General features: G+C 42.5%; 1 pseudogene and 3 gene segments (V, D, J or C); all 4 read right to left on the reverse strand.

Moving 5' to 3' along the window:
- Positions 1–14,882: 14,882 nt before the first annotated feature.
- LOC148215866 (Ig gamma chain C region-like) lies at positions 14,883–17,735 on the reverse strand (annotated as a pseudogene).
- Positions 17,736–21,163: 3,428 nt separating this feature from the next.
- Positions 21,164–30,765, reverse strand: LOC112542930 (immunoglobulin heavy constant epsilon-like). The segment is given in 4 exon segments: positions 21,164–21,461; positions 23,556–23,587; positions 25,844–26,109; positions 30,597–30,765. Coding segments are annotated over 4 exon segments (765 nt in total).
- A 1,387-nt stretch (positions 30,766–32,152) lies between these two features.
- Positions 32,153–36,404, reverse strand: LOC148215867 (immunoglobulin heavy variable 3-21-like). The segment is given in 3 exon segments: positions 32,153–32,463; positions 35,912–36,210; positions 36,294–36,404. Coding segments are annotated over 3 exon segments (656 nt in total).
- A 25,457-nt stretch (positions 36,405–61,861) lies between these two features.
- Positions 61,862–72,089, reverse strand: part of LOC103059295 (Ig heavy chain V region MOPC 21-like) — a 14,540-nt gene continuing 4,312 nt past the window's right edge. Inside the window, 2 exon segments of the V gene segment in view lie at positions 61,862–62,184; positions 69,530–69,564. Coding sequence covers positions 61,862–62,184; positions 69,530–69,564 — 358 coding nt within the window.

Here is a 72,089-nt window from a genome sequence, read left to right on the forward strand (position 1 = left end):
AAAAGGAAGTTAGGAAAGAAGGAAGGGAATTCTTCAGAGAGGGAAGAATTACCTCTCAGGACTGCTAGGAAGGAGATGAAGTTTAGCCACAAGATCATTTTTGCTCCTTCTAATGAATGGAGGGAATTGACAGGAGAGGATTCAGGAAACTGCACAAATTGTGTGTTGGTGGGTGTAGCCTGACAAGGAAAACCACGGGGCTCCTTTAAAGGGAAATTGTGTCCTGATTTACATATCTATTCAGATAAAAGAGCCCCTCAGGGCACTGGTCTCATAGATTTCCTTGCACACACCTTTCACACAAGATTTTGAATTGGTGGAAAAATCTTTAGACCAATCAAGGGAAACTTTTTTATTGTCAGTACATAGGAGAAAGGACAGGACATAAACAATATCTGATACAACCTCAGCACTTTAGGAAAGTGTTTACAGGTAAGAGAAAGAAAGCATGAACTCAGAATAATTTCAGCAGCCACGTTAGAGACCAGACATGAAAAGGATGGCATATCTAAGTCCAGGATGTTTCATCCACAGTTGTTCCCTTCACTATAGTCTTTTGAAGAAACCCAAAACAAAAACATAAACCAAGCCATAAGGCACAATTTGGAAGTCACAGTTGAATTACTTGCGAGCAAAATCACTTTGTGTGAGATGGCCGGCTATATAAATATAGTAAATCAATCAATCAATCAATCAGTAAATCAATATTACTCTTATATGTCCAAGCCCCAAAGTTGGAATCAAAGAAATCACAGGAAAAATAGAAATACCTGCACCCTCTAGGGTCTTTTTTTATTTGTTAAATTTGTTTTAAGTCTGCAATTATATGGATTTTGTATATTCATATTATATATTCTATATTTCCTAACTTGGGCAGCCATACAATTTGAAAGAAGTAATACTGGCAACTACAGTAGCAGCAACAATAGCAATCATAACAATGTCACCCAATATACTCTCATTCTTTCTGTGGATTCAGAAATAAATCAATTTGTTTTCTCCAGTGAGTTCTGTTTCTTGGATATTTAGCAAAGACCATGTGTTGTCAACACAGGCATGGCTTCATGGTGAGGATTGTAGCTTCTTGAGATATTAAATTTCTTGAGATCTTTTCCATGAACTTTTAGGGAAATCACAGAAAAAATAATGATGCCAAAATGAGACAAAATATAAAAACATTTTTTTTATTTCCCTGCCCCACCCCCATTGCGGGCATAGGCAGGGGGATTTAGTGGGAAACACTGCCCCCCTGTGTACAAAATGAGGGGGGAGGCATCAACGTCATTCTCCAAAGACACCTGCCTTCTGCCCTGCTGCTAAATGACTACATCCCATTGCCATTTATTATTTCTGAAGCCAGATCACCATGTAAACAGTGAAGATGAAACCGGAATTTTCAGGCCATTTCCATCATTTTTCATTGTCTTCTAGGAAACACTCTGATTACAGCCTTGGAAGAAAATTGTCCTCAGGTTCTCACCAGACGACTGATTTCTTCTTTCCAAGTAGAAATACAGAAGAAATCCCTCTGTTATGGGCTGAACATGAAACAGTTTGGAGCAAAAGTATTGCATTTGTCTTTTTCCTCTCAACCCTCCCCCCCCCCCCCCAAATGCTCTAGAGGAGTTGGCTGGAAAATGGACACAGAAACCGAACAGTTTCCTTGCTTGGCTTCAGATTCACTTCCTCTCCCTGTGGGACTGGCAACAACAGACTGCTCTGTCTTCTGCTTTCAGGCCGTTCATTTGCAGATCCAGCTGGTTCTTGGCATTGTCCCTGGAGATGGTGAAGCCTCCCTTCAGTTTGTTGGAGTGGTAAATAAAACTTGAACTGGAGCTTATTTTTGCCACCCATTCCACTCCTTTCTCCAGATACTGTCTCACCCAGTGCATGTAAGAGCTGCTAAAGGCGAATCCAGAAGCTTGGCAGGAGAGACGGAGGGACTCTCCAGGTCTTCTCACATCCCTTCGGATTCCACCAGCTGGACTTCTGACCAGATACCTAGAAAGAAAATGCTTGAATCAGCTCTCATGTGGAGTAGACCAATAAGGAGAAAGAAAATCTATATAGTGGGAAGAATTACCTGTGAGAACCACTAGTAATGACACAAAGGTTAGCCAAAGGATCATTTTTGTTCCCTGTAATATATGGAGAAGAGTTGACAGGAAATGATTTGGGAAAGTGTACAAACTTTGTATTGGTGGGTGTAGCCTGAAAAGGGAGACCACCAGGGTCCCTTAAAGAGCAATTTGTCCCTTGATTTACATATCATGTATGTAAATGCTAATAAATCACTTTCTACTCTTCAAAGAATACAGTTTGCTCTATATTTGGCAAACCATATCTGTTGTCGACTCAGACACGCCTACATGGTAAGGATTGTAGCCTCCCGAGATGTGAAATTTTCTTGAGATCTTTCCAGATCATTATAAAAAAAATAATGGTGCCTCCAAAAAGAGACAGAACTGGTAGAGACTTTTATGTATTATTTATTTACAGTGGTGCCTCGGGATACGAACGCCTCTACTAACGAATATTTCGGGTTACGACCAGCTTCGGCAGGAAAAATTTACCTCGGGTTACGAACCGGATCCGCGGCCATTTTCCCTGCTGCCACGCAGTCACGGCTTCCTGTGGCCGAGGTCGCGGTAGCAAGGAGACGTTCGGTGAGGCTTGTGGTGTGTTTTGCGGTGTTTTGCGAAGGTTTTTGGTGTGCGTGTTAGCATGGCTCCAAAGAAAATGCAGAGCAGGCTTGGCAAGAATAAGGCTCTGAAGAGAAAAGTGATGATCAAGCTGAAGAAGGAAATTATAGAAAAGCACGATCGTGGCATTCGTGTGACTGATCTGGCCTCGGCGTACAAGATGGCGAAGTCGACCATCTTGACTATTCTCAAGAATAAAGAGGCCATCAGAGGAGCTGATGTGGCAAAAGGAGTAACGATCTTAACGAGGCAGAGGACACCAGTGCTGGAAGAGGTGGAAAAGTGTTGTTGGTGTGGCTGAATGAGAAACAGGTGGCAGGTGATAGCGTGAGTGAGGCTATGATCTGCGAGAAAGCCAGGAAGCTGCACAGTGATTTGCTGCAGACAAACCCCTCTACCAGTGCAGCAAGTGAGGAATTTAAAGCCAGCAGAGGCTGGTTTGAGAAATTCCACAAGAGAAGTGGCATCCACAGTGTGGCAGGACATGGTGAGGCTTCCAGTTCTGACAAGGCTGCTGCAGAAGCCTACAAGAAAGAATTTGAGGACTTCATGAAGGCGGAAGGGTACGTCGCTGAGCAAGTGTTCAACTGCGACGAGACAGGGCTCTTCTGGAAGAAGATGCCAAACAGAGCCTACATCACACAGGAGGAAAAGGCACTGCCAGGGCACAAGCCCATGAAGGACAGATTGACCCTTTTGCTGTGTGCGAACGCAAGCGGCAACCTGAAGATTAAGCCGCTACTGGTGTACCATTCCCAGACCCCTCATGCGTTCAGGGAACACAATGTGAACAAGGCCAGACTGCCTGTCATGTGGAGGGCCAATGCGAGAGCGTGGGTCACAAGGCAGTTGTTCTGGAATGGCTGCACGAGGTGTTCGCACCCAGCGTTACAAAATACCTGTCTGACAACCAGCTGCCTGAAAGGTCCCTTCTTCTGATGGACAATGCCCCGGCACACCCTCCAGCCTTGGTGGATGATATGGACGCCGAGTATGACTTCATAAAGGTCAGGTTCCTCCCCCCCAACACGACACCTCTTCTGCAGCCCATGGACCAGCAAGTGATCTGCAACTTCAAGAAGTTGTACACAAAGGCGCTCTTCACCAGCTGTTTCAATGTCACTGAAGAAACATCCTTGACTCTCAAAGAGTTTTGGAAAAAACATTTCAATGTCTTCCACTGCATCAGCCTCATTGACAAAGCCTGGGAAGATGTCACCTGCCGGACCTTAAACTCAGCCCGGAGGAAACTGTGGCCAGAATGTGTTGCTGGACATGAGTGTGAAGGGTCTGATGCAGAGGAGATTGTGTCCATGGGCAAGAGCATGGGTCTGGTTGTGGATGATGCGGACATAGAGGAGCTTGTTGAGGACCATAAGGAGGAGCTGACCACAGAAGAACTTGCTCAGCTCCAGAGTGAGCAACAGAAGGCGCTGGGTGAGGAGCATTCCACTGAAGAAGAGGACGACGGGGAGGAGGTGAACTGTGATGCGATAAAGTCCATCATGGAGAAATGGAATGAGTGCGAGGATTTCATTGAGAAGCACCACCCCAACAGAACTGTGACAAGCAGAGTGCTGAATCTTATGAACGATAATGTGTTCTCTCATTTCCGGAGGGTTATGCAGCGCAGGAAAAAACAACAGACTTTAGACAGGTTTTTCCCCAGAACGGAGCCTGCAGCTAAGAGGCAAAGAAGAGAGGAAACCCCTGAAAGGGACTCTCCCTCCAACCAATAACTGCCTCCCCACCCCATTCTCCCTCTTCATGCTGTGCCAGTTGCACTGTTTTTCATGTTTTTGTGGTGTAAAAATAAAATGCATATGTTTCAGAACGGATTGTACTTTACATTGAACCTTATGGGTAAATTGCCTCGGGTTGCGACCAACTCGGGATACGTCCAGAGTCACAGAACGGATTAAGTTCGTATACCCAGGTACCACTGTATTTATACAGTATATCAAAGTTGTCACTGACAATCTTCTTGAAAAACTCTGAGCGGTTTACAAAACAGTTAAAACCAGTTAAAATTACAAAATTACAACAATAAATAGAAAATAAATAGATTAATATTTAGATTAATAAATACTTGCTTTATTTCCCCACCCCACACATACTCACACTGCATTTCAATGTGAGAACATCTCCAACCAAAAGAGGCTCTTCTAGAGAGCTTGAAGCCAGGCTGTGCTGTTCTCGCTTTCTCTGGGTATAAACCTCTGTACATTGTGAGGAGATTCTGGGTCTGCACATCGGGAGCCTCCATGTCCTCCTTCGGCCAGCTCACTTAACCAGCAGGGTACGTGATGACTGGCAGGGCGTACATGTTGGTGGCGTGGATATGTATATAGAGAGGGAGAGAGAATAGAGTATATATACACAACCAAAGAGATACGTGCACACAAAGAGGAAGAGAGTCCATCTGGGCTTGAAGAAAGAAGCAATAAGGATTGAACTGCAAAACCAATAAAAGAATGAAGAATTCTAATTAATTAATTTTGCATTTCTTATCATTGTTTGGGAGCAGAACCCAGCCTTCTGGGGCTGAATTGACTTGCAGAGCTGCTCTCACAAATGACAGTTTTTTCCAGGCTTCAGATTCACTTCCTCTCACTGTGTCTCTCGTGCAGTAATAGAGTCCGGTGTCCTCTGGCTTGAGGTTGTTCATTTGCAGAGACAGCTGGCTTTTGGCATCGTCCCTGGAGATGGTGAAGCGTCCCTTGACCTTGTCTGAGTAGTAAACATCACTGGATTCATCGCTTATCTCTGCCACCCATTCCAGTCCTTTCCCTGGATACTGTCTGACCCAGCTCATGTAGTAGCTGCTGAAATCAAATCCAGAGGCTTGGCAGGAGAGACGGAGGGACTCTCCAGGTCTTTTCAGGTCCCCTCCAGACTCCACCAATTGGACCTCAGATTGGACACCTAAAAAGAGAGAGGGTTTTTTTGGTTGTTGTTGTTTTTAATGAGATCTCCTGGTAAAGAAGAACAGAAAACGGGAAGAACCTGTATAGGGAGGAAAGAATTACCTCTGAGGAAGGCTAGTAAGGACACCAGGTTTAGCCACAGGATCATTTTTGCTCCCTCTAATGAATGGAGGGAATTGACAAGAGAGGAGTTGGCAAAGTGCACAAACTTTGTGTTGGTGGGTGTAGCCTGAACAGGGAAACCATGGGGCTCCTTTAAAGAGGAAATGGTGCCCCAATTTACATATCTGTTGGGATAAAAGAGCCCTCAGTGCATGGACTAACAGATTTCTTTGCACTTACATTTCACACATGATTTTCCAGTGATGTTCCAGTCCTAAGAACTGTCATGTGTTTTATTGTGAGTGCATAGGAGAAAGGGCAGATTTACACTGGAGTAAGTAGCAAATCTGAGAGAAGCTCCTCATTTCAAGGAAGGGATTAAAGGTGGGAGACCTAAATCATGCACTGAAAATTCCTTAAAGAGCCATGTTAGAGAGTGAACATTGAAAGGATGGCACATCTGAGTTCAGAATGTTTGCTCCACAGTTGTTCCCTTGGCTTTGTCCTTTTGAAGAAACCCAAAACAGATCAAGCTATAAGACAAAATGTCTAAGCGACACTTGAATGACACATACACAACCAATTCTCAAAGTTGGAATCAAAGAAGTCATATTGGAAGGCTGTGGGGTGCTCCTTTTTAGTTTTGTTTTTAAGTCAGCAATTGTATGGATTTCATAGATTGGTTGTTTTTTGGTTGCAGTTTTGAATGTTATTCTTATCTGCTGTTAGCTACACAGAGTTGATTGAGCAAGACGGACAACTGTAAACAATGAAATAATAATACTGGCAGAATAATACTGAAAATAATAATACTAATGCTAATCCTACTAAAAATGCCTCAATACACTCACTCCGTGGACTGAGAAATTAAAAAAAAAAAAAACCCACTTTGCACTTTCCAAAGAATTCAGTGTCTTCTATATTTAGCAAAGTGCATCTGTTGTCAACTTAGACATGGCTTCATGGTGAGGAATTCAACCTCTTGAGATGTTAAATTTTCTTGAGATTTTTTTCAGTGACCTCTTGGGAAAACAAGAGTAAATACAATGTTGTCTCCAAAGTGAGACAATGTCTGTAGACTCTTCCTTTATTTCTCTACCCCACCCCCACCCCCACCCCATATATATGCAAAGTCATTCAGTGTGACAACATTGCCCTCTGGTGTAAAAAGAGAGGAGGGGAGGCCTCTACTTATCTTTCCCAGGAGATTCTTGATTCAAGAATGGGAAGTGGGGCTGAGAGGAAATGAAGATCTCCAAGGAGATCTAAGCAGGTCTAGGGAGAAATCGAAAGCTGATCTTCTGTTACCTGAGAGGAAATCCCTTCTGAAGAGTTAGTAATCACAGATTGTATTTTCTATGGGTGGGAGATTCTTATTATTACCTATATATCTCATCGAATCATGGAAGAAGAGATGGGAAAAGACATCTGGTCATCTAATGGAAACCACCCTTAACAGGGTTGACCTGTCTGTATATCTCCAACCAGAAGAGGCTGTTCTGGACATATCAAAGTGGGTCTGCCTGTTCTTCCCTCATTCTCCTTTTTCTCTAGGCAGACAGGCTAAGCACGTGGATCATTTTTCATAATCTGCTCTGTAATAGTTTTGCATTCTTTTCATAGGATAATGATTCTTATCATTTCTTGTCCATCTTCCACCATTAATGTGGAAGGAATGAAAAAGGAGCAACAGGTAGAAAATAATTAAACTGAGGAGATCTGGTGATATTGAGAGAATGAAAGGCTACTGAACTCCAAAAATCATATACTAAGGAAGAAATATAAGTAATGAAACCATATGTCTACCTCTAATTAAAATTTAACATTCTTACATCCCCTCCAGACTCCACCAGCTAGACCTCAGATTGGACACCTAGAAAGAAAGGTGTTTTATTGAGCTCTTCTGTACACAAGAACCAAAAATCGAAGGAAATTCCACAGAGAGGGAAGATTTACTTTTCAGGACTTCCAGTAAGGACACCCAGTTTAGCCAGAGGATCACTTTTGCTCCTTCTAATGAATGGAGGGAAATTGATAGGAAAGGATTCAGGAAAGTTCACAAACCTTGTGTTGGTGGGTGTGGCCTGATAAGGGAAACCATGGGGGTCCTTTCAAGAGGAAATTGTGCCCTGATTCACATATTGCTTGGGATAAAAGAACCCCTCATTTCATTGACTTAGAGATTTCTTTGCATGTAGCTTTCACACATGATTTTGAATTGATGGGAAAATCCTCACATCAGGTCAGACCTTTTTTTAATTGTCAGTACTAAGGAGAAATGACAGGTTTACATGAGAGTAAGTAAAGCAAGATATGATAAAGCCTCAGCTGTTCAGGAAAGTGTTTAAAGGTAAGAGAAAGAAAACATGTACTGAAATATTTAAATTGCCATTTCAAAGAGCGTAGAGGAAAAGTATGGCACTTCTGAGTCCAAGTCATTTCTACTCCAATTGTTCCCCTGACCATGTTTTTTGAAGAAACCCAAAACCAAGCCACAAGGCACAATTTGTCAGTAACAGTTGGATTCCACTTAAATGTCCAAGTTGCAAAGTCAGAGTGAAAGAAATCTTAGGCAGAGCAGAAATAACTGACCCTGAGGGATCTTTTTTTGTTTTATTACATCGATTTTAACTTGGCAGTTGTAAGGAGTTGATAGATTCCTTTCCTGGGCTGTTATTTGGAAGGTGATTTTTTTCTGCTGTTATTTGCCCAGAGTTGATTCCACAAGATGGGCAGCCATAGAACTGGAAAAATAATAATGGCAGTACTAATACTAATACTAATGCCATCAAATACACTCTCTACGTGAGTGGGAAATACAAATAAACTACTCTATTCAGCAAATAATTCAGCTCACTCAATATTTAGCAGTGCGCATCTGTTGTCAACTCAGAGATGGTTCACAGTGAGGATGATGGCCTTTTCAGATGTCAAATTTCCTTGAAATCTTTTCAGTGAACTCTTAGGAAAATACGAGTAAATATAATGATGTCTCCAAACTGAGACAATGCCTGTAGACACTTGCTGTCACTAAGCGGATCTAGGGAGAAACCCGAAGCTGCTGTGTTGTTATACGATGGGAAATTCCTTTAGATAGGTTACTCTATAAGAGATTCCATTTTCTGGAGGTTGTGAATTCTTATTTCTTTTCCTAAATATCATCAAAACATGGAATAAATTAGTTGGGAAGGACCACCCAGATCATCTAGAGAAGTATGGCCAGATGATAGTAAAGAGAGGGAAGGCAGTTAAGACCAATGGGGTGGAACTACCAGTGGGCCACCTAGCAGACATACAGACCAACTCCATGTACCTTGGTATCCCACAGTCACATGGGAACCATGATGAGGAGGCAAGGAAGACAGGAACATCCAGGCACCACCAAAGGATAAGACAGGTCCTGAAGAGCCAGCTCAATGGGAAGAACAAGATCCATGCCATCAACATGTACGCCCTGCCAGTCATCAGATACCTGCCGGTATAGTGAGCTGGCCAAAGGAAGACATGGAGGCTGCCGATGTGAAGACCCAGAAGCTTCTCACAATGTACAGGGGTTTTAACCCCAAGTCCAACACCCAGAGACTGTACACAGCCAGAAAGTGGGCAGGTGGGGTCTGGCGAGTGTCAAAGCCACTGTCCTGGTTGAAACACAGAGCATCCAGGAGTACATCAGTAAGATGGCACCCAAAAATGAGCTGGTGAGAGAATGCCTGAGACAGCAGGAGACATGAGAGGAAGTTGAAGCAGAGGAAGGACCATGGCAAGGCAAAGACCTTACATGGGATGTACCATCAAGAGACAGCTGAGGTGGCTGACACTGGGAAATCATACCAGTGGCTGGAAAGGGCTGGACTAAAAGACAGCACTGAGGCACTGATCGGAGCAGCACAGGAACAGGCACTAAGCACCAGATCCATAGAAGCAGGCTGACACTACCTGCTAGACAGGCCCAAGGTGCAGATTGTGCTGAGAGGCCTCAGAGACATTCCAACTCATAGTGACAGCATGTAAGATTCAGGCAGGAATAGAATACAGCACAACCAAGTACAGTGGTACCTCGGGATACGAACGCCTCTACTAACGAACTTTTCGGGTTACGACTAGCTCCGGCCGCAAAAATTTGACCTTTCCCTTGGCAGTGTCTCTTGGCCCAGAAGGTAGGTGTTAATGCCAGAGGAGGAGTGACTACTGTCATCTATGGATGCAAAATTCATGTTAGCCCTTACATGACTCCTCAATTTTCCATTAGATTAATTTTCCTCCTTTTATCTATTGGTATCAGATGCTTGCTTATTTATTTATTTACTTATTTTATTTATTTATTTATTTATTTATTTATTTATTTATTAAAATGGTAATACATCACTCAAATGGAACTTCTTAGACCTTATGGTTATTACTGCAGTGAAAAAGATATATAGTTTCACTTGATGGCTCCAGAGTCTAAAACGAGTGCTATGAAACATTTTCCTTGTGAAGGGAAAAATGGGTATGAATTGAAATCCTCTACAAGCAAAACCTTGTGATTTCATTTAAGAATGTCAACCCCTCTCTTGTTGGTTGGCTCCTCCGCTTATGTACAAGACAGAAAATTGAGAGGTAAGGCCCAATCTGAACATTTCATTTCATTTCATTTCATTTCATTTCATTTCATTTGTCAAGCTGAACATTTCATTTTCACTGATATTTATGCAATTTAGGCTGCAGTAAATTGCCCAGAAGAAGAAAAACTGAGGGGAAAAGGGAGCAGCCAAGTGCATTTAAGAGAAAGAAGCACATCGTAACATCCAAGTAAAATCTATGGGATGAAATGGAGATTCAGTTTGGCTTAAATGGATGCTGGATCAAGACGCAGAGCTGCAATATGAAACATGGTTTCTTAATAGAAGAAAAACCCCTGAGTCACTGCGTCTCAAAATAGGGTGCCCTCTTTGAAACTCAATTCTTGCTGTCTCTTCTTTCAAGCTTTGTTACGCACTTTCATTTCATTTCTAAATGGGGAACCGGATTGCTAATCACCTTTGCTTACCATCCTTTCATCTCTGCAGGGCTTCCTCTGCAGACCTTAGCAAGCAATTGCATGAATGTCCATCTTTCAAAAGCTCAGATAGCCCAGACTGCACTTTCCTGCTGTTCTAAATAATTAGACTGCACTACCTGGAAAGGAATGCCAGAAAAGGTAAAACATGTAGTTTGACCATTTGTTGCAATTCTCCTTGGGAATAAACAGCATACCCTACAGTGAAGCTCTGAACAGCTTCCCCTTGTATCAGGTGGCTGATTCAGGATCAAATAAAGAACCCCTTCCATTGCTTCCAGTGTTTTGGAAATCCTGCAGGGAATTAGTTATTCGCCATCTGAGCATCAAACCTGGAGCCAGGTAGGTTTCTTAATGGTTTTGAACTGGGAATTCTAGAGTCTCTCAGATGAGCATCAGGTGGAGGGGCCAAATTTCCAGAGCTTCCCTCCACCTTCTAAGGTTAACCAGGCCTGAGATTTTTTATGAATTTCCTTGAATCTTGTGGTTCAGCTGGAAGATCAAGGATATTCCAAATGAAGCTAGGCTGTGAGATTGCACCTTTGCTCTTCAGTGGCTTCTTGGAACCCTAATACACAATTAAAGAATCCAAAAAATTGCAGGTGAGCACAGGGCACAAAGCAGGTATCTAGTTAGCTTGCTTCTGCCTGCCTGCTGGCTGATCTGAACTCTGGACTCAGCTAGGAGCTTACGTATCACACAGTGGAGCCTACAGTTTGCAGCAGGCACCCTTGCAGGCTACCTTACCTACTCAGCTCAGAAGTGAAGAATTTTTGGGGTGGGCTTTAGGCTTGGACCAGACTCCAAAGAGCCCCATTCTCTCCAATCACTGACCCTTCAAACCTACCTCCTCCCAGCTGAAGTGGCAGGCTTGGCACCCAGATAATGCCCTTACTCCCTGCTAGTGTCTCTGAAGTGTAGCATTCACCAGGAAGCTCATAGTTGGGGTTCTGGCTGGGAGTAGACCCCCAAGTAGTCTCTTTCTGGCTACTAGCTTGACTAAACTCTGAATCCAGCTAGGAGGATGAGAAATGGCACAGTGAAGGATCCAGCATGGAACAGGTTTCCTTTCCTCTGACACTCAACTCAAAAGCAAAGGATCTCCCAGATACGCTACCCCAAGGCACCCAGATCCTCGAATTCAAATGGGTGATCAAGAAGCTACCAGTTGAGGATCAGGCTTGGAGCAGATGCTGGGGTAGCTCTTCCTTGTCTTAGCTCTCAGCTGGAGCTTCAGAAATATCCCAGCTAAGTATCATCTTTGTGGCAGACTATCAATAATCCCTTGATTTTCACTACTAGAAGCCACTGTTATTGATAAGGCCTAAATTTCCTAGTTATACAGGAAATTTGTCAGGGTATCTAGGTAACCCTACTGCTGCCCCCTCAGCTTGTCTCCTACTGAACTGAGAGTTAAAAACATAACTCAGTTGAATTTGGATGAGACTTTCTGAAAACTCTCTCCAGTCCCAATATCTTCCTTGCAAACTGCATATCTGAGTATCTGACAAATTAATCTCCTAACTTGGGACACATTCTACTCTCCTCATTTTGATCCTCTTCAGGTTCCTTCACATAATGCTAAACAGGGACATGAAAAGCAAGGTGGAAGGTAGACCAGAAGTTAAATAAGAAACTTCCTGGTTGTTTGTGAAACTTGGAGGAAGCTAACAAAGAGAGCTGAGTTCTCCTCCTCCCCAGTTTTGGAACTTCTCCCTCAATGTAAAGGCTAAAAGCTTCCCCCGTTGAAGATGGCAACTATGTCTGCATGGGTTGCTACTTGCCAGGTTCAGCTGAAGTTGGACCATCATCTGGAATAGGTTAGCTTTGCAAAATCACTGGGGTTCTTAGCTGAGACCTCAAGGATTATGGTGGTAAGCAATTACTGCACAACTTGCTCTAAGCCACATATCAGGAGTTCTAGTCCAGTTCCTTCATTGGTGAGATACTTGGACATGGAGGTGAGCATTTAACATCAGCAGTATTAACTGGGGGGGGGGGGAGAATTTCAGAGTGGGTGCAAATGGAACATTTCATCATCTTTTCTTTCCTCTCCCTGGATTTTCCTAGGCACTGCATATGATCACATAAGAAAAAAAGAATCTGTGAGTGTGTGTGTGTGTCTATGTGTGTATAATCAGAAGTCCTCTGTAAATTATTGAGTTCCAGTAAGATATTGCTGGTGAAATATTCATTGTTTTTCATGGGCTGGAAATTGGAGAGCTGTTTCACACTGGTGCTTCCAGACTAGAAACCCCTCAATGTGCAACCCGTGATCTCTGCTTACTTTCTTTGAACACAGCTGTTCCAATAGACGGGTAGTCCATTAGAACAGGTTGGCTCTATCCAGGAATTGAAAACTCAAAAAGCAATGGGAGAGAACACCGCATTCACTGCCTTAAGGTGCAAGTAGGAATTATCTGCAGCCACCGCCACCAACTCCTCTTCGTGCCCTGCCCAGGCCTCCTTTGCTGACTGCTGGCCTCCTGCATTGGCACTGCAGAGGGAAGGAAGTAGGATCTGCTACCACATCCAGAAGGGGTAATCTGAGGGGTGCAAGAGATTGGCAGTGGGAGAAAGCAGGGAGGGACGCCATTGTGGGGAGCACAGTGCAGGGAAGAACAACCAAGTCTGAAAGGATCTGGCTTGGACATATCCCACTTCAATGGAACCCTGTGAGCCTGGATATCTTGCAAACCCTTCAGCCAGTCCAGGTAGGGGTGCTTGCACAGTTCTGCAAAGCCTGAAGATACCTCAGTAGTGTTGGGGGTGTCATATGGGCCAGTCTGATGAAATTAGTGTCATGTTGTGGTGCCTCAAGCCCTGCCCCTTTCCCCTGTGCTTTATGAGGTCTCACAGATGTCCCAAAGGGGTGGGGTTGATAGTATCATGAAACAACTTTGCAGCAGGAGCTTATGGACACCCATTGCACCCTTCTTTCATTCTCCTTTGGGTTTTATTCTAGGCCTTATCCCTCATTCCCAATAACTGTAACACCCTGGCAGGTAGGCACACCTGTGAAGAAATTTGATTCACTGCTATAACTCTTTCAGTGGTCTCCTCTCTCCAGTACTATTTTTTTCCAGGGAAGGAGATTCTGGGTGATGAATTAATACCTTACTCATGGGTCTAAGAACAGCCATGGAAGTGAACTGGGATTTCTCTTGGTCTTGCATTAACGCAGAACAGGGTGCTTTGGTCCTGAAACAAGAGCCTTTCTTCTACAAGCTTATAACATACTTATACTTACAATCCACAGTAAAAATGAAGCCATCTCTCACTTTCAGGTATGGCTTTACTTTTAATATGGCTTTCTGAGACTCTCCCTTGAGGAGTCTTTGGCTTTTTTGTGTTAGTTCTGAATCCTTGACACTGAAACAGGTTTTAGGCTGTGGAGCTGCAGTGAAAAGGGTAGCTTTGCCCAAACTGATTGGTTCAGAACCAGACTCCACAGAGAAATTGTGGCAAAGCAGCAATCGGCCCAAGGAGGTAGTTTGATCTAGGACGATGGTACACTTTTCAGGAAATAATCACAATTATGCATATTTCATCTGTTTTGACTTTTTCCTCATGAGCTAAGCAGCCTACATACAGAGAAGGGCACCCTTAAGAATACCGGAAAGTGGATAGGGGGCAGAGTGTAGAGGCTAATTGTCTGTCACCTTGATGGGTTCACCTCTCCGCTGAACCGTGAAGTTCAACGCGTTGGTCTAGACATATCCTTTCCGCTCTCTTCTCACTGCACAACAATGCAGCGAGGCTTAATTGGGGTACCCACACATACACCAGCTGAATCCATTGGCCTTCTTGGGATTCATAAGGAAACATGATGAGCCTTAAGCCTTGGGAGTATCAAGCCTTGGAGTATCAGCCTTAAGCCTTGACTCTGCTTTTCCAAACAGATGAGTCCCTTTCTCCTTCTAGACCTCACCCCTAAGGAGAAAAGAAAAGAACCTGAGATATTTCTTAGATGGTTTGCTTTTATTCATCAAGAAGCTAAATGGGTGCGTAGGGAAATAGTTAACATTTTCGTCTGACCATACCAGAGGCAAGTCTAGCATGGATTGAAATGGAGAAGCTGGTTGAGAGCAGTCTTCATTTTTTACCCTGAGATTATGACATGTTTCTTCGAGTGGCCTTCATGGGGAGGGTTTCATGACCACCCTGCAGGTGAAATGGTGGGACATCAACCAACCATTGCTGGGGATACCTAGTTTGCTGTACAGGAGGAAGACATCTTCATGCTTATTTTTCATAGCTGGGGTATTCACCATGTTGTCTTCTGGCAGAGGATTGTAGTTCTTTAGCCACAGGATATCAACATGTGATGGGTAAAAGTCATCCACCATGCAGATAAGAGACAATATTGTACCCGGGTTGAGCTCCTCTCGTGGGGGAGGGGCAACAGAGACCCTGGGTGCACTGCTCTTGCCTTGGTGAAGCATGAGGAATGAAACACAATGAGGAAACACAGGGCAAATTAGTGTCACCAAAAAATGGTTCACATCTCTTCCTAAACTATGATTTTTTTAGCTTTTGTGTATTAAATAAGCTCCTTGTTCATGTAAAATCACTAAATCATGGTTTGAAGCCCATTCTATGATTAGAGTCACACAATCTGCAAAGCCAAAAGCATGTTTTGTTCGCATGATATGTTTATCCAACCAGTATTATGGATTGTTGATGCACATGACAGACCATGCCTTTTCAGGTCTCTAAGCTTGCAGTGTGCCCAATATATTAAATTTTTTCCTACAACCCCTCAGCCCAAGGGAAAATAAGTCCATTAGTCCCCGTGAGGGACAACAAGGTAACTTCTGCCTTACATGCAGGCTTGGAAATTTTCTTTGTGATGGGAACAGTCAAGCAAGGATATTCCACTGTGCAGGTGAAAATCTCTCCTGATTCCCAATCAACGGGGAAGATGGGCAGGCGACTGAGGATGCTATGGTACCAATCTGTTCCTCCCTCATTTCCATTAAATCAGGATTCATGATCTCACTGTTCTCCCGAGACCAGGTAATTTTCAACTCCTGATCATTTTCCAGATGCCCCACCGAACAGCCGAGCTTGCTATTTCTATCTATGTACAAGGCTCCTGGTGTTGGGGGCAGAGTATACACATTAACAATACTGGAAGAACTGCTACTGACATCTAAAGAAAAATAATTAATGTCAGTTCCCTATTCAGCTCTCACTTTTCCCCCATCCCAGCAGGCTCTTGATATTTTCTATAGTGGAGCGGCTTTCAAGCTCAGTAAATATAAGTTCCTTGATATTGCCTCTTTATTTATGACTAGAGTCATCTAGTATGATAACACAGATTTGTCTTAAAAACAAAGGACACTACTGTAAAACCCAACTTAATGGGCCAACAATGGGAGGGAGGGCTTTTCATTTTTCCTGAAAGTTCATTAAATCTGAAAGTGGAATGACACCAATGTCTTGGGTCATTAACACAATGGCATGATTAGACACATCACCTAAATCACGGATGGTATAAATCATAAATGTCATCACCTTACAATAAATCTAAGGCAAATTCACTGCCTCCAGGTGGAGCCGTCACTTGCTTATTCATAATATACTCCTGCCTCTCACTTCCGCCTTCCAGCTATGGATGAAGTTTCCAAGAACACAGCAGAAGAGCTCTAAAGCTGCTGATTGGCTACCCTATTCAGTAAATCTACAGGTAAGGAAGGGTTCATCCCCATCTTTCTTCTTCCCTCAGGAACCCATCATCCTTGACACTGACAACAGTCTTGGCTTCTCCTTGTTTCCCAAAGGCCCGTGGTTTAGGGTTCCTAAACAGTTGCACAGGTCAAGAAAACAAAGAGTCCTTCACCTGATGACACATCATGAAAAAGAAAAGGAGGGGTTTAATATCCTTGGCCTTTGCCAAGAGCCACTGAGTTGGGAGGGGGTCATTTAGGTCCCGGAGGTCAACCTTCTACTCAAACCAAATTAAAGAATCGCAGACTGATGGCTGGTCATCCAGGGAAGGGGAGCCCAACACCATTCTGCATCATTGTTTCCACTATCCAAAACTCTGACTGTTAGGAATGTTCTTTCTCCATTGATACTTCCCACCCCAATCTTCTTTTCTTATCGATCACTTATCAGTAACAAAGGACAATTGGCCACCAGATTTCCATTATCAGATGCAGGCCTACAGCAGGTGACCCTCAACAAATTATTCATATCTGCTGTCTTAACTTCTGGATAGCATTCAATATTCCTTGGGAAATCTCTAAGTGTGATAATAGGTCACCTGCTAGGGGCAAAGCATAGTTACCAAGGCTCATGAAATGAAATTTGGTTTGATACCCAGATATTGCCTTCCAATTGAGCCAGAAAAATGTCCACTCTCCCTCTGATTTTCCTTTGGCAGGGGACCATCGTTCTTGTGCCCCAGAATATCAGTGTCCACTAGGGAAAACCCATTAATCATGCAGATAAGGGACAGTTCTTGTCTGCTTGGAATAATAATAATAATAATAATAATAATAATAATAATAATAATAATAATATTAATTAAATGTATATGTCGCCCAACTCCCGGCAGTTTAAAATGGTTAAAACATTTTGTGGTAAAGTACAATACAAAATACACAAAAATAGCACAAGAGAAAAGAACAACATTGGCAAAGAACACAGAACCAGAGGAGAAGAAGGACAAGAGGAGAAAGGAGGATCAGTCACCCTTGCCAAAAGCCTAGGCAAAAAGTCAGGCCTTTCAGGCCCTTCAAAATATCAGGAGGGTGGAAGCCGTTCAAATTTCACTGCTACATGGAAGGTGCACTCCAGACAGCACTGTTTAAGTGATGCAACCGAGAGCCCACCAACCCTGCAACACCAAATTGGCTGGGCAGAGAACTCACCTGGGGCCTGGCGTTGAGGTGTCAGGTAGAGGCTGTGTCCAGTGAAAAGGAACCCTGAAAAGAGAACGAGGATAATGGACCACATTGTGAAATTCAGATTGAAGTCTCAAAAGGGCTCTCAGCTCTTATATAGTTCCAGGAAGATTAAGGAAATTAGCTTCCTATTACGTAGCTAGAACTTCATGGAAAAAGTGAGCAGAGATAATTATAATTGGACAAAGGGCTTGGCACCACATGCACTTCTGTGTGTTTGGTTTTTTTTTTTCAGTTAATCATATTCATTTGGATTTCCTCCAATCCTATTAGAGTAAAGCTGACCCCAGAATAATATGGACTTGAGTGGCCACATGACCAGACTTGATTGAACACAATGTTGGCAACCGCTGAGAAATTTTATTTTTCTCTGATATTTTCGTCATTTTCAGTCCCAATTTAAAATGTCTAAAAAAAGTGCAGTGTCAAACATCTCCAGTATCTGGGGAATTCTCTGAGGTGAAGTCCACCCATCTTAAAGCAGCCAAGGTTGGAGAAAACGGGCTTTCTGGAATGCCACATGTAGTCACAGAATGGCTGAGAACCATCATATAATTCCAGACTAATAGAAGGAATTAATTTCCTAGTTTTCTAGCCTTTACATTTATCATGCTTGGCTGTTACCTTCTTCCTTTCCTCCTCAGAGAACTTTCTGTTTTTCTCTCTCTTGTCCATGTTCACAGTGCTGCACACAATGACACCAAAGCCCCAAGAGAGTGTTTTCCTCCATCCAAATAGGCTGAGCGACTGATCATGAGATTGAAGCCACCTGTGATACTACTTGGAGTCAATAGTCTGTCTGTATTATATCTATAGTCTTTTCAAGCAGCCCCCAAATGGGATTCAATGCTCTGTGAACTAAACTTTGGAGTTTTATGTGTAACTTTTTCCAGAAAGACAGTTGAACATACCTGGAAAGGCTATTTTTCACTCATTACTTCACTTCCACTTTCTCCAAGTCTGAAAGGTAGCTTCTGTAAACATATTACATTATGTCTCAGCAATACCCTCCTTAGTTCTCATGAGGAGAAAAGAGGGAGGCAAGAAGTGCACTCAGACTTGCAAGATTGATGTCAGCCCTCCAGGTTAGACCAGACTGGGAAACCAAAGTCAGGAATGTTAGTACTACCTTTATTATACAGTTAAACTAACAGCCTGGTCTGCAACATGGGGGTCCTACTGGACTCAGAGCTCCTGCCCAAAGAAGAGGGGGCAGCTGTGGCCAGGAGAGCCTTTGTTTGGGCTCATCTTATGTCCCAGCTCTGTCCTTTCCTCCACCAGGAGGACATTTAGGTGGTTGCTCACACTGTGGTCACCTCACAGTTGGACTCCTGCAATGTGTTCTACACTGGAACAGCCTTGAAATATATCCAGAAGCTATGGCTGGTACAAAATGAAGCAGTGCAAGCAGTAAAGGACACTTCACATGTGTCACCACTGTGACATGGGCAGCATTGGTGGACATTGGGCTTCTTGGTGCAATTCAAGGGGCTGGTCATCATCTAGAAAGCGCTTTGTGGCCTCGGGCCTGGTTATCTGGGGGACTGCCTGTCTGCAATTGTTTCTGCCTGCCTGATACATACAGACACAATGGGTGCACTCCAGGTCCCTTCTATCCAATATTTCCATTTTGTGGGACCAAGGAAGATGCCTTCCCTGTTGCTGCCCCTGCCTCTGAAACAGCATCACCCCAGAGACATGAATGGCACCCACTCTCCTGGGGTTCTGGAAAGCCCTTAAAACCTGGCTGTGCTTCCAGGCCTGTGTTTGTCATTGTATAGGGGTGGGCTGGGAGGTTTCATCTTTGGGCTGTTGATAGTTCTGGTGGTTTTAGTCTGGGCTGCCTGTTAGGTGTTCATGTTTCTTTTAGCCATTTGTATTGTTTGGGGGATTTTGTAAGCCCCCCAGAGTCTAACGAAGTGGGCAGCCGTAACAAATTATATAAATTAAATTAAATTATATTATATATAATTAGAAGTAGATAAAGGGGCATTTGATATCTTTCTATTGGTGAAGAGGGAAGAGACATTTAAACCCCTTACCTCTGCCTTAATATGAACCCTAGAGTTCAAGAAGTATGGAAAGACCACTATTAAAATCTCATTTTGATCGATTCTTTCACTCTTAATTTGAGAGAACGGACATCTTCTAAGTCTTAGTTGCTGATTACCTTCAAGGAAAACACAGATGGTGGAACTGCATTGTACAGAATCAAAAGATGCAATTTGAAAATAATGCTGGCTAAGGATGTAATCTGGAGGTCATCTAGTTGGAGGAGCACCAAGCAATAGAGAAGCTTGGGAGATTTCCATGCCACAATTTGCCACGTTATACTTAATCCATGAAATATGGAGACATCAAGTGATGAGTTGTACTAGTAAAGCAAACACGTCTACTTCATTCTTACTACTCCCTAGAGCCATTTGGCATGAAGGCTGAGGTGGCCAAGCAAAGCATGGTCAAACATTCAGACTGTGAATTTGGCTTAAGAGGTTCCTCTGTTGACAAATGAGTAATTACAGTATCTATTATTAAACTGTCCTCTTTGTCCTTCCCAGAACAACTCTGCTCAACACACATTGGACATAAAAGAATGGTTTCAGTTTGGAGCAGAGGTGGTGGGAGAGAGAAATTGTCATGGGAGAAGAGGGCATTGGAAAGTTCCCGAGTGGGAAATAAACACATTTTTAAACAGTGAAAATATTGGTGGATGTTTTCTAAAAGAAGAACGTATTGAATTGAACAAATGATGTTGACCAGAAGCCAAACTTTCAAAATTCATATCAGGAAATTTGGCTTGAAAAGAAAATCTCTGACTGTTATCCTGCTTTGTGGGGACTTGTTCTAAATTGTTAATTTCATTTCCAACATCATATTTAGTGCAACGTGGTTTCACTGCTGGTTTCACCTCATTTCATCTGTTTTGACTTTTTCCTCATAAGCTAAGCAGCCTACATACAGAGAAGGGCACCCTTAAGAATACCGGAGAGTGGATAGGGGGCAGAGTGTAGAGGCTAATTTTCTGTCACCATGATGGGTTCACCTCTCCACTGAACTGTGAAGTTCAACGCATTGGTCTAGACATATCCTTTCCACTCTCTTCTCACTGCACAACAATGCAGCGAGCTTAATTGGGGTACCCACACATACACCAGCTGAATCCATTGGCCTTCTTGGGATTCATATGGAAACATGATGAACTCCATTTGGAGTATCAGCCTTAAGCTTGGACTCTGCTTTTCCAAACAGATGAGCCCCTTTCCCCTTCTAGACCTCACCCCTAAGGAGAAAAGAAGAGAACCTGAGATATTTCTCAGATGGTTTGCTTTTATTCATCCAGAAGCCAAATGGGAAAGTAGGGAAATAATTAACATTTTCATCTGACTGTGCCAGAGGCAAATTTAGCATGGATTGAAATGGAGAAGCAGGTTGAGAGCAGTCTTCATTTTTTACCCTGAGATTTTGACACTTTCCTCTGAATTAACGTAATGGGGAGGCTTTACGGACCACCCTACAGATGAAACGTTTGTCATCTGACCAATCATCGCTGGGGATAGGCAGTTTTCTGTAGGTTAGGAAGGAATCTTTATTCTTATACTTGATAGCTGTGGTAGTCACAAAGCTGTCTTCTGGCAGAGGACTGTAATTCCTTAGCCACTGGATAACAATATCTTCTGGGTAAAACCCATTCAACATGCAGATAAGGATAACCTCTCTGCCTGTGTTGAGCTCCTCTTGAGGGGAAGGGAAGATGGAGACTCTGGGTGCACTGTCTTCCCTTGATGAAGCATGAAGAGTGAAACACAAAGAGAAAACATAGGGGAAATTAGTGGCAGCAATGAATGGTTCACATCTCTTGCTAAGCTATGATTTTTTTAGCCATTGTTCATTAAATAAACCCATTGTTCATGCATATCACTAAATCATGGATTGCAACCCATTCTCTGACTAGAGTCACATGCTGCTATTGACTAGAGCCAATAGCAAGTTTTGTTCACATGATGTATTTATTGTGATGGAATGGAATTATGAAGGCCAAGCTCAGGGAGATAAGCATTTTCTTAGCTCACCAGAACCACGTGGGAGGAACAAAAGGATGAGACTGGCACCTCCCTGAGGAATTCACACTGTTGTGGCTGGCTGACTTTGGGAATTGGGGTCTCAGTCTGGGAAGATTCTTGCTAGAGGTTGTAGCTAATAAACATAGCTGGACTGAATCTGCATGGTCTCTTGGAGTTCCTTGGGCTAGGCCTGACATCAATCTTCCCAGACTCTTACTACCTTCAAGACGAAGGAGTTTAAATCATGGCAATGGATCCCCAGGGAGCTAATTTGACACCACAGTTATTGGCAGCAGCCCTGCTACAGCATCATCAGCAAGTGGATGCACAAATTAATAACCTACAAGCAGCTATGGGACAACTAATATAGCAGCTCGGACCTGTAGCCCAGCCACTACCTCCCCCACCTCCTGTGTTGCTACGTTCACCTGGTAGCATGCCAGAAAAGTACGGAGGTGAGGTGGAGCAGATGAGAACCTTCCTGGCACAATGTGAGTTGTTCATGGACGCCAGACCGGGAGAGTTTGGCTTTTGTGATGAGTTTATTGAAGGGTGCTGCAGCCAAGTGGGCTACCCCTATCATAGAGACAGGGGATCCAATGCTCAACAACTACCAGAATTTCATCACGGCTTTCAGGGGGCATTTTGGAGATCCAGTGAGAAGATTAACTGCCTGTCGGGACATTTGTAAGGTCAGGCAAGGTGACAGACTGGTAAGGAGCCCAACACCATTTTGCATCACTCTTTCCACTATCCAAGTGTCAGGCCTAGCCCAAGGAACTCCAAGAGACCATGTAAATTCAGTCCAGCTATGTTTATTAGCTACAACCTCTAGCAAGAATCTTCCCAGACTGAGACCCCAGTTCCCAAAGTCCTCCAGCCATAACATTGTGAATTCCTCAGGAAGGTGCCAGTCTCATCCTCTTGTATCTCCCATGCTCCTCAGGAGATGTAAGAAAATGTTTTTCTCCCTGAACCTGGCCTTCATAATTCCATTCCATCACACCAAGTCTCTGACTGTTAAGAATGTTCTTTCTCCATTGATACTTCCCGCCCCAATCTTCTTTTCTTATCAATCACTTATCGGTACCAAAGAAAAATTAGCCAAGAGATTCCCATTATCAGTTGCAGGCCTACAGCAGGTGACCCTCAACAAATTATTCATATCTGCTGTCTTATCTGCTGGATTGCAGGGGGAAATCTCTAAGTGTGATAATATGTCACCTGCTGGGGGAAAAGCATAGTTACCAAATCTCATGAAATTAATTTGGATTGATGCCCAGATATTGCCTTCCAATTGAGCCAGGAAAATGTCCCCTGTCCCTCTTGTTTTCCTCTGGCAGGGAACCATAATTCTTGAGCCCCATTATATCAGTGTCTACTAGGGAAAACCTATAATCATGCAGAGAAGGGACAGTTGTGGTTTTCCTGGAATAACAACAACAACAATTGTAAACCATCCGGCTCCCAGCGATTCTTGGCAGTTTACAACTGTTAAAAAAAATTAAATAAAGTACAACACAAAACACACCAAGACAACACAAGACAAAAGAACAACAATGGCAAAGAACACAAAACAAGAGGGGAACAAGGACAAAGGGAGAAAGGAGGATCAGTCACCCTTGCCAAAAGCCTTGGCAAAGGGTTAGGTCTTTCTGGCCCTTCAAAATACCTGGAGGGTGGGAGCCATTCAAATTTCAGAGGGAACCTCATTGCAGAGGGCAGGCACTGCTACATGGAAGGTGCACTCCAGACAGATGGCACTGTTTAAGCGACGGAACCCAGGGCCCGCCAACCCTGCCACACCTTACCTGGGGCCTGGTTCTGAGGACTCAGTGGGAGGCTGTGTCCAGGGAAAAGGAACCCCAAAAAGAATAGGAGGAGGATTGACAGCATTGTGAAATTCAGATTGAAGTCTCACAAGGGCTCTGAGCAGTTATATAGTTCTAGGAAGATGAAGGAAATTAGCTTCCTAGTACGTAACCTGAGCTTCATGGAGAAAGCAAGCAGACATATTCATAATTGGAAGAGGGTCTTGGCACCACATGCAGTTCTGTGTGCTTCTTTGTTTTTTTCAGTTGGCTATATTCATTTGGATCACCTCCAATCCTGTTAGATTAAGGCTGATCCCAGTACAATATTGACTTGAATGGCCACATGACCAGACGTTATGGAACACAATGTTGGCAACTGCTGAGGAATTTTATTTCTCTCTGATCTTTTCATAATTTTCGGTCCGAATTAAAAATGTCTAGAAAGACTTAAGTGTGCAAGCATCTCCAGCAGCTGGGGAATTCTCTGAGTTGAACTCCACCCATCTTAAAGTGGCCAAGGTTGGAGAAACCTGGCTTTCTGGAATGCCACCTGTAGTCTCATAAGGGCTCAGAACCATCATTTAATTCCAGGTAGATGCAAGAATTGAACTTCCTAGTTTTGTAGCCTTTACTTTTACCATGCTTGGCTGTTACCTTCTTCCTTTCCTCCTCAGAGAACTCCCTGCTTTTCTTTCTCTTGTCCATCTTCACTGTGTTGCACACAATGATACAAAAGGCCCAAGTGATTGCTTTCCTCCATCCAAACAGGCTGAGTGACTGATCTTGAGGTTGAAGCCTCCTGTCATACTACTTGGAGTCAATAGTCTGTCTGTATCATACACACACACACACACACACACACACACACTCACCGACAGACATATATTCCTCCCCCCCCCCCAAGCAGCCCCAGAATAGGATCCGTTGGTCTCTGAAATTAATCTTTGAATTTGATCAGTAACTTTTTCCAGAAAGACAATTGAACATACCTCAAAAGGCTATTTTTCACTCATTACTTCACTTCCACTTTCTCCAAGTCTGAAAGGTAGCTTCTGTAAACATATTACATTATTTCTCAGCAAGACCCTCCCTAGTTCTCATGAAGATAAAAGAGGGAGGGAGGAAGTGCACTCAGACTTGCAAGATTGATGTCAGCCCTTCAGGTTAGACCAGACTGGGAAACCATAGTCATGAATGTTAATACTACCTTTATTATATAGTTAAACTAAAAGACTGGTCTGCAACATGGGGCTCCAAGAAATCTCCAGTTGTTGAATGTGGCAATTTAGGACTTCTGCTTCTGCTAAATTATTAATCACACCTAATACTCAACTGGAAGACCCTTTGCCCAGCTTCATGTCCATACAAGGCAGCAAACAGTGTAGCTTAGCCCCAACTGATTGGTCCAGAGCCAGACTCCACGGAGAAATTTATGCGCTAAGCAACCTACATACAGAGAAGGGCACCCGTAAGAATACAGGAAAGTGGATATGGAGCAGATTGTAGAGGACAATTGTCCTTGAACATGATGGGTTCAAATCTCCACTGAACCCGGAAGCTTACCGTGTTGGTTTAGACACATCCTTTCCACTCCTTTCTCTTTGCACACCACTGCAGTGAAGCTAAATTGGGTACCCACACATGTACCAGCTAAATCCATTCGCCTTCTTAGGATTCCTATGGAAAAATGATGAATTCCATTTGGAGGATCAGCCTTAAGCCTTGACTCTGCTCTTCCAAACAGATTAGCCCCTTTTCCCTTCGAGACCTCATCCCTAAGGAGAAAAGAACAGAACCTGAGATATTTATCCAATTGTTTGCTTTTATTCATCCATAAGCAAAATGGGTGAGGAGGGAAATAATTAAAGCTTTTGTCTGAGAGAGCTAGAGGCAAATCTAGCATAGATTGAAGTGAGGCAGCAGGTTGAGTGCAGTCTTCATTTTTAGCCCTGAGATTTTGACACGTTTGTCTCAGTGAACTTCATGGGGAGGGCTTCATGGACCACCATGCAGCTGTACATGTTGGGCTTGTTCCAATCAGTGCTGGTGATATTCAGTTTGGTGTAGGCAAAGATGGAATCTTCATTCTTATTCTTGTTCACGTGATGTATTTCTCAAACCAGTGCTATTTATTGTTGATACACATGACTGACCATGCCTTTTCAGGTCTCCAAGCTTGCAGTGAGCTCCATATATTAAGGATTTTCCTATAACCTCTCGGCCCAAGTGAAAATCATTCCATTACTCCCCGTGAGGCCCAACGAAGCAACTTCTTCTTTACCTACAGGCATACAAATTGTCTTTGTGATGGGAACATCCAAGTCTGGATTTTGCACTGCACAAGTGAAAATCTCTCCTGATTCCCAATCAACGGGGAAGATGGGGAGGTGACTGACAATGGTGTAGGTACCATTCTGTTCCTCCGTCATTGCCGTTTAGTCAGGATTCATGATTCCACTCTTCTCCCAAGACCAGGTAATTTTCAACCCTTGGTCATTTTCCAGGTTGCCCACCGAACAGCTGAGCTTGCTATTTCTATCTATGTACCAGGCTCTTGGTGTTGGGGGCAGAATATACCCATTAACAGCACTGGAGGAACTTCTTTTGCCATCCAAAGATAAAAAATTATGTCAGTTCCTTATTCAGCTCTCACTTTCCCACCATCCCAGCATGATCATGATCTTTTCTATACAGGAGCTGCTTTCGAGTATAGTACATATAAATCCCTTGATATTGCCTCTTTCTTTATGACTAGAGTCATCTAGTATGATAACGCAGAACTTTCTATCATCCATATGTCCTAAAGACAAAGGACGCTACTGTAAAACCCATTTTAATGGGCCAATTGGGGAAGCGGGTTTTTCATTTCTCCTGAAAGTTCATTAAATCTGAAAGCAGATGGACACCAATGACAGCTCTGTGTAGTGTTGCAGTAGTCAAGCCGTGACATGGCCAGGGCACGACTGACTGCCTGAAGGGCCCCCTCATTTGGAAAAAGCACAGCTGGTACACGGGATGAAGCTGGGGTGGAAATGGGAGAGCTGTTTTCACACTGGTGCTTCCAGAATAGAATCCCCTCCAGGTACAAACCATCATCTCTCCTTTCTTTCTTTGAAACCAGCTGTTCCAGTAGAGGGGTAGGCCAAACACTGATGGCTGTTTCTGGGAATTGAAAAGAGAACAAGCAATGGGAGAGAACATCCCATTTGCTGCCTCAAGGTACAAGTAGGAGTTCTTTCCTTGTTCATCCTTTCCTTCCAAAAATAAAGTTCTGAGAACTCTCTCATTGGGAAACGTGTTTCGGAAAAATTGGAAACAGGTGCAGCAATCTTTCTAGAGGGTGGTTTAGGCAAAATTTAGGCAAATGAGTCAGAGTAAATACACCCATTAAAATAAGCAGATGCACTGAAGTGGTGATATGTCTTCAGCACCAGCCTGCTAGGTTATATATGGAGGGTCATTTGGTTCAGAACAAGGTTGAAAGTACAGAGTGTCAATGTTGTGGTCAGAAGGTGAACATATTGGATGGCTTGTTTGATGTAACTATTAATTTGTTTGCAAAATATTCAATCTGAATTTCCCGTGTCATTAATTGAGGATCTGTCAGGTTTATCTGTACCTTTTTCCCAGAAGCAGAATTGAACGTACCTCAGAAGGCTATATTTTAACCATTACCTCACTTTTACTTTCTCCAAGGCTGGAAGGTAGCTTTTGAAAACATACTACTTTGTGTCTCAGGCTTAGTTCTCCCTAGTTCTCATGAAGATAAAAGAGTTAGGCAGGAAGTACATTCCAACTTGCAGTCCTCCAAGTTAGACCAGACTGGGAAACCAAAGTCAGGAATGGTAGTACTCCGTTTATGATATGGTGACAGTAACAACCTGGTTTGCAACTAGGGGGTCCTGCTGGACTCAGAGCTCCTGCTCAAAGAGCAGGGGGCAGCTGTGGCCAGGAGGGCCTTTGCACAGATTCATCTTATTTCCCAGTTGTGTCCTTTCCTCCACCAGGAGGCCCTTCAGGTGGTCACTCACACCGTGGCCACCTCACAATTGGATTCCTGCAATGTGCTGTACGGGTGGATGCCCATGAAGTATATCCAGAAGCTATGGCTGGTACAAAATGAAGCAGTGCAAGCAGTAAATGACACTTACATGATACCATGTGTCACCACTGCTACATGAGCTGCATTGGTGGCCAATAGGCTTCTGGGTGCAATTCAGGGGGTTGTTCATCATCTAAGAAGCTCTTTGTGGCCTACTGGTTATCTGGGGGACTCCCTGTCTGCAATTGTTTCTGCCTGCCTGATACATACAGACAGACTGGGTGCACTCCAGGTCCCTTCTATCCAATATTTCCATTTTGTGGGACCAAGGAAGATGCCTTCCCTGTTGCTGCCCCTGCCTCTGAAACAGCATCACCCCAGAGATAATTAAATTAAATTAAATTAAATTAAATTAAATTAAATTAGGGGTAGGTAAAGGGGCATTATATATCTTTCTTTTGTTGAGGAAGGATGAGAGGTTTAAACCCTTTACCTCTTCCTCAATATGGACCCTACAGTTCAAGAAGTATTGAAAGAGCAGTTTTAAAACATCATTTTGCTCGATTCTTTCACTACTAATTTCAGAGAATGAAGATGTTCTATGTCTCAGTTGCTGATCATTAAAAAGGAAAACACAGATGGTGGAGCCCCATTGTACAGAACTAGAAAGAAGCAATTTGAAAATAATGGTGGCTAATGAGGTCTTTTGAAGGTTGTCTAGCTGGAGGAGGCCCAAGCAGGAGAGAAGCTTGGGAGATTTCCATGGGGCATTTTGCCATATTATAATTAATCCATGAAATGTGGAGACATCCAGTGATGAGCTATACTAGCAAAGCAAACAGATCTACTCCACTCTTGCTTCTCCCTAGAGTCATTTGGCACAAAGGTCAAGGTGGCTGAGCAAAGCATGGTCAGACATTCAGACTGTGAATTTGGCTTAAGAGGTTCCTCTGTTGACAAACGAATAATTACCTATTATTAAACTGTCCCCTTTGTCCTTCCTAAAGCAGCTCTGTTCAAAACACTTTGGACGTAAAACAATGGTTTCAGTTGGGAGCAGAGGTGGCGGGAGTGATAGTGGTGGGAGAAGAGAGCATTGGGAAATTCAAGAGTGGGTAATAAATACATTTTTAAACAATGAAAATATTGGTGGACGTTTTCTAGAAGAAGAACTTATTAAATTGTAAAAATGATGTTGACCGGAAGCCAAATTTCAAAATTCATATCAGGAAATTTGGTTTGAAAAGAAAATCTCTGACTGTTATCCTGCTTCATGGGCAGTTGTTCAACATTGTTAATTTCATTCCCAACATCATATTTAGTGCAACATGGTATCACTGCTGAATCTCAGCTTTTGACAAAACAGAGAAATCTCCTGCAAGATGTTCAAAGTGGCAGTTTATGACTTCAGCTTCTGCTTCTGCTAAATGATTAATCACACATGATCCTCAGCTAGAAGATCCCTTGCCCAGCTTTGTGTCCTTACATGGTGCAAGAAGAACTTGCACAGAAACTCATGTCCTCGTTACAGTTTTAGACTGCTATGATATGCTTCACATGGGGCTGCCAATTGGGGAGTGTCCATGTGCGCATCACTTCCGGTCCCCAGTCTCTGCAGCCACTGCTGTCTTCTTCTCTCACTGCCCTGCCTAGGCCTCCTTTGGTGACTGCTGGCCTCCTGCATGGGCACTGCAGAGGGAAGGAAGTAGGAGCTCCTGCCACAACCAGGAGGGGGCAATCCGAGGGGTGCAAGAGATTGGCAGTGGCAACAAGCAGAGAGGGACGCTATTTTGGGAGCACAGTGCAGGGAAGGAGAACCACATGGGAAGGGAGCTGGCTTGGATGCACCCCAATTCGCTGGAACCCTATGAGACTGAATATCTTGCAAACCCCTTCAGCCAACCCAGGTTGGAGAATTCTGCAAAACCTGAAACTTCTCTCAGTAGTTTTGGGGGTGTCACATGGCTCAATCTGATAAAAGGAATGTAGTCTGGTGGTGTCATAAGCCCCCCCCCTTCCTCAATCTCTTATGATGTCACACGTATGTTCCAAAGGGGTGCAATTTATAGTACCATGGCACAAAGTTGCAGCGGGAGCCTATGGACACCCATATCACCCTTTCTTTCATTGTTCCTTTGGTTTTATTCTAGATGAAGGACCTCACTCCCAATAACTGTGACACCCTGGCATGTGGGCTCACCTGTTAGGACATTTTATATCTTGCCATAGTTCTTTCAGTGGTCTCCTCTCTCAGGCACTATTGATTTCCAGAGAAAAATTCTGGGTGATGAATTAATGAATTAATGAATTAATGCTTCACTCTTCCACAGCCATGGAAGTGGATTGGAATTTCTCTTGTTCCTGCCATAAGACAGAACAGGGTGCTTTGGTCCTGAAATAGGAGCCTCTCTTCCCCACACTTACAACTTACTTATACTTACACTCCACAGTAAAACTGAAGCCATCTCTCACTTTCAGGTATGGCTTCACTTTATTAAGGCTTTTTGAAAGTCTCCCTTGAGGACTCTTTGGCTTTTTTGTATTAATTATCTATCCTTGAACCTGAAACAGATGTTATGTTATGGTCCTGCAGAGAACAGTGTAGCTTGGCCCCAATGGATTGGTCCCAGAGCCAGACTCCACAGAGAAATTGTGGCACTAAGGCAGTTGGCCAAAGGAGGTGATTGGATCTAGGATGAGGGGATACTTTTCAGTAAATAATCACAATTACACATATTTCATCTGTTTTGACTTTTTGCTCATGGGCTAAGCAGCCTACATACAGACAAGGGCACCCTTAAGAATACAGGAAAGTAGATAGGAAGCAGAGTGTAGAGGATAATTGTTCATTGCCTTGATGGGTTCAACTCTCCACTTGAACCCTGAAGCTCACCACATTGGTTTAGACACATCTGTTCCACTCCCTTCTCAGTGCACAACACTGCAGTGGAGATGAATAGGGGTACCCACACATAGTACAACAGCTAAATCCTTACCTGCAGGCTTCAAAGTTTTATTTGTGATGGGAACAGCCAAGCCTGAATATTCCACCACATACTTGAAAATCTCCCCTGATTCCCAATCAACGGGGAAGATTGAGAGGTGACTAAAACCGGTGTAGGTACCATTCTTGTCTTCTGTTGTTTCCATTAAATCAGGATTCATGATTCCACTCTTCTCCCGAGACCAGGTAATTTTTAACCCTTGGTCATTTTCCAGATTGCCCACTGCACAGCTGAGCTTACTATTTCTATCTATGTACCAGGCTCTTGGTGTTGGAAGCAGAGTATAAAAATTAACAGCACTGGAGGAACAGCTACTGCCATCTAAGGATAAATAATTAATGCCAGTTCCCTATTCAGCTCTCACTTTTCCCCCATCCCAACAGGCTCTTGAACTTTTCTATAGTGGAGCTGCTTTCGAGTTTAGTACGTATAAGTCCCTTGATATTGCCTCTTTATTTATGACTAGAGTCATCTAGTATGATAACGCAGAACTTTCTATCATCCATATGTCCTAAAGACAAAGGACGCTACTGTAAAACCCATTTTAATGGGCCAATTGGGGAAGCGGGTTTTTCATTTCTCCTGAAAGTTCATTAAATCTAAAAGCAGATGGACACCAATGACAGCTCTGTGTAGTGTTGCAGTAGTCAAGCCGTGACATGGCCAGGGCACAACTGACTGCCTGAAGGGCCCCCTCATTTGGAAAAAGCACAGCTGGTACACGGGATGAAGCTGGGGTGGAAATGGGAGATCTGTTTTCACACTGGTGCTTCCAGAATAGAATCCCCTCCAGGTACAAACCATCATCTCTCCTTTCTTTCTTTGAAACCAGCTGTTCCAGTAGAGGGGTAGGCCAAACACTGATGGCTGTTTCTGGGAATTGAAAAGACAACAAGGATTGGAGAGAACATCACATTCGCTGCCTTAAGGTACAAGTAGGAGTTCTTTCCTTGTTCGTCTTTTCCTTCCAAAAATAAAGTTCTGAGAACAGATTCATCTTATTTCCCAGTTGTGTCCTTTCCTCCACCAGGAGGCCCTTCATATGAACTACCAGAAGAGCAAAACAGAACCCTCACCCCCACCAGCACTGGCAAGGCATGTCACAGTATATAAATAGAGAGCAAACCCCATCCCATTTTAGCACTGACGATGTTACCTAGCTGGGTAATGAAATGTTTGCAAGAAAAGAACCAAGCTCAGAGAACCCCAAGGACTCCACAAAAAGGGATTGAACTGCATAATAATATATAAAGGAAGTCTTGTAGCTAAAGAATTCATATTTCTACCTCTAATTAAATCTTTATTCTTTTTTTTAAAAACCCCACAGTTTATTCAACTGCCAAGGAATTTCCTTCTTCTTTCCCACCCAAATGCTAAACAGGTACCCCATGGCTTTATTGAAAATTAAATGTGGGCTCCCACTTGCTATGATGTAGATTTATTTGCTGCTTCTCATTCCAATTACACAAATTCAACCTTCTGTGACTGAATCAACTTGAAGAGCTGCTCAGAGAAAGAGAAGGTTCTTGCTTGGCTTCAGATTCACTTCATCTCACTGTGTCCCTTGCACAGTAATAGTGTCCCGTGTCCTCCGGCTTCAGGTTGTTAATTTGCAAATAGAGTTGGCTCTTGGCATTGTCCCTGGAGATGGTGAAGCGTCCCTTGACTTTGAGTAGAATTTCCCACTGGAATCACTATATATGAGTGCAACCCATTTCAGTCCTTTCCCAGGATACTGTCTCACCCAGTGCATCCAGTTGCTCCTGAAGGTGAATCCAGAGGCTTGGCAGGAGAGACGGAGGGACTCTCCAGGCCTTTTCAAGTCCCCTCCAGACTCCACCAACTGGACCTCTGACTGGACTCCTAAAAAGAAAGAAATGTTAATCAGCTATCCTGTATACAGGAATTAAAATGGAAAGAAACAATTACCTCTGAGGACTGCTAGTAAGTGACCAAGTTTATCCACAGGATAATTTTTGCTCCCTCTAATGGATGGAGGGAAATTGACAGGAGAGGATTCAGGAAAGTGCACAGACTTTGTGTTGATGGGTGTCGCCTGACAAGGGAAACCATGGGGCACCTTTAAAGAGGAAATTGTGACCCGGTTTACATATTGCTTGGGATAAAAGAGCCCCTCATTTCTTTAACTTAAGATTTCTTTGCACATAACTTACATGGGTGATTTTCTCATAACTTTCCAGTCCTAGGAAAAGTGATGGCAGACTTTTTTTTCTTTTTCTTTTTTTCCCGTGAATTCATAGGAGAAGTGCAGGTTTACACTAGAGTAATTAAAACAAACCCTTGCAAAATTTCACCATTTCTGAAAAGTGGCTCAAGGTAACAGAGAATGAAGATGCACTAAGAATTTTTGAAAGTGGCATGTTAGAGACAGAACATGAAAAGAACACATCTGAATTCAGGAAAAAAAATTCCAGCTTTTTTCCCCTTTACCATGATGCTCTTTTGAAAACCCCCCAAAGAATTGAATGCTGACCAAGCCATGAGGCAGAAATTGTAAGTCAGAGATGAATTAGAGAAATCAGAGGGAGAGAAGAAATAGATTGAGCCTGTGGGATGTTCTTTGCTTATTAGACTGGTTTTTAATTTGGCAGTTGTATGATTTTAATACATTGCTGGTTTTGGTTGCTATTTTCTGGGGTGTTTTTATCAGTTGTTAACCAGAGTTGATTCCACAAGATGGGCGGCCATCCAAATTGAAATAATAATAATAATGTCAATAGTAACAGTAATACCAATACTGATAAAAATACCACCAAAAACACTCTGTCTGTGGACTGAGAAATACTAAGAAATCACTTTGTTTTCTCCAAAAAATTCAGTTTGCTCTATATTTAGCAAAGCACATCAGTTGTCAACTCAGACATGGCTTCAGAGTGAGGATCGGACCCTCTTGAGATGTGAAATTTTCTTGAGACCTTTTCAGTGAACTCTTATGGGAATAACAGAAAAAATAATGATGCCTCCAAAATGAGACAATATCTAATGACCCTTGTTTCATTTCCGTAACCCCACCTCTACTGGGGGGCATAGGCAATGGGATTTAGTGTGACAACGCTGCCCCCTGGTGTAAAAGGTGAGGAGGAGAGGCATCTACTTATTCTCCAAGGAGAAACTTTTGGAGTAGATATTTCCTCAATATGTGTCTGGCTGTTTGGGGATTTAGAAGGATTATTCCAAGGTTTCATTTCTTGTCTTCTGCTGTGATCCTAAATGACCACATCCCATTCCAGTATTTCTTTTCTGAAGCCAGATCGCCTTGTAAACAAAAAGGGTGAGGAGGAATTTTCAGGCCATTTTTGTCATTTTCAATTTTCTTCCAGCAAACTCTCTAATTGGATACTTGGAACCAAAGAATCCTAAAGTTCTCACTAGATGGGTGATATCATCTTCTCACGTACAGATACAAAAGAAATCCCTCTGTTATGAAAGCAGAGGGAACAAATTGGAACAATAGTATTGCATTGGCCTTTGTCCTCTCATTCTACCCCACATGCTCTATTGGAGTTAGCTGGAAAACGGATGCAGAAGTACAAAGATTAAGTTTATAATAAATTAGCTCTTGTGAAATAAATTAGATCCTACAGTTAGATGTGCATTAGAATCCAAAGAACATCTTTTCAGAACTTTTAAGGGAAAAAATGGTGGATGGAATTCCAAAAGAAGGGAGGGATAATGTTCCCTCAACATCTTGGCACCCCTCCATGGAGTTCATTGCAATGTGTCACTGTACTATACGCATAACTTGGAACTGATAAACAAGTGATTAATTAGAATGAATGACCAAATATGCATTTATTTCAAGTTAAATAAAACTGTACACTGCAGCTCTCCATCAGTTCAGAATATTGTTCCTAAAATCAATTCTTCAATGCAATACAGAGAACAATTGTTTGGACAGCCACTGGAATATAACACAATTTGGTTCAAAAATTGTGATAAACCACTATTTCCTTATCCATGGTTTCTTAAAGAAACTAGAATTGATTAGATACCAACACAATACTAGGAGAAGAAAGAATGATTTGCACAGCAGAGTTTCTGGGCCGACTCAACACCCAAAATCAAAGTCAAGGAAACCACATTACCGTTAACTTGTCCTTCTGTGGGGCTGAGAAAGGGGAAGGAATAATGTGGTATCTTCAAGCCGATTCACTTAACCCTAAAATAGGAAAGAAGGACTGGTGTGAACTTTGTTTCATTTTATAGTGAGGGCTGTAATTTCAGTAAGTTTTCATCCAACAAGGGTGGAAATGATCAGTCTCAGAACTGCCATCTCCTCTGAATACACTCTTTCTACAGGCTCCATATTCAGTGGGATTTTGCAGACCAACAGTGCTCCCTATTTAAAACCAAGGAAGGTGAGGCAGAAGGCTTAACCGTCCAGAGAAATGCAGGGTTTCTAATAGGGAAAGAGAGGTTGGAAGGGGTTCCAGAGCAGCAGAAGACCTAAGGAGGTCCCGTGAGAGAGGTGGGGAGGCAATTTTCCTGAAACTCCTAGAATACAACTTTCTCTAGAATTGGCTTAAGAATCCCTGTTCTACATTCCTTTGCTATTTTATAAGTATTACAATGTGACCACTTTTTTGCTACCCTTTTGTTACCCACATTATTTTCTGGCTTCTGCCCCCTTCCTCGGTGTCACACCACACCAAATTGTTGGGAGTCTTACAGCACCCTTTTTTATTACATGGCTACATTTCTACTGCTAGCAGAGGAATATGATTTGAAACGTATCTAAGGTTTCAAATACCTGTGTGTGTGTTTGCATGAGTGTGCATGTGTATGTAGAGAGAGTGTGTGTGTATGCATGTGTGTGTGTGTATACACACACACACACACACATACAGGAACAAAGAGACACATACAAAAAAAGAGGGAGAGGGACTGGGTCTCAAGAAAGAATAGAGGAGAACTGAACTGTAAAACCAATAAAATGATTAAGAGTTCTAATTAATGAATCCCATTTTGTATTTCTAAAGATTTTCTGAGAAGTTGTAAATCCTTTGCCATTGCCATCTTTAGATTTTTTTTTTTTTTAACTATTCAGTTTATTTTCTTTGCTGAGATTTTCTGGTTTCCTCCCATCCGAATGGGAAACAGCTCCTGTGGTGCTCATGCCAAGATCAGCTCTTCCTCCCTCTTGGCAAGAGGGTACCTTTCTCAGGTCCCTCACAAGATTCATTGAAAAATCCAGCCTTCTGGGGTTGAACTGATTTTGAGAGTTGCTTCTATGAATGGCAGCTTTTTGCCAGGCTTCAGATTCACTTCCTCTCACTGTGTCTCACACAGTAATAGAGTCCCGTGTCCTCCAGCTTGAGGTTGTTCATTTGCAGATACAGCTGGCTTTTGGCATTGTCCCTGGAGATGGTGAAGCGTCCCTTGACTTTGTCTGAGTAGTAAATCGTGCTGGAACTGGAGCTTATGAGTGCCACCCATTCCAGTCCTTTCCCCGGATACTGTCTCACCCAGCTCATGTCATAGCTACTGAAGGTGAATCCGGAGCCTTGGCAGGAGAGACGGAGGGAACCTCCAGGTCTTCTCACATCCCCTCCAGACTCCAACAACTGGACCTCAGATTGGACACCTAAAAAGAAGCATGTTTTAATGAGCTGTTCTTTATAGGATAACAATAAAGATAAATAAAATCTGTTTAGAGGGAAGAATTACCTCTGACGACTACTAATAAGGACACCACATTTAGCCACAGGATCATTTTTTCTCCCTCTAATGAATGGAGGGAATTGACAGGAGAGGATTCGGGAAAGTGCACAAACTTTGTGTTGGTGTGATCTGTCAAGGGAAACCATTTGGCTCCTTTAAAGGGGAAATGGTGCCCTGATTTACATATTGCTTGGGATAAAAGAGCCGCTCAGGGCATGTATCACATAGATTTCTTTGCACACACCTTTGTTGTTGTTTAGTCGTTAAGTCGTGTCCGACTCTCCGTGACCCCATGAACCATACTGCGCCAGGCCTTCCGGTCCTTCACTGCCTCCCTGAGTTTGCTCAGTTTCATGCTCATTGCTTCAGTGATGCTATCTAACCATCTCATCCTCTGCCGTCCTCTTCTCCTTTTGCCTTCAATCTTTCCCAGCATCAGGGTCTTCTCCAAAGAGATCTCTCTTCGCATTAGGTGACCAAAATATCTGAGCTTGAGCTTCATTATCGATCCTTCCAATGAGCAATCAGGGTTGATTTCCTTTAAGATTGACTGGTTTGACCTCCTAGCAGTCCAGGGGACTCTCAAGAGTCTTCTCCAGCACCACAGTTCAAAGGCATCAATTCTTCGGCGCTCGGCCTTTTTTATGGTCCAGCTCTCACAGCCATACATTACTACTGGAAAAACCATAGCTTTGACTATGCGGATCTTTGTCGGCAAGGTGACGTCTCTGCTTTTTAATATGCTATCTAGGCTTGCCATAGCTTTCCTCCCAAGGAGCAAGCGTCTTTTAATTTCATGGCTGCAGTCTCCATCTGCGGTGATCTTGGAGCCCAAATAAATGAAGTCTGTTACTGCTTCCATTTCTACCCCTTCTATTTGCCACGAATTGATGGGTCCAGATGCCATGATCTTAGTTTTTTTAATGTTGAGTTTCAAACCAGCTTTCGCACTCTCCTCTTTCACCCTCATCAAGAGGCTCTTTAGTTCTTCTTCACTTTCTGCCATTAGGGTGGTATCGTCTGCATATCTGAGGTTGTTGATGATTCTCCCTGCAATCTTAATTCCGGCTTGTGATTCTTCCAGCCTGGCATTTCTCATGATGTACTCTGCATATAGGTTAAATAAGCAGGGTGACAGTATACAGCCTTGTCGTACACCTTTCCCTATTTTGAACCAATCGGTTGTTCCGTGACTGGTTCTAACTGTTGCTTCTTGGCCTGCATACAGATTTCTCAGGAGACAGGTAAGGTGGTCTGGTACTCCCATCTCTTTAAGAATTTGCCACAGTTTGTTGTGATCCACACAATCAAAGGCTTTTGCATAGTCAATGAAGCAGAAGTAGATATTTTTCTGGAACTCTCGTGCTTTCTCCATGATCCAGCGAATGTTGGCGATTTGATCTCTAGTTCCTCTGCCTCTTCGAAACCCAGCTTGTACATCCGGTAGTTCTCGGTTCATGTATTGCTGAAGCCTAGCTTGTAGGATTTTGAGCATAACCTTGCTAGCATGTGAAATGAGTGCAATTGTGCGATAGTTTGAGCATTCTTTGGCATTGCCCTTCTTTGGAATTGGAACGTAAACTGACCTTTTCCAATCCCGTGGCCACTGTTGCGTTTTCCAAACTTGCTGGCATATTGAGTGCAGCACTTTAACACCATCGTCTTTTAGTATTTTAAATAACTCAGCTGGAATACTGTCATCTCCACTAGCTTTGTTGTTAGCAATGCTTCCTAAGGCCCACTTGACTTCACTCTCTAGGATGTCTGGCTCAAGGTCAGCGATCACACCAGCGTGGACATCAGGGACATTAAGATCTTTCTTGTATAGTTCTTCTGTGTATTCTTGCCACCTCTTCTTAATCTCTTCTGCTTCTGTTAGGTCCCTGCCTTTTTGTCCTTTATCATGCCCATCTTTGCACTAAACGTTCCTTTCATATCTCCAATTTTCTTGAAGAGATCTCTAGTCTTCCCCATTCTATTGTTTTCCTCAATTTCTTTGCATTGTTCATTTAAGAAGGCTTTCTTATCTCTCCTTGCTATTCTCTGGAAATCTGCATTCAGTTGCTTATATCTTTCCCTTTCACCCTTGCTTTTCGCATTCCTTCTTTCCACAGCTATTTGTAATGCCTCATCAGACAGCCATTTTGCTTTCTTGCATTTCTTTTTCTTTGGGATGGTTTTAGTTGCTGCCTCCTGTACAATGTTACGGACCTCCGTCCATAGTTCTTCAGGCACTCTGTCTACCAAATCTAATCCTCTAAATCTATTCATCACCTTCACTGTGTACTCACAAGGAATATGATCTAAGTCATACCTGAGTGGTCTAGTGGTTTTCCCTACATTCTTCAATTTAAGCCTAAATTTTGCAGTAAGAAGCTCATGATCTGAGCCACAGTCAGCTCCTGGTCTTGTTTTTGCTGTCTGTATAGAGCTTCTCCATCTTTGGCTGCAAAGTATGTAATCAATCTGGTTTCGGTATTGACCATCTGGTGATGTCCATGTGTAGAGTCGTCTCTTGTGTTGTTGGAAAAGAGTGTTTGCTATGACTAGCTTGTTCTCTTGACAGAACTCTATTAGCCTTTGCCCTGCTTCATTTTGTACTCCAAGGCCAAACTTGCCTGTTATTCCGATTACTCCTTGACTTCCTACTTTAGCATTCCAATCCCCTATGATGAAAAGGACATCTTTTTTTGGTGCTAGTTCTAGAAGATGTTGTAGGTCTTCATAGAAGCGGTCAACCTCAGCTTCTTCAGCATCAGTGGTTGGGGCATAGACTTGGATGACTGTGATATTGAATGGTTTGCCTTGGATACGCACTGAGATCATTCTGTCGTTTTTGAGGTTGTACCCCATTACTGCCTTTCCCACTCTCTTATTGACTATGATTGCAACTCCATTTCTTCTAAGGGTTTCTTGCCCACAGTAGTAGATATAATGGTCACCCGAATTAAATTCACCCATTCCCGTCCATTTCAGTTCGCTGATTCCCAAGATGTCGATGTTCAGTCTTGTCATCTCATGCTTGACCACATCCAGCTTGCCTTGGTTCATAGATCTTACATTCCAGGTACCTATACAATATTGTTCTTTGCAGCATCGGACCTTCTTTTCGCTTCCAGATACATCCACAGCTGAACGTCCTTTCGGCTTTGGCCCAGCCGCTTCACTCTTTCTGGAGCTACTTGGAAATGCCCTCCGCTCTTCCCCAGTAGCATATTGGACACCTTCCGACCTGAGGGGCTCATCTTCCGGCGCCATATCTTTTAGCCTTTTAACATTGTCCATGGGGTTTTCTTGGCAAGGATACTGGAGTGGGTTGCCATTTCCTTCTCCAGTGGACCACATTTTGTCAGAACTCTCTGTCATGACCTGTCCGTCTTGGGTGGCCCTGCACGGTATAGCTCATGGCTTCACTGAGTTACGCAAGCCCCTTCGCCACGACAAGGCAGTGATCCATGAAGGGGGCACACACCTTACACGGGTGATTTTCAAAGAATGTTCCAGTCTTAAGAACAGTCAGTAGAGGAATGTTTTATTTATTGCAGGTTTAGATTGAAGTAAGTAAACAAAGATCTGAAAAATACTCCCCATTTCTGAAATGTTTTAAAGGTAAGAGGAAGGAAACATGTTCTAAGAATTCTTTAAATGACCATGTTGGAGACCAAACATGAAAAGGATGGCCCAACTGTGTTCAGGACATTTGCTTCAGAATTGTTCCCTTGACAATGTTCTTTCGAAGAAGTCCAAAACAAGTGAATGCAGACTAAGCCATAAGGCCCAACTGATAAGTCACAGTTGAATTAAACAAGGAGAGCTCTTTATAACACCTGCCATTCTAGGTGTCCAATCTGAGGTCCAGTTGGTGGAGTCTGGAGGGTCACATGGTTAAGTATTAGAAATCTGTAAGGCAAGTAGAAAAAAAAAATGGAAGGAAATTCTACAGAGAGGGAAGAAATACCTCAGAGCTCTCCTAATAAATAAACCAAGTTTAGCCACAGGATCATTTTTGGTCCCTCTAATGAATGGAGGGAATTGACAGGAGAAGATTCGAGAAAGTGCACAAACTTTGTGTTGGTGTGTGTGGCCTGACAAGGGAAACCAGCTGGCTCTTTTAAAGAGGAATTGTGCCTTAATTTACTGTACATATTGCTTCAGATAAAAGAGCCACTCACTTTATATCCCCCCCACCTCACTGTATAAGTGTCTCTAGGCTGCTTACAAATAAAAAGTGATAAAGAACAATAAAAGTCTTTACAAAAATATGCAAAGTTAAAAGGCAGAGAGAGCATTCTCAAATCACCAACCACCCCCAGTGCTGTGAGCCCCCATTAGTTCCCCATGCTAAGTGTGTGCATTGTGTTAACAATTTTTATTATAATAGTAAAATCTAATACAAACTGAACTTAAGAAAGAAAAGAGAATAGGGAGAAAGTAAAAAGTGCAAAGAAAAAGAAAAAAGAGAAGACAAAGAAACGTACAATCTTTACAAAGGAAGAGAAAATAAATATATAAAGAAGTGACTACCAACCTTCATCTCAACAAGTATAAACAAATTTAGTAACTGTTCACCACCTCTAAAGTGACAAACATTGATCTCTTCATCCAATGTCCCAACTCTTATCTATAAACAAACCTCAGTATATTTTCCTCAGAGTGTCAAGACAGGAATTTTTAGTTCTTACTACATAGGACAAAGGGTAAGGTTACATTTGAGTAAATAAAAATCTTGCTTTGCCATGTGGAATTGGTCGGTCTGATTTTCCTTAGTCCCATACCGAAAACTACAGATCTAGAAGATGAGACCACAGGATTCATTTCATTATTTATTTTCCACTGAATTTGACTGTTAAGCAAAGAGGATGTGGGATCCCAGTCTTTCCCATGCTCTGAGGTCAGTGGGGAGGACGGCAGGTCAAGGGATCCCCTGGTTGATAAGTGGGGGCAGCAGGAAGTACCAGGCAGCTACCCCAAGTTAGGAGGACAGTCCAAAATATTCAGACTCAGACGGCTTCTTGGAGAAGATCTTTGCAATTGCCAATATTGGGCTCCCTTGGCTGAGCCCAGCTGAGGGGAGAGAGCTTCAGGAATCAGTAGATCGAATGTACATTCAGGTAGAAGGCATAAAAAAGGGGCATACTGTAGAAAAGAATTAAATGTATCAATGTTGGCGATATTGAGAAAATGAAAAGGGATTGAACTGCATAATAATATGTAAAGGAAGAATTGTAGGTAATCAATCCATTTTTTTTTTTTGGTTTTTTGCTTGTTTTGTTTGTTTTTTTATCCACACTCAATCGTGAACAATTCTGTGGCGACTGCCTGGACAAGTCCCTGCAGTTTTCATGGCAAGGTGTTTCGGAAGTGGTTTGCCATTGCCTCTTTCCTAGAGCAGAGCCCAGCTGGCGTGCGCAGGAGGCGGGGTTTCCGTTGCTTCGCGCCTTTTTCGGGAGTACGCCACTTCCGCATTACTGGCAACTAGTCCCGTCTCCCGTGCAAGGCGCCGCCAGCCTTTTTCCTCCCACCAGGGGTAAGAGTACCATTTAACTACTCATGGATGCTTTTGAGCTGTTGGGTTGGCAGAAGCTGGGGATGAGACAGGAGATTATTCTGCCGCACAGATCTGGGCTCGAACCGCTGAAGTGCTGCTTGGAGATTTCTTTCATCTCCACTACCAAAGTCCTAACCAAGTTCCACAGTGATAATTCCAAGATCACCTCTGGGCCCCCATTTTCTCTGATGAGATTTATCTGCCACTTCCTATTTCAATTACACAAATTCAACCTTCTGTGACTAAATCAACTTGAAGACCTGCTCAGAGGAAGAGAAAGTTTTTGCCTGGCTTCAGATTCGCTTCCTCTCACTGTGGCTCTCACACAGTAATAGACTCCCGTGTCTTCTGCCTTCAGGTTGTTCCTTTGCAGATACACCTGGCTGCGGGAATCATCCCTGGAGATGGTGAACTGTCCCTTGACTTTATAAGAGTAGTAAGTGTTAGATGAGCCTGTAGTTATGCAGGCCACCCATTCCAGCCCTTTCCCTGGATCCTGTCTCATCCAGTGCATGCTATAGCTGCTGAAAGTGAATCCAGAGCCTTGGCAGGAGAGGTGGAGGGAATCTCCAGGTCTTCTCACATCCCCTTCAGACTCTACCAACTGGACCTCAGATTGAACTCCTAAAAAAAAAAAAAAAGTGTTTCAACGAGATCTCCTGTATACAAAAACAGAAAAATTCTGTACAGAGGGAAGAATTACCTTTGGGGACTACTACTAAGGACACCAGGTTTAGCCACAAAATCATTTTTTCTCCCTGTAATGAATAGAGGGAAATTGTCTTAGCCTGAAAAGGAAAACCAACTGGCTCCTTTAAAGAGAAAATTGCACCCCGATTTACATATTACCTGGGATAAAAGAATCCCTTCAGGCATTGATTTCATAGATTTCCTTGCACACACCATACACGGGTGATTTTCACATAACTTTGCACTCCTAACAGAAGTGGAGGCAGACTTTCCTTCCTTCCTTCCTTCCTTCCTTCCTTCCTTCCTTCCTTCCTTCCTTCCTTCCTTCCTTCCTTCCTTCCTTCCTTCCTTCCTCCCTTCCTTCCTTCCTTCCTTCCTTCCTTCCTTCCTTCCTTCCTTCCTTCCTTCCTTCCTTCCTTCCTTCCTTCCTTTTTCTGTGAGTTCATAGGAGAAAGGGCACATTTACTTTAGAATAATTAAAACAAAGTCTTGAAAAATGTCACCATTTGTCAAAAATGATTCAAGGTAGCAGAGAATCAACTTGCATGAAGTCTTGTTTAAAGAAGATTGTATTTTCTGGACGTCGTGGATTTTTATTTCTTCTCCTAAATATCACCAAATCATGTAAAAATGAGTTGAACTGCAGAACAAGAATACAAATCAGGAGTTCTTATTAATAACTCCAAATGTGTAGTTCTAAAGAAATTTCAGAGAGCTGAAGTTTGTGGGGAGCTTGCTGCTGCCTCCTTTCAGGATTTATTTTTTTTTTTTAATGTACTCACTCATTTTCTGACTTCTCACTTTATTCATTTTCCTACTTTATTTTCTGGCCTGAGGTTTCCAGTAACCAAGTCCTATGTTGCTTTCATCAAGATTCACCCTGTACTCCATCTTCCTGGAATGCAGACTTTCCTTTTCCATTTGAATTGGCAGATCCAACCCTCTGGGACTGAATCAACTTGGAGAACTGTTCTGAGGAGCAGAAGGTATTTGCTTGGCTTCAGATGGACTTCTTCTCACTGTGTCTTGCGCAGTAATAGCGTCCTGTGTCCTCTGGCTTGAGGTTGTTCATTTGCAAATACAGCTGGTTATTGGCATTGTCCCTGGAGATGGTGAAGCGTCCCTTCACTTTATCCAAATAGTACATAGGAGTTGAGGAGGTGCCTATGTAGGCAACCCATTCTAATCCTTTCCCTGGATACTGTCTCACCCAGTGCATGCCGTAACTGCTGAAGGAAAAGCCAGAAGCTTGGCAGGAGAGATTAAGGGAGTCTCCAGGCCTTCTCACATCCCCTCCAGACTCTAGCAGTGGCATCTCTGACTGGACACCTGGAAAAAAAAGGTTGTTTTGTGAGCTCTCTTGCATAGAAGAAGAAAAAATGGAAGGAAAGTCTATAGAGAGGGAAGAATCACCTCTGAGGATGACTAGTAAGGATACCAACTTTAGCCAAAAGATCATTTTTGCTCCCTCTAATGAACTGATGGGAAACAACAGGAAGGTGCACAAACTTTGTACTTATGGATGTCGCCCCAAGAAAGGAATGTATAGGGCTTGTTGAAACAGGAAGTTGTGCCTCAATTTACATATCACTTGGGATAGAAGAGCCATTCACTCCTTTTGTTTATTCGTTTCTTTGCATATCTTATAATGGTGATTTTGAAATGATGGAAAAACTTAAGAACAGACAAGGCAAGCCTTTCCTTTTTTTTAAAATTTATTGTGAGTAGAAAGGACAGGTTTATGTTACATTAGGTAAAAGAAAATCTTTAGGGTTAAAGCTAAAGAAAGTGTTTCTAGGTGACACAGAGAAAGCACGGACTAAGAATTGTTCAGGCAGACGTGTTAAAGACAGAACTTAAAAGGATGGCACATCTGAGTTCAGGATACTTTGTTTCCTTAACCGGATTTTGTTGTTTTGTTTTGAAGAAACTCATATTAACTGCATGCAGACTCAGGCACAAAGCACAATTTGAAAGCCATAGAAGATGGGTCCCCACCAAGTTGCAAGGTCAAAATCAAAGTAATCACATCATGCCTTCATAGTGTCCACTTTCTCAGTGGCCCAAGAAAGATGAATATGACACTTTCTACTTTGCAGAGATTTCAGAGATCTACAGCTACCAAGACACATCTCTTCTGAACTCAGTCATGCTTGATGGGGCGGATTGTGGTCTCTTGAGAAGAGGCATTCTCTGGAGAGCCATTGGGTGACTTTTTAAGCACACCAGAAGGAAAACATCTGCCTTGGAAATGAGACCCTATCTGTGCACATTGGTTTTATTTACCTCCCCCCGCCCCAGCCAATGGCATCAGTGTGACATTAGTGCTCCTGGTGTGCAGGATGACCAAGGGAAGCACACGCCACATTCTCCAAGGAGATTTTTTTGTATTCTAGGTGGAAAAATGAGATGGAGAAGAAATGAAGGTTCTTCAGGAGATTGATGAAGTCTACTGATCAATTGCAGTAGAGACCCTGTAGCATATCTTTAAAGTGCTCCAGTAATGAATGCCAGTTGAAAGATGGGTGGTCAACTTTTCTGGTTGTCCATTAATTAAGCCCAAAGTAGGGAAGGAAGTAGTTCTATAATGCTAGAGATCCAGCTGTTGTCCATCTTTGACTTCTCCACATATACCATCCATTAAATAAAGAAAATTAGTTGCTTTACATCCAGAAAGAAAATCAAAGGCACTTAACTAGAGGTTAACAGAATAGATGAATATTTAAAAAGAATAATGTAAAAAACTATTTCTTCCCCTACTTTGGAGAACAAGCAGGATCAGGCTTTTTTTTTTTTTTGCCATCTCTTGATCAGAAGATAAGATATAGACCACTTTTCCCAGACAACATTCAGAACTGATCAGAACAGTGTTCTAACCATACAGCTGTGTCGCTTGCTCCTGCAACTTCAGCTCAGTGTTGGAAAACTTTATATATACAGAAGGGAAATTGAATCAACTATGAGAGATAAGAAAAATAAATGGAAAAATGGGTAAGTTTGTAAACTGTACTTGGGAAGGGCCCAATTTTTATTGCCTTAAGAAATAAGTGAAGCAGGAGGGTTATCTTATAGGAGGTAAAACCATGTCTTGCAACGGGAAAGGTTATATGGCTCATTTGAGCAGGAAACTGCTGTCGAATTCACATAGATGTCTGCATCAAAATGCCAGTCTCTGCTCTGACCTCCTAGAGATCCTTGAGCCTATGTTAAAAACTATGCTAAATATGATGTTTAGATGATGAACCAGTCCTAAGCCCATGAAGTTGTTATACAAAGAGGTGCAGATTTTCAAGGGTGAAGCTTTTTCTTTCAGCAACTTCAACTCTGAAAAATGTTTGTAGAATCCAAACTCAAATGCCGAAACACCCATGAAAAATTAGCTTAATAGCCACACTAGAGGCAGAGTGGGAGAGCATATGGCCGTTCATCCAATTTGATAAGCTACTTTCCCTTAAATGTTGTTTGTTAAAGAAACAAGAGTTAATTTGATGCTAGCTATGCTTTCTAAAGGACAGTATGCTTTCTAAAGGACAAAGATTGAATCTTTCCAAGTCACAAAGTAAACCCAAGAAATCACTTTACAACCAAGCACATGGTGCTCTGACCTTCTAGAGTTCCTTCAACCTTCCTTTTAAACATCTTTTGTGATGCTCAACAAGCCCCAGCACCAGTCGAGGCAGATTTTTTAAATTCTTAAGAAATATGTGAAGCAGTAAGTTTACTTTTTAAGAAGTAAAGCTATGTCTTACAACATTAAAGGACATATACATAATTGGAGCAGGAAAACTGCTCCTGAATTTACACAGCTTTGGGGATCAAAGTGCTACAGTGTGCTTTGACCTTGTTGATTTCCTTGATCTTATATTACAGAAATGATATTTAGATGATGAACAAATCATCAGCCCATCAAGATAATATCTTCAAATTGCTCTACAAAGAGATGCAGATTTATAGGGGAGGAAGTTTATTTATTTATTTATTTATTTATTTATCTATTTATTTATTTACTGAAAAACCTCCAACAGAGAAAAGTGTTTCTAGAATAAAAACTGAAAACTAAAATGTGCAGACACCCATACAGAGTTATGTATTAGCCTCATTAGAGCCAGAGTGGGAGAGCATATGACAGTTCACCTATTATTGATAAGCTACCATGGTTTGTTAATGCCAACAAAGTTAATTTGATGCAGGTTACACAACCAAGAATAACTTCCAAACAAAAAGGACTGTATCTTTGCAAGTCACAAACTAAAACCAGGAAATCACTTTAGGACCAAACGTTTTCTCCAAAAAAAAGTTGAATACATCACATTGTGGTCTCCTAAAAATTCAGTTAGTTTTATGATCAAGAGAAGAGGACTATAGTGAACTCAGCCTTGGTTTCTGTGGAGAGAACAGTAGCTTCTTGAGGAGCGGAACTGACATGGGACCACCTCTATAAAATTACAAGCTACCAACTAAGAGAATAATCAGCTTCCGGACTGAAACCCCAATAGGAAACCTTGGTTTTGTTTTCCTGCCCCTCCCCCCATGGCTAATAGGATTCTGTGGGACAATACTGCCCCCTGGTGTGCAAAATGAGCTGAAGCAGGCCTGGTTCTCTAGGGAGATGGTCCTATTGCAAGAGAGGAAGTGAGTCTGGGAAGAAGTGACTCAGCTGCAGAAGATCAGAGCAGGTGTAGTGAGTGAGCAAAGCTGCCCTTTGATTTCCTCATCTGAATTAGGCTTGGAAAGGTGACATGTCTGGAGGGTTTGGAGAGGGCAAACATCTTATTTTCATCCTTCTGATGCAGTCGTCAGGCCTTATACTGCAAAGTAGATCAGGACTCCCCTAAGAGAATTGGGCAATGTTTCTCTGTTCTTGCTTTATTCTAGGTTTCCTTATAGTTAATAAGGATGGCAGCCATTTAGTTGCTAAAGGTTCCCTCTCATGCTTCTGCTTTGTTATTTTGCATGTGAGAATAATCCTGACTTTATCACCTCTCCTTTCTTTTCACTGATTGATTGTGGTTCTCAGTAGTGTGAGACATATCATGAAACCATACTTTTTCATTTAATATGTAGATTGATTGATTGATTGATTGATTGATTGATTGATTGATTGATTGATTTTAAATATGCACTCCTCCCAGAGAAATCTCTTTCTCCACACTTCATGGATCACTCTGAACTCTGAACAAAGGAGGTTTTCTGTCTGGATTTCAGACTGACCTCCGCTCCTCTTGTTCCGCTCACAGAAAATATTTTCAGCTGGTAATCAAACATTTTGCATTAATTCCCAGCCTCTTTCTTCCAGGTCAGTCTTGTGGATTTTTCTTTCTTTTTCTGTTTTTGGTATGATTCTTGACAAGAATCATACTTAACTGAGTGATATGCTTTGATTGCTTTTTAAGATAGACTAAGGTAGGGTGAGACAAATGGGAAGCTTTGACTTCCTGCTGACGTGGGGGGGGGGGATTTGATTTCCTTCTCACACACAAACATGAAGACAAACCAACATAATCCACCAGTCCCCCAAAGGCAAAAATTTGGGTATTTGAAGGAAGCAAAGTTGTTCCCTCAGAGAAAAAAAGAAAGGGACACTGTCTCTTCCTATCCCCCTGTGGGATTTCCTTTGCAGATAGAAGCAGAACTTGAACCAGAAAGAAGACAAGCAAGGACGGGGTAAGCGTGTAACTCTGTTCATGGAATTTGGCCTGTTTGTTCTTTCAAAACCCCTGTTCCCTCCATAGTCCTCCCCATGGGCCTCACTCGATCCATGACATGCTACAGCCAATCCAGAGGATTGTGGCTCTACTCAACCCCTTGTATCTTCTCATTTGCACAAGTGTATCACTACGGGCTGCCTCCTCTCCCCCCACCCCACCTTTAGCCCTGTCCTCGCCTCAAATAAACATATTTGCTTTTCAATGCCAATGTGTCCTGCTCACCAGCTTAAAGGTACCCTGAGGAGATTTATCCTATATTATCTGAGAAATGCACATAATCCAGAAAGGTGGATGAATCAACCTGGATAGCAGCTCTGTGTCACATTCAGCCAGCGCAGTGAACGCCGCTGCTCAGTTTTACTGCCCCTAGTCAGTTTCACTGCCCCAGGCACAGGCAGTGGAAAAGGGGAAGTCAGCTGAACAGCAAGTTAATTGCCAACAAGTGGTGGCGATTAACTCAGGGCGGGAGCGGATACTCTGTATCACAGCTGGCTTTCCTCAAGCGCTCTAGGCCAGTGTTGTCCAAACTTGGCCACGTTAAGATGAGTGGACTTCAACTCTCAGGATTCCCCAGCCAGCCATGCTGGCTGGGGAATTCTGGGAGTTGAAGTCCACTCATCTTAACGTGGCCAAGTTTGGACAACACTGGCTCTAGGCAAAGCAAACCGCAGTGGCTCGGAAGTGCAGCGATCAGCGCGCAATCAAGAACTCCCGGCTTAGCCTGCAGAAGGAAAGCCCAACGAGCACAACAATCCCATAAACAAAGGACCGCAATCAAGGGGGAGAAGGAAGTGGGCTGAATCGGCCATTTGGGGCGAGGGGGAGAATAACGCGGGCAATCAGTGACCAGGCAACGGGGAAAAGCGTGGGAACGGGGAACCTATAAAACGCTAGGTAATCTGTGCCAAGCCAACCCTGGCTTTGTTTGTATCTACCCACGTTACACCCGAGTAATCCTCTTTGGCTGAACCTGTGATTCGCGAGGGTTTCATTCGGCGCTGAATGTGGAAACTCTTACACTCTGAACAAAGGAGGTTTTATGTTGGGTTTTCAGATTGACTTCCTTTCCTCTAGTTCTGCTCACGGAAAATATTATCAACCGGTAAGAAAAGGTTTAGCATTAATTCTGGATTATGTGTTCCAGCTCTGTCTTTTTTTGTTTGTTCGTGTGTTATTTTCAGGAGAATAACGTTTTGTGATGATTCTTCAAAATTGGGATGATTCTTCAAAATTCCAGTTCACAAGTTGAAACTGTGCTTCAGGGATGAACCTGCAGAGCTGCTCTGAGGAACGGGCAGCTTTTGCTTGGCTTCAGATTCACTTCCTCTCACTGTGTCTCTCACACAGTAATAGCGTCCCGTGTCCTCCAGCTTGAGGTTGTTCATTTGCAGATACAGCTGGCTTTTGGCATTGTCCCTGGAGATGGTGAAGCGTCCCTTGACCTTGTCTAAGTAGTTAATAACACTGGAATCGGACCATATGCCTGCCACCCATTCCAGTCCTTTCCCTGGATACTGTCTCACCCAGCTCATGCCATAGCTGCTGAAGGTGAATCCGGAGCCTTGGCAGGAGAGGGAGAGGGAGCCTCCAGGTCTTCTCACATCCCCTCCAGACTCCACCAACTGGACTTCAGACTGGACACCTAGAAAGAAATGTTGTTTAATAAGACCTTCTGCAGGTAAACACACAAAAAAGGAGATAAAAATCTTCTATTTAGAGGGGAAAAATAATACCTCTGAGGGCTACTGATAAAAATATGAGTTTTATCCAGAGTGTGATTTTTGCTCAGTCTAAAGATCGGAGGAGTCTTTCTGATGGGAAAACATTCAGAGAAGCACTCAAGCTTTGTGTGGTTGGGTGTAGCAGGAGAGGAGGATGATATGGCTCCTTTTATCAGGAAGCTGTCACTGAATTTGCATAGCCCTCAAGATAAAAGAGCCATGCCATGCCCTGACTTTCCAAATTTCCTTTAACCTACATTGTAGACATACTGTTGAAATGCTGAAGAAGTCCCAACAGCAGCTAACGCAGAATATTTTAATCCTTAAGAAATATGTGAAGCAGGAGGCTTATTTTATAGAAAGTAAAACGATGTCTTCCAGATTCATCCATTCAGAAAAGTGTTTCTAGAATCACATCTCAAATTTAAGATGGACAAGGACTTATCAAGGATTCTTTAATAGCCACACTAGAGAGAAAATGGGAGGACTCTTGGGGCTTCTGGAGTGGAACCCAGAAAAGACCCAGAAAAGAAAATTATAAAAGACTTTAATACAAACATACTTATGGATTACAAATATTTAACCTGGAATATAAATGGAGCAAATGCTCCTCAAAAAAGAAAGAAAATTTTTCACTTTTTAAAGAAATTGAACTGGGATATAATCTGTTTGCAAGAGACTCATATTTGTAAAAAAGACATTAAGTACTTAGTTAAGAAACAATTTGGAGAAGAATTCGTGTCGGCTGGACCAAAAAGACTAAAGGAGTTGTTTTGTATATACAATCAAAATTGAATCCACAACTCATACTGACTGATGACGGAGGAAGATATGTGGCAGTTGAAGTTAGTATACAAGGGGTTAAAACACTAGTTGTTGGATTGTATGCCCCAAATGTTGATAAAGGGATATTCTATTAAAATTTAAGGGACAAATTGATGGAGTTACAATATGAGAATTGGTGCCTTATGGGTGATTGGAATGAGGTGATCTCTCCAATGGAAGACAAACAGTCCCCAAGAGGGCTGAGACTTAAATGAGGAAAACTACCCCAAACATTCTTTGATTTGAAAGACATGTTGGACTTACAAGGTATTTGGAGACTTTTAAATGGAAATTTTAAGGAATACACATATTTGGTATACTCCTGGATACAGAGGGGTGTCCAATCCATAGCCATTCCTTATCAGGGTTCCGCTGAAGCCTGTTGCACCCCATCCAGACCCCCACAGCCTCCAGACACCACAAAAGGGTGGTCACAGCGTTACTCACCTCACCTGGATGGAGATGTATAACTGGGTATCATCTACATATTCATGATACCTCATCCCATGGTGGCAGATGATCTCAACCAGTGGTTTCATGTAGATGTTAAAAAGGAGTGAAGCGAGTACTGAATCCTGTGGCACCTCACAATGGAGGGACCATGGGTTGGACCTCTCACTCCAAATCAAGACCGATTGGGATCGGCCTTGGAGGAAGGAAAACAACCAGCACAAAACTGCCACCCACTCCCAACTCCCTAGGTCAACCCAAAAGGATACCAAAAGGGTCCATGGTGTTGAAAGCCGCTGAGAGGAGAAGAGCAAGGATGGACGCACTACCCCCATCCCACTCCCATCAGAGATCATCCATGAGTGCGACCAATGCTGTTTCTGTCCCATATCCGGGCCTGAAACCTGACTGAAAATGGTCCAGATAATCTGTTTCTTCCAAGATCCTCTGGAGCTGCAACACCACCACCTTCTCAACCACGTCACTAAAACGGGGAGGTGGGAGACCAGACAAAACCTGTCCAGTATGGTGGGATCCAGTGATGGCTTCTTGAGTCTTGAGCCTCCCCAAAATCAAAACCAAGAAATCACATTATGATCAAACACTCTCTCAGGGGACTGAGAGAGAGGAATACATCTTTTTGCATTATCCCAAAAATTCAGTTTGTTTTACATTCAAGAGAAAAGCACTGGAGAGAATTCCCCTTGGATATACGGAGAAAATGGTAGTCCCAGGAGGAGTTCAGCTGCCTCTCTTTTGGCCAATTTCTTTTTTGTGACATAACTGCCTTGCATTGTGAAAGATGAATAGTAGCAACATGAGATAGATTGTCCAGGACATGCTTGCACTGCAAGAGGGAAAGTGATTCTGGGAAGAAATGGTTGACCTTCAGGAGATTTAAGGAGTCCTTGTGGAGAACCAAAAGTGAGTATACTAGATTTTTGGAGGCTTGGCAGGAGACACGGAGGGAATCTCCAGGTCTTCTCGCATCCCCCCCAGACTCCACCAACTGGACCTCTGACTGGACACCTAGAAAGAAACGTTGTTTAAAAAAACCTCCTGCAGGAAACCATAAAAAAGGAGGAAACGCTCCTCTGTTTGGAGGGGAAGATAATACCTCAAAGGACTACCAATAACAACATGAGGTTTAGCCAGAGTGTCATTTTTGCTCTAAAGATCGAAGGAGAAAATATTCAGGCAAGCACTCAAACTTTGTGTTGTTGGGTATAGCAGGAGAGGAGGACGATATGGCTCCTTTAAGCAGGAAGCTGTCATTGAATTTCCATAGCCCTCAGGATAAAAGAGCCACGCACTGCTTTGACCATTAGAGTTCCTTCATCCTACAATTTAGATATGGTTTTCCAATGCTGAACAAGTCCCAACATCAGTCAAGACACAGTTTTTACTTTCTTAAGAAATAAGTTAACCGGCAGGTTTATTTATAGGAGGTAAAACTATGTCTTGAAACATTTAAGGACATATAAATAATTTGATCAGGAAACTGCTCCTGAATTTACATAGCATTGGGAATCAAAGTGCTACCCTGTGCTTCTATATTTCCTTGAGCATATATTACACAAATGATATTTAGATGATGAAGAAATCAAAAGCCCATCAAGATAATATCTTCAAATTCCTATACAAAGAGGTGCAGGTTTTCAAGGCAGGAAGGTATATGCATGTTTTGCAAAAGCTCCAATTCATAAAAGTGTTTTCAGAATCAAAACTCAAAACTAACATGCACAGACACCCATACAGAATTATTTAATTGCCACATTAGAGCTGGAGTGGGACAGCATATGACACTTCACCCATTATTGATAAGCTACCATGGTTTGTTAATGCCAACAAAGTTAATTTGATGCTAGCTACACAACCAAGAATAATTTCCAAGGAACAAGGACTGTATCTTTGCAAATGAAAAAGTAAAACCAAGAAATCACTTCCTGACCAAACAGTTTGTCTGAAAGAGTTGAATAGGTCCCCTTGTGGTCTCCTAAAAATTCAGTTAGCTTTATGGTCATAAAAAGAGGACTATAGTGAACTATGCCTTGGTTTTGTGGAGAGAAGAGTAGCTTCTTAAGGAGCAGAACTGACATGGGACCATCTCTATGAATTCTGAAGCCACCAACCAAGAGAATAATTTAGTCTAAGAATTGAAACCCCATCAGGAAATCCTGGTTTTATTTTCCTGCCCCTCCAACATGGGTAAAATGGGATTCTGTGGGGCAATATTGCCCCTTGGTGTACATGATCAGCTGAAGCAGGCCTGGTCCTCCAGGGAGATGCTTGTATTGCAAGAGAGGAAGTGAGGCTGGGAAGACGTGACTCAGCTCCAGAAGATCACAGCAGGTGTAGTGAGAAATCAAAGCTGCTCTTTCATTTCCTCATCACAAATAGGCTTGGAAAGGTGACTGATCTGGAGGTTTGGAGAGGGCAAACTTCTTTTTTTCATACTTCAAATGGAATCGTCAGGCCTTCTGTTCTGAAGGAGATCAGGACTACTGTAAAAGAATTGGGCAACGCTGCTCTATTCTTCATTCATTCTCGGTTTCCTGATAGAAAAAAAGGATGGGAGCTATTTCGGTTTTAAAGTTTCCCTCTCATGCTTCTGCTTTGTTATTTTGCAGTGAGAATAACCCTTACTTTATCACCTCTCCTTTATTTTCAATGGATGACTGTGATTTCCAGTAGTGTGAGATGTAATTTGAAACCACTCTCTTCTTTTATTTAATATGTTGTTTATTGTGTTTTTAAAATATCCCCTTCTCCCATATAAATCTCTCTCTCCATCCTTCGCGGATCCTCTGTCTCATGAGCCCTCCAGATTGTCTTTCTCATTCCTGACCTCCCAAAAGCTTCGGCTGCATCATAGCAGAAAAACTGGAAAACAAGCCAACAGCACCAGCCCCCCAAATGCCAAAATCTGGGTATTTGAGGGAAGCAAAATGTTCCCTCAGAGAAAAAAGAAAGGGACACTTTCTCTTCCTATCCCCCTGCGTGATTTCCTTTGCGAATGGAAGCAGAATTGAAGCAGAAAGAAGACAAGCAAGGATGGTGTTAGCATTGAACTCTGTTCATGGAATTTGGCCTCTTTGTTCTTTCAAAGCCCCTATTCCTTCTCTACTCCCCTCCACTGGCCTCACTCAATCCATGACATGCTACAGCTAATCCAATGCCTTCCTGCTCTTCCCAACCACTTGTATCTTCTCATTTGCACAACATTTGCACAAGTATGTAATTAGGGACTGTCTCCCTTCTCCCCACCCCCCTTTAGCCTTCCCTTTCCCTCAAAGAACATATTTGCTTTGCAAAACCAACGTGTCCTGGTCACCCACTTAAAGGTGTACTGGGGAGATTTCTCCTTTATTATCAGTGAAATGCACAAATCCAAGCTTTGGATGAATCAACCTGGAACACAGCTCTGAACAAAGGAGGTTTTCTGTTTGGCTTTCAGATTTCACTTCTCATCACAGAAAATGTTTTCCGTGAGTAAGCAAAAGTTTCGCATTTATTCCTGGACTCTCTCCTCTCTGATTTTTGTGTGTTTGTGTGCTCTTTTCAGGACAGTAACTATTTGTGATTTATTTATTTACGATTCTTCGCAATTGCAGCATACCACTTCAAACTGTGCTTCATGCATTAACTCACGGAGTTGCTCTGAGGAACGGGCAGTTTTTGCCTGGCTTCAGATTCACTTCCTCTCACTGTGCCTCTCACACAGTAATAGCGTCCCGTGTCCTCCAGTTTGAGGTTGTTCATTTGCAGATACAACTGGCTTTTGGCATTGTCCCTGGAGATGGTGAAGCGTCCCTTGACCTTGTCTGAGTAGTAAATACTGCTGGAATCAGGCCATATGGATGCCACCCATTCCAGTCCTTTCCCTGGATACTGCCTCACCCAGCTCATGACATAGCTGCTGAAGGAGAATCCAGAGCCTTGGCAGGAGAGACGGAGGGAATCTCCAGGTCTTCTCACATCCCCTCCAGACTCCACCAACTGGACCTCTGACTGGACACCTAGAAAGAAACGTTGTTTAATAAGATTTTTTGCAAGTCAACACAAAAAAGGGGATAAAAAGCTTCTTTTTGGAGGGGAAAAATAATACCTCTGAGGACTACTAATAAGAAGATAAGATTTATCCAGGGTGTCATTTTTGCTCACTCTAAAGATCAGTTGAGTCTTACTGATGGGAAAACATTCAGAGAAGCACTCAAACTTTGCACAGTTGGGCACAGCAGGAGAACAGGATGATATGGCTCCTTTGAGGAGGAAGCTGTCACTGGATTTGCATAGCCCTCAGGATAAAAGAGCCACCCACTGCTTTGACCTTCTAGAGTTCCTTCATCCTACAGTTTAGACATGGTTTTCCAGTGCTGAACAAGTCCAAACACCAGTCAAGGCACAGTTTTTAATTCTTTAAGAAATAAGTTAACTGTCACGTTTGTTTTGTAGGAGATAAAACAATGTCTTGCAACTTTAAAGGACATATATCTAAATTGAGTATGAAAATGCTCCTGAATTTACATAGTTTTGGGGATGAAAGTGCTTCTCTTTGCTTTGACCTTGACGATTTCCTTGAGCCTATATTACAAAAGTGATATTTAGATGATGAACAAATCATAAACCCATCAAGATTACACATTCAAAGCGCTCTACAAAGACCTGCAGATTGATGGGGGAGGAAGGTTTTGTTTGTGGTTTGTTTTTTTGCAAAAGCTCAAACTCAGAAAAGTGTTTAAAGAATCAAAGCTCAGAACTAACATGCACAGACACCCATACAGAAGTATTTAATAGCCACAGTAGAGACAGAGTGGGAGAGCATATGACAGTTCACCCATTATTGATAAGCTACCGTGGTTTGTTAAACCAAAATGTTGATCTGATGCAGGCTACACAACCAAGAATAATTTCCTAAGAGCAAGGACTCTGTCTTTAAAAGTCACAAAGTAAATCCAATAAATTACTTTAGGATCAAACATTTTCTCTGAAAAAGTTGAATAGGTCACCTTGTGGTCTCCTAAAAATTCAGTTAGCTTTATGGCCACGAAAGGAGGACTACAGTGAACTCAGCCTTGGTATGTGGAGAGAAGAGTAGGTTCTTGAGGAGCGGAACTGACATGGGAACATCTCTATGAATTTTCAAGCCAGCAACCAAGAGAATCATCAGCCTGAGAATTGAAACCCCATCAGGAAATCCTGGTTTCATTTTCCTGCCCCTCCCCCCTTGGCTCCTGGGGTTCTGTGGGACAAGACTGCCCCCCCCCTCCTCCCAGTGTGCACTATGAGCCGAATCAGGCCTGGTTCTCCAGGGAGATGCTTCTGTTGCAAGAGAGAAAGTGAGTTTGGGAAGATGTGACTCAGCTCCAGAAGATCAGAGCAGGTGTAGTGAGAAAGCAAAGCTGCCCTTTGATTTCCTGATCTGAAAGAGGCTTGGAAAGGTAACTAGTCTGGAGGGTTTGGAGAGGGCAAACTTCTTTTCACACTTCTGATAGAAGCATCAGGCCTTATACTCTGAAGGAGATGAGGATGTCTTTAGGAAAACTGGGCAATGCTCTCCTCTCCCCCATGCCCATTTAGCCTTTATTTCCCTCAAAGAACATATTTGCTATCATTGCCAATGTGTGCTGCTCACCACCTTAATGGTACCCTCGGAGAATTCTCCTATATTATCAGTGAAATGCTCAATCAGAAAAGTGTGGATGAATCAACCTGGAAACAGCTCTGAACAAAGGAGGTTTTCTGTTTGGCTTTCAGATTTCACTTCTGCTGACAGAAAATATTTTCAGGACGTAAGAAAAGTTTAGCATTTATTCCTGGACTCTCTCTTCAAGCTCTGTCTGTCTTTGTGTTGTTTGTGTGTCCTTTTCAGGAGAGTACACTTTTATGATTATTTTGTATGATTCTTCACAAATTTACTGTAACAATTCAAACTTGTCTTCATGGATGAACTCTCAGAGCTGCTCTGAGGAACGGGCAGTTTTTGCTTGGCTTCAGATTCACTTCCTCTCACTGTGTCTCTCACACAGTAATAGAGTCCCGTGTCTTCTTCTTTCAGGTTTTCCATTTGCAGAAACAGCTGGCTTTTGTCATTGTCCCTGGAGATGGTGAAGCGCCCCTTGACTTTGTCTGAGTAGTACGTGTCTCCAGCAAAATCAATCGCAGCAACCCATTCCAGTCCTTTCCCTGGATACTGTCTCACCCAGTCCATGTCATAGCTGCTGAAGGTGAATCCGGAGCCTTGGCAGGAGAGACGGAGGGACTCTCCGGGTCTTCTCACATCCCCTCCAGACTCGACCAACTGGACCTCTGACTGGATACCTAAAAAGAAAGGTTGCTTAATAAGACCTTCTGCAGGTAAACTCAAAAAAGGAGATAAAAAACTTCTTTTAGGATGGGAAGAATAATACCTCTGAGGACTACTAATAACAAGATGAGGTTTATCCAGGGTGTCATTTTTGCTCACTCTGAAGTTCGGAGGAGTCTTAGTCACTAGAAAACATTCAGAGAAGCACTCAAGCTTTGTGTTGTCCGGAGTAGCAGGAGAGGAGGATGATACGGCTCCTTTGAGCAGGAAGCTGTCACTGGATTTGCATAGCCCTCAGGATAAAGGAGCCATGCACTGCTTTTACCATCTAGAGTTCCTTCAACCTATATTTTAGACATCTTTTCTGATGCTCAACACCAGTTGAGGCAGATTTTTTTTAATCCTGAAGGTGTATGCGAAGCACTAATTTTCTTTTGGAGGTTGCTCTGTATCCGGGAATTTATCATCTGCTTTTGGACGGGGTTGCACTGCCCCAGACAGAGCCAGTCTGTATTCTGGGGGTCCTCCTGGACTCACGACTCCTGCTTGAAGAGCAGGTAGCAGTCATGGCCAGGGGGGTCATCACTCACCTTCGTGTGGTGTGCCAGTTATGCTCCTTTCTGAAGCGGGAGGCTCTCCATTCAGTCACTCATCCCTTGTCATCTCTCCATTAGACTCTTGCAATGCATTCCCTTGAAGAGTATCCAGGAGCTACAGGTTGGTCAAAATGCAGCTGCACGAATAATCTTGGGTCCCCCAGGATGGCTCATAAAACACCTTTGCTGTGGGAGCTGCATTGGGTGCCCATTTGCTTCTGGGTCCACTTCATGGTGTTGGTTATCACCTTCAAGGGCCTACATGGCATGGGTCCAGGTTACATGAAGGACCATCACACCCCCATCACATCAACTCGTCCCACCAGACAGGCAGCGAGGGCATGTTGCGGACCCCGTCAGCGAGAAAATATTGGCTGGCAGGGCCCAGGAGGAGAGCCTACTGTGCCATTGCCCCCAAATTTTGGAATATTCTCCCCTCAGTGACACGGTGGGGCCGTACCCTCCCGGTTTTCTGGAAAGGATTTAAGACCTGGCTCTGGCAGGGGGCAATAGGAGTTTTTCTCAATCCTGGGGCTGGCTGGTGCCCTGATGTCACCCCTGAGTTATTCTCCAACTCTATCATTCTTAGAATTGATTTATTAAATTTAATGTCGAAGGCATTACAGATCTCTATAAATATAAATACCCACAGAAGGGTCACTTCACCTTGGGCACAGAGAGAACTGCTCCTGTCTGTGCTCTTGCACTCTGAAGATGCCGGTCACAGGTGCTGGTGAAACGTTAGGAAACAAGACTTCAAGACCATGGCCATACAGCCCGGAAGACCCACACCAGCCATAATATTAAATGTAATATTGTTTTTATATTGTATTTTAAATGATTTTATCCCCTTTGTAAACCACCCAGAGTCACTTTTCGATGAGATGGGCATGGAAAAATTTCATACATACATACATACATACATACATACATACATACATACATAAACATTAAAGGACATATACCTAATATTACTGGGAAACTACTCCTGAATTTATATAGTTTGGGGATCAAAATTCTACTCTGTGGTTTGAATTTGTAGATTTCCTTGAGCCTATATTACACACATAATTTTTAGATGATGAACAAATCATAAACCCATCAAGATGATATGTTCAAAGTGCTCTAGAAGCAGATTCAGACTTTCAAGGGAGGAAGTTTTTTTTTTTTTTTTTGCAAAAGCTCCAACTCTGCAAAGTGTTTCTAGAATCAAAACTCAAAACTAACGTGCACAGACACCCATGCAGAGTTATTTAATAGCCACATTAGAGACAAAGGGGGAGAGCATATGACAGTTCACCCTTTATTGTAAGTTACCATGGTTTGTTAAAGCCAACAAAGTTAATCTGATGCAGGCTACACAACCAAGAATAATTTCCTAAGAACAAGGACTGCAAATTGCAAGTCACAAAGTAAAACCCAGAAATTATTTTAGGACCAAACACTTTCTCCAAAAAAGTTGAATAGGTCCCCTTGTGGTTTCCTGAAAATTCAGTTAGCTTTATGGTCATGAAAGGAGGACTATAGTGAACCCTGCCTTGGTTTTGTGGAGAGAAAAGTAGCTTCTTGAGGAGCGGAACTGACATGGGACCATCTCTATGAATTTTCAAGCCACCAAGCAAGAGAATAATGAGCCGCAGACTTGAAACCTCATCAGGAGATCCTGTTTTTTTCCCCTGCCCCATCCGCCAGGGCTCATGGGATTCTGTGGGACAATGCTGCCCCCTGGTGTGCAGGATGAGCCAAAGCAGGCCTGGTTCTCCAGGGAGATGCTCCTATTGCAAGAGAGGAAGTGAGTCTGGGAAGACGTGACTCAGCTCCAGAAGATCAGAGCAGGTGTAGTGAGAAAGCAAAGATACTCATTGATTTCCTCATCCAAAATAGTCTTGGAAAGTGACTGGTCTGGATGGTTTGGAGAACACAAACCTCTCATTTTGATCCTTCTAATGGAATCATCAGGCCTTATAGTGTGAAGGAGATCAGGACTCCCTTGGGAGAACTGGGCAACACTGTTCTGTTCTGCGCGAAGGAGATCAGGTCCGCTTTAGCAGAGTTTAGCAATGCGGCCCTGTTTTTCCTTCATTCTAGATTTTCTGATAGAAAATGAGCATGAGAGCTATTTAGATTTTCAAGATTCCCCCTCATGCATCTGTTTTGTTATTTTGAACGTGAGAATAATCCTTACTTTATCACCTCTCCTTTATTTTCCCTGGATGACTGTGATTTTCAGTAGTGTGAGATGTAATACAAATCATTCTCTTTTTTATTTAATACGTAGTTTAATAAATTAATGAATTACTTTTAAATATGCACTTCTCCCAGATAAATCTCTCTCTCCATCCTTTGGGGATCCTCTTTTTCAAGAGTGCTCCTACTTGTTTTTCTCATTTACTACAGTACATCCGAAAAGTTTGGCTGCAGTTTAGCCGACAAACATGGAAACAAACTAAAAAAATCCACCAGCCCCCTTAACGCAAAAATCCAGGTATTTGAGGGGAGAACTGTACTGAGCTGGGGTTTCCTGTCTTTTCCTTATCTGGTATTGTCTAATTGGAATGTAGATCTCTTCCGGAAGAAATATTTTTATGATTAGTTTTTTTGGGGTTTAAGGAATGTTGGCCCTTCCTGCCAGGTCTTTAGTTATTCCATTTTGGTCTAGGGTGGAGGACTCTTGATTCTTTCTGTTGTGTCTTAATCTTTTTGGGTGAGCCCATTCGTACTATAATTTATCCACATGCTTTGATTGCTGTTTAAGATTGACAGTGGTAGGGTGAGACAAATGGGAAGCTTTGACTTCCTGCTGACATGGGGGGGGGGGAGAATTTGATTTCCTTCTCACACAGATAAACATGAAAACGAACCAACAAAATCCACCAGCCCCCAAAAATGCAATAATCCGGCTATCTGAGGGAAGCAAAATTGTTCACTCAGAGAAAAAAAAGAAAGGGACGGTGTCTCTTCCTATCCCTGTGTGTGATTTCCTTTCGAATAGAAGCAGAACTCGAAGCAGAAAGAAGACAAACAATGATTGTCTAAGCATTTAACTTTGTTCATGAAATTTGGCCTCTTTGTTCTTTCCGGTCCCCTGTTCCCTCCGTGGTCCTCCCTACTGGCCTCCCTCAATGCCAATGTCTTCTTGCTCTTCCCCACTATTTGTATCTCCTCATTTTCACAAGTATATAACTAGGGACATTCTCCTGTCCCCCCACCCCCCTTTAGCCCTGTCCTCACCTCAAATAAACATATTTGCTTTTCAATGCCATTGTGTCCTGCTCACCCCCTTTTAATTGTGTCTTTCCCTCAAATGACATATTTGCTTTTCACTGCCAACGTGTCCTGCTTACCAGCTTAAAGGTACCCTGAGGAGATTTATCCTATATTATCTGTGAAATGTACATAATCCAGAAGTGCAGATGAATCAACTTGCATAGCAGCTCTGAACAAAGGAGGTTTTACGTTTGGTTTTCAGATTGACTTCCTTTCCTCTAGTTCTGCTCACAGAAAATATTATCAGAAGGTAAGAAAAGGTTTAGCATTAATTCTGGACTCTGTGTTCCAGCTCTGTCTTTTTATGTGATTGTGTGTCCTTTTTAGGAGAGTAGCTTTTTATGATTTTTTTTTTTTTTTGGATGATTCTTCACAAATTTAGTGTACTGATTCAAACTGTGGCTCATGGATGAACATGCAGAGCTCCTCTCAGGAACAGGCAGTTTTTGCTCGGCTTCATATTCACTTCCTCCCACTGTGTCTCACACAGTAATAGTGTCCCATGTCCTCTGGCTCGAGGTTGTTCATTTGCAGATAGAGCTGGCTGCGGGAATCATCCCTGGAGATGGTGAAGCGTCCCTTGACTTTGTCTGAGTAGGAAACAGTGCTGGAATCAGGCCATATGGATGCCACCCATTCCAGTCCTTTCCCTGGATATTGTCTCACCCAGTTCATGCCATAGTCGCTGAAGGTGAATCCGGAGCCTTGGCAGGAGAGGGAGAGGGAGCCTCCAGGTCTTCTCACATCCCCTCCAGACTCCACCAACTGGACCTCTGACTGGACACCTAGAAAGAAACGTTGTTTAATAAGACTTTGTGCAGGTACCACACACATAAAGGGGATAAAAATCTTCTTTTTTTGGGGGGGAAATAATACCTCTGAGGACTACTAATAACAAGATGAGATTTATCCAGGGTGTCATTTTTGCTCACTCTAAAGTTCTAAGGAGTCTTACTGATGGGAAAACATTCAGACAAGCACTCAAGCTTTGTGTGTTTGGGTGCAGCAGGAGAGCAGGAATATATGGCTCCATTGAACAGGAAGCTGTCACTGAATTTGCATAGCCTACAGGATAAAAGAACCATGTGATGCCCTGACTTTCTAAATTTCTTTCAATCTACATTGTAGACATACTGTTGAAATGCTGAAGAAGTCCCAACACATGTCAAGGCAGAATATTTTAATTCTTAACAATTATGTGAAGAAGCAGGCTTATTTTATAGAAAGTAAAACCATGTCTTGCAACAATGAAGGTCCTATGGCTCATTTGAGCAGGAAACTGCTGTTCAATTCACATAGTCTTACCTTCTAGAGATCCTTCAGCCCATGTTATGCATATGATATTTTGATGATGAACCAGTCCTAAGCCTATCATATTGTCATACAATAAGGTGCAGATTTTCAAGGGTGGAAACTTTTTCTTTCAAAAACTTCAACTCTGAAAAATGTTTCTAGAATCAAAACTCAAAACCAACATGCAGAAATACTCATAAAAAAAATATTTTAATAGCCACACTACAGTCTAAGCGGGATAGCATATGACAATTCACCCATTTTGATAAACTACTTTCCACTACTTATTGTTTGTTAAAGAAACTAGAGTTTATCTGATCCAGTCTAAATAATGAAGAATGCTTCCCAAAACAGAAAGGTTGACTTGAAAAAGTTAGACACATAGTAAACCCAAGAAATCACTTTATGGCCAACCACATTGTGCTTTGACCTTCTAGAGTTACTTCAACCTACATTTTAGACATTTCTTGTGATGCTCAAGAAGCCCCAATAACAGTCAAGGCAGATTTTCTTAATCCTCAAGAAGTATGTGAAGCAGCATATTTATTATGGAGGTCCCTCTGTATCTGGGAGTTTACCATCTTTGGTTTTGGACATGGTTGCTGTGCCCCAGACAGACCCGGTACATAATCTGGAGGTCCTCCTGGAATCATGACTCCTGCTGGAGGATCAGGTGGCAGAGGTGTCCAGGAGGCCCTTCTCCCAGCTTCATGTGGTGTGCCAGTTATGCCCTTTCTGGGATCTGGAGGCTCTCGGTTCAGTCACTCATCCCTTGTCATCTCTCAGACTATTGCAATGTGTTCCCTTGAAGAGTATCCAAAAGCACATTGGTTCAAAATGTGGCCGTGTGAACAATCTTTGGTGCCTCTAGGATGGCTCATACAACATTGGTGCGGGTGCTGCATTGGGTGCCAGTTCAGTTCAGTTCATACATTTATTTGCAACCATAGTTTTTAGCAAAATTCATTTAAAATTACAGCAATCCACAACATTGGGTGCCAATTTGCTTCCGGATCCAATTCAAGGTGTTGGTTATTACCTTTCAAGCCCTGCATGGCATGGGTCCAGGTTACATAAGGAACCATCTCACCCCCATTACATCAACCCTTCCCACCCGGTCAGGCAGGGGGGCCATGTTGTGGACCCCATCAGGGAGAAGATGTCAGCTGGCAGGGCCCAGGAGACCGTTCTCTGCCGTGGCCCCGCCCTTTTGGATATTACCCCCGCAGAGCTGCAGTGGGGCCCTACCCTCCCAGTTTTCTGGAAAGGACTGAAGACCTGGCTCTACCAGCTTGCATGGGGTGATAGGAGTTTTCATCAATCTTGTGGGTGGCTAATGACCTGATGTCACTCCTCCATTATTCACCACATACATCATTCTTTGAATTCATTTATTATTTTAAAAATATTTTTGATATTGTATTTTAATTGACTTTATTCCCTTTGTAAACCACCCAGAGTCTCTTTTCAACAAGATGGACTCTGACAACATTGATAGATAGATAGATAGATAGATAGATAGATAGATAGATAGATAGATAGATAGATAGATAGATAAATCTTAAAGGACATATATGTAATTTGAGCAGGAAACTGCTCCTGAATTTACATAGCTTTGGGGATCAAAGTGCTACTCTGTGCTTTGACGTTGTAGATTTCCTTTAGCCTATTTTACACAAACAATATTTAAATGGTAGAGAAATCATAACCCCTTAAGATCAAATGTTCAAGTTGCTCTGAAAAGAGGTGTAGATTTTCAGGGGAGGAACTTTTATTATTATTTTTTTTTTTTGCAAAAGCTCCACAACAGAAAAGTGTTTCTACAATCAAAACTCAAAACTAACATGCCCAGACACCCATACAGAATTATTTAATAGCCACATTAGAGACAGAGTGGGGCAGCATATGACAGTTTACCCATTATTGATAAGCTACCATTGTTTGTTAAAGCCAAAAAGGTAAATTTGATACAGGCTACACAACCAAGAATTATTTCCAAAGAACAAGGACTGCATCTTTGCAAGTCACAAAGTAAAACCAAAAAAATACTTTATGACCAAACATTTTGTCTGAAAAAGTTGAATAGGTCACCTTGTGGTCTCCTAAAAATTCAGTTAGTGCTATGTTCAAAAAAGAAGGACTATTGTGAATTCAGCCTTGGTTTTGTGGAGAGAAGAGAAGTTTCTTGAGGTGCAGAACTCACATGAGACCACCTCTGTGAATTTTAAGCCACCAACCAATAGAATCGTCAGCCTCAGGAGTGAAACCCCATCAGGAAATCCTGGTTTTATTTCCTTGCCCCTCCCCCATGTCTAATGGGGTTCTGTGGGACAATACTGCCCCCTGGTGTCCAATATGAGCCAAAGCAGGCCTGGTTCCCCAGGGAGATGCTCCTATTGCAAGAGAGGAAGTGAGGCTGGGAAGACGTGACTCAGCTCCAGAAGATCAGAGCGGGTGTAGTGAGAAAGCAAAGCTGCTCCTTGATTTCCTCATCCGAAATAAATTTGGAAAGGTGACTGCTCTGGAGGGTGTGGAGAAGGTAAACTTCTTATTTTCATCCTTCTAATGCAATCGTCAGGCCTTATACTGCAAAGTAGATCAGGATTCCCCTAAAAGAATTGAGCAATGCTTCTCTGTTCTTGCTTCATTGTACGTTTCCTGATAGTTAATAAGTATGGCAGCTATTTCGATTTTAAAGATCCCCTCTCATGCTTCTGCTTTTTTATTTTGCATGTGAGAATAATCCTTACTTACTTAATTAATTAATTCATTGAGCCATATGTGTTGATTGCTTTTTAAGATAGAGTAAGGTAGGATGAGACAAATGGGAAGTTTTGACTTCCTGCTGACATGGGGCGGGGGGGATTTGATTTCCTTCTCACACAAACATGAAGACGAACCAACAAACTCTACTAGCCTCCTGAATGCAAAAATCCAGGTATTTGAGGGAAGCAAATTTGTTCCCTCAGAGAAAAAAAGAAAGGTTCATTCTCTCTTCCTATCCCCCTGCATAATTTCCTCTGCAAATTGAAGCAGAACTCAAAGCACAAAGAAGACAAGCAAGGATGGTGTAAGCATGTAATTCTGATCATGGAATTTGGCCTCTTCCTTCTTCCAAAGCCCCGATTCCCCCGTCATCCACCCCACTAGCCTCACCGGATCCATGACGTGCTATAGCCAATCCAGTTCCTTCTTGCTCTTCCCCAACACTTATATCTTCGCATTTGCACAAGTGGATAATTAGGGACTGTCTCCTCTCCCCCCACCCCCTTTAGCCTTGTCTTTCCCTGAAAAAACATATTTCCTATTCAATGCCAATGTGTCTTGCTCACCACTTAAAGTACCCTGGGAAGATTTCTCCTATATTATCCGTGAAATGCAGCAATCCAAAAGTGTGGATGAGTCAACCTGGAAAGAAGCTCTGAACACAGGAGGTTTTCTGTTTTTCTTTCAGATTAACTCCCTCTCCTCTAGTTCTGCTCACAGGAAATATTTTGAGTAGGTAAGCAAAAGCTTTGCATTAATTCCCAGTATCTTTCTTCCAACTCTGTCTTTTTATGTCTTTCTTTGCTGTTTTCAGGAGAGTAACTTTTTGCGATTTTTTGCATGATTCTTCACAATTTCAGTTCACAAGTTGAAACTGTGGTTCCTGGATAAACTCGCTGAACTGCTCTGAGGAATGGGCAGTTTTTGCCTGGCTTCAGATTCACTTCCTCTCACTGTGTGTCTCACACAGTAATAGCGTCCCGTGTCCTCTGGCTTGAGGTTGTTCATTTGCAAATAGAGTTGGCTTTTGGCATTGTCCCTGGAGATGGTGAAGCGTCCCTTGACTTTGTCTGAGTAGAATTTTCCACTGGAATCACCATATATGAACGCAACCCATTCTAGTCTTTTCCCCGGATACTGCCTCACCCAGCTCATGCCATAGCTGCTGAAGGTGAATCCAGACCCTTGGCAGGAGAGGCGGAGGGACTCTCCAGGTCTTCTCACGTCCCCTCCAGACTCCACCAGCTGGACCTCTGACTGGACACCTAGAAAGAAATGTTGTTTAATAAGACGTTCTGCAGGTAAACACACAAACAAGGAGATAAAAATCTTCTATTTGGAGGGGGAAAGTAATACCTCTGAGGACTATTGATAATAATATGATGGTTATCCAGAGGGTCATTTTTGCTCACTCTAAAGATCGGAGGAGTCTTACTGATGGGAAAACATTCAGACAAGCACTCAAACTTTGTGTGGTTGGGTGTAGCAGGAGAGCAGGAAGATATGGCTCCTTTCAGCAGAAACCTGTCACTGAATTTGCATAGCCTTCAGGATAAAAGAGCCATGCCATGCCCAGACTTTCTAAATTTCCTTCAACCTACATTGTAGACATACTGTTGAAATGCTGAAGAAGTCCCAACACCAGTCAAGGCTGAATATTTTAATCGTTAAAAAATATATGAAGCAGCAGGCTTATTTTACATAAAGTAAAACTATGTCCTACAGATTCATCTATTCAGAAAAGTGTTTCTAGGATCAACTCTCAAAGCTAAGACAGAAAAGCACCCATCAAGGATTCTTTAATACCAACATTCAACAGAGAATGGGAGGACTCATTTGAGCACCTCAGTTTGGATAAGCGGTTTTTCTTTAACAATGATTTGGAAAAGAAACCAGAATTAATTTAGTGCAAACTAAGCAGTGAAAAATGACTTGTAAAAGACAATACTTGAGTCTCCCCGAAATCAAAACCAAGAAATCACATGATGACCACATACTCTCTCAGGGGACTGACAGAGAGGAATAAATAATTTTGCATTATCCCAAAAATTCAATTTGTTTTACATTCAAGAGAAAAGTGACGGAGAGAATTCCCCTTGGAATTACAGAGAAAATGGTAGTCCCAGGAGGAGTTCCGCTGCCATTTGACCATTTCTAGGAATGTTCAACCAAACTGTTAAGGAAATAGGCTCCCAAATAACACCCCATCTGGAAACTCTGGTTATCATTGCCTACCCCTCTGTCGTGGCCAATTTCTTCTGGGTGACAATGCTGCCTTGCAGTGAGGAAGATGAGGAGTAGCAATATAAGATGGATTGTCGAGGACATACTTATATTGCAGCGGGGAAAGTGATTCTGGGAAGAAATGGTTGATCTCCAGGAGATTTAAGGAGATCTAGTGAAGGATGAAAGCTGTTCTGCTATTTCTGCATGGGAAGGATGAATGAAAGGCTTCCTGTACTAGATTTTTGAAGGAGGAGGAGTGTTACTTTTCCTAAATAATTGCTGTGGTTTGAGGTTGTATATTTACAGATACAGCTGGCTGTTGGCATTGTCCCTGGAGATGGTGAAGTGTCCTTTCACTTTGTCTGAGTAGAATTTTACACTGGAATCAGTATATATTTATGCAAACCATTCAGGTCCCTTCTCCGGATACAACTCAACACAAGAGGCTTGTGAAGAGGGGACAGAGGGAATTTTCATGTCTTCTCACATCCCCTCCAGACTCCAGCAACTGGACCTCAGATTGGATACCTAGAAGGAATGGTTGTTTAATAAGACCTCCTTCAAGTAACCATATAAAAGGAGGAAAAACCACTCTGCTTGCAGGGGAAAGTAATACCTCTGAGGACTATTGATAATAATATGATGTTTATCCAAAAATGTTATCCATTTTTGCTCGCTCTAAAGATCGGAGGAGTCTTACTGATGGGAAAACATTCAGACAACCACTCAAACTTTGTGTGGTTGGGTGTAGCAGGAGAGCAGAATGAAATGGCTCCTTTGAGCAGGAAGCTGTCACTGAATTTATGTAGCCCTCAGGATAAAAGACCCTTGCACTGCTTTGACCTTCTAGAGTTCCTTCATCCTACAGTTTAGACATGGTTTTCCTATACTGAACAAGTCCTAACACCACTGAAGGCACAATTTTTAAATCCTTAAGAAATAAGTGAAGCAGCAGTTTTAATTCATCGGAGGTAAAACCATGTCTTGCATAATTAAAGCACATATACCTGATTTGAGTAGGAACCTCTCCTCAATTTACATAGCTTTGGGGATAAAAGTGGTACTCTGTGTTTTGATCTTGTAGATTTCCTTGAGCCTCTTTACACAAATAATATTTAGATGATGAAGAAATCATAAACCCATCTAGATGATATGTTCAAATTGCTCTACAAAGAAAGTAGATTTTCAAGGGAGGAAGGTTTTATTTATTTATTTTCTTTTTGCGAAAGCTCCAATTCAGAAAAGTGTTTCTCGAATCAAAACTCAAAACTAACATGCATAGATACCCATACATAGTTATTTAATGGCCACATTAGAGAGAGAGTGAGGGAGTATATGACAGATCACCCATTATTGAAAAGCTATCATGGTTTGTTAAAGCCACCCAAATTAAGGATTTTAAGGTGACTGCTCTGGAGGGTGTGGAGAGGGCAAACTTCTTATTTTCATCCTTCTAATGGAATTGCCAGGCCTTATAGTCCAAAGGAGATCAGGGTTGCTTTAGGAGAATGTGGCCACGCTGCTGTGTTCTCCCTTCATTCTAGCTTTCCTTATAGAAAATAAGGATGGCAGCTATTTAGTTTTTAAAGATTCCCTCTCATGCTTCTGCTTTGTTATTTTGCAGTGAGAATCATCCTTACTTTATCAGTTCTCCTTTATTTTCACTGCATGACTGTGGTTTTCATTAGTCTGAGACATAATATAAAACCATCCCCTTTTGTAATAGATATGTAGTTTATTTTTTAAAAAAATATCCACTTCTCCCAGATAAATCTCTCTCTCTGTCCTTTGGGGATCCTCTTTGTCATGAGCACTCCTACTTGTTTTTTTTCCCTCATTTCCTACCTCCCAAAAGCTTCAGCTGCATATAGCAGACAAACCTGAAAACAAACCAACAAAATCCACCAGCCCCCTAAATGCAAAAATCCGGGTATTTGAGGGAAGCAAAATTGTTCACTCAGAGAAAAAAAAGAAAGGGACGCTGTCTCTTCCTATCCCTCTGTCAGATTTCCTTTGCAAATAGAAGCAGAACTTGAAGCAGAAAGAAGAAAAGCAAGGATGATGTAAGCATTGAACACCTCTTCAAGGAATTTGGCCAGTTTATACTTTCAAAGCCCCTCTTCCCTCTGTAGTTGTCCCCACTGGCCTCACTCAATCTGTGATGTGCTACAGCCAATCCAATGCCTTGTTCCTCTTCCCAACCACTTGTATCTTCTCATTTGCACAAGTGCAAAATTAGGGACTGTCTCCCTCCTCCCACTCCCCTTTACACTTGTCATTCCCTCAAACAACATATTTCCTTCTCAATGCCAATGTGGCCTGCTCACAACCTGAAAGGTACCCTGGAGAGATTTCTCCTATATTATCTGTGAAATGCACAAATCCAAAAGTGTGGATGAATCAACCTGGAAAGAAGCTCTGAACAAAGGACGTTTTCTGTTTGGATTTCAGCTTGACTTCGTCTCCTGTAGTTCTGCTCACAGGAGATATTTTCAGTAGGTAAGCAAAAGCTTTGCATTTATTCCTGGATGTTCTATCCTAACTCTATCTGGGTCTATTTATGTGTTTGTTCTTTTCAGGAGAGTAACTTTTTGTGATTTTTTAAAATAATTCTTCAAAAATTTAGTCTACCAATTCAAACTTTACTTCATGGATGAACCTGCAGAGCTGCTCTGAGGAAGGGAAGGTTCTTGCTTGGCTTCAGATTCACTTCCTCTCACTGTGTCTCTTGCACAGTAATAGCGTCCCGTGTCCTCCAGTTTGAGGTTGTTCATTTGCAGATACAGCTGGCTTTTGGCATTGTCCCTGGAGATGGTGAAGCGTCCCTTGACTTTGTCTGAGTAGTAAATACTGCTGGAATCAGACCTAATGTATGCCACCCATTCCAGTCCTTTCCCTGGATACTGCCTCACCCAGTTCATGTTATAGCTGCTGAAGGTGAATCCAGAGCCTTGGCAGGAGAGGCGGAGGGAATCTCCAGGTCTTCTCACATCCCCTCCAGACTCCACCAACTGGACCTCTGACTGGACACCTAGAAAGAAATATTGTTGAATAAGATCTTTTGCATGTAAACAAACAAAAAGGGGATAAAAATCTTTTTGGAATGGAAAAATAATACCTCTGAGGATGATTGATAATAATATGAGGTTAATCCAGAGTGTCATTTTTGCCCGCTCGAAAGATTGGAGGAGACTTACTAATGGGAACATATTCAGACAAGCACTTAAGCTTTGCGTTGTTGGGCGTAGCAGGAGAGGAGGATGATATGGCTCCTTGGAACAGGAATCTGTCACTGAATTTGCATAGACCACAGTATAAAAGAACCGTGTGATGCCCTGACTTTCCAAATTAACTTCAACCTAAATTGCAGACGTACTGTTGAAATGCTGAAGAAGTCCCAACACCAGCCAAGGAAGAGTATTTTAATCCTTAAGGAATATCTGAAGCAGCAGGCTTATTTTTTTAGAAAATAAAACTATGCCTTGCACATTCATCCATTCAGATAAGCATTTCTAGAATCAAGTCTCAAAACTAACATGGACGAGCACTCATCAAGGATTCTTTAATAGCCACATATTTGGGAAAATGGGAGGGCTCATGTGAGCGCCTCAGCATGGATAAGCTATTTTTCTTTAAGGATGGTTTGTTACAGAAACCAGAATTAATGTAGTTTAGGCTAAGCAGTGAAGAATGATTTGTGAAACACAATACTTGAGTCTCCCCAAAATCAAAACCAAGAAATCAAATTATGGCCACATGCGCTCTCAGGGGAGTGACAAAGAGGAATAAATAATTTTGCATTATCCCACAAATTCAGTTTGCTTTATGTTTAAGAGAAAAGTGCTGGAGAGAATTCCCCTTTGAATTTCAGAGAAGATGGTAGTCCCAGGTGGAGGCCAGCTGCCATTTGACCATTTCTAGGGACTTTCAACCAAACAGTCAAGGAAATAGACCCCCAAATAAAACCCCATCTGGAAACTCTGGTTACAATTCCTTACCCCTCTGTCATGGCTCATTTATTCTGGGTGACAATCCTGCCTTCCATTGTTAAAGATGAGAAGTAGCAACATAAGATGGACTGTCCAGGACATGCTTGTATTGCAAGAGGGAAAGTGATTCTGGGAAGAAATGGTTGATCTCCAGAAGATTTAAGGAACTCTAGTGAAGAATGAAAGCTGTTCTTTCATTTCTTCATGGGAAAGATGTTTGAAAGGACTACTGTACTAGATTTTTGGATGAGGAGGAGGAGTATTATTACTAAATTTCTCTGGCTTGAGGTTGTTTATTTGCAGGTACAGCTGGCTTTTGGCCTTGTCCCTGGAGATGGGGAAGCGTCCCTTGACTTTGTCTGAGTAGTAAATAGTGCTGGAACTGGGGCTTATGAGTGCCACCCATTCCAGTCCTT

Source organism: Python bivittatus, unplaced genomic scaffold (genome assembly GCF_059951505.1).
Source record: "Python bivittatus isolate LINGU-HERP-01145 unplaced genomic scaffold, Pbiv_v1 ctg000420_np1212, whole genome shotgun sequence".
NCBI lineage: Eukaryota > Metazoa > Chordata > Lepidosauria > Squamata > Pythonidae > Python > Python bivittatus.